We start from the raw sequence: 61,507 nt of genomic DNA, 5'->3' as shown, positions 1-61,507 counted from the left end.
GAACACACTGTAATGTTTGGACCCATTTAAAAGAACCGTGCAGTTTGACGTCACAAAGTGAAGATTTTCTTGCTATAAGTAGTATTTTAAGGCAGGGGCCCCACCGCAGACCAGGTCTAATTGGTGGTAAACATAAATATATCTCCTGTGGTTACAACTCACGCTCTTTTCACGGAGTACTCCTCACTGTTCCGAGGTTCTTCACAGACCTGGGCAAAACTTCCTTTTTCCATAGCTGTCCCATAATAATCAAAGTTCTCTGAAGCTTCAGGATCCTATTCCCACTTTTAAAACTCTTCTAAACAGGTCCCTGACTGAAGAGTTTAGGTGTTGTTCTGGAGTTGGAACTGCAAATTGTTTCATCTGTGTCTAGACGTTTTTATCTAAAATGTTTCTGGTGCCGCTTGGCCAAGAGATTTTATCTCAAGAGACTTCCTGGTAAAATAAATAACTAACTAAAAGGATGTTTGGGGGAGAAAGGGTTAAAACCGTCGCCCTGCGCCGTATTCAGTACAAGACAAAGAGTCAGAAACACGATGATGGGAGCATCTAAAGTGCGTCTGTTGTAGAATCTTCAGCCAAGCCAGCCGTCGCTGTCATTATAGACCGTTTCCAGGCAGAGCACTGAAACTGGGTCCTTGTTCTTCCAGAATATTAATCTTATTAAACATGTAGACACTGCTTCCAGAAAAAAGGTTACAAAACAAAACTAGGGCTGAACAAAAATAAGCATATCGATAAAATAGAAATCATATTGATTGATATCGATAATTGTCAAAAAAAATTCTAAATCTACATTTTAAGTGCAGCCCTGGCCATTTTATGCTGTTGCTTAATGACCCATTTTTAAATAAATGGATTCAAACAAGCCTTTATTCATCCAGCTTTTTACAAAAACTAAGTGTTAAAAAAGTTTTTAAAAAAAAGAACACGTACTCTCTGAACTCTTTAAGGCCTGATAGAGCTTTCCTGGGTTTGTGATTGGTTGGGAGGAAGTAATGACTGTAGTATTAACCTACATGATAGGCTAGAATGCACTGATCTTTTATTGAACTGTTTATTGACCCCTGTTTTTTATATTGCAACATACGTCTATCGATCGAAATATATCGTTGTTGAATTATCTTCCAGAAAGCTTTCTCAATTCAAATGTCTGGAGTAGTGTGGAGTTCCAAGCTTTATATTATTGCCCAAAAAGGCCTCGTTATGACTTAGAAAACATGCAAATTAAACCAAAAACTTATCCACCCCTTAGTCATTAAGGTCATCGTTGGAAATTGGAAGGAATCAAACCTATTGCTGTGTTGTAAGTTTTTGAAAGTTGAAACCTAAGTCCTCCACTTCTGTTTAAGGTTGTTTTTTTTTAATCTCTTAACTTAAACAGCTTCCTTCACACCCCTTTCAAAACATCTGTCTTTGTCCAAAATGTGAACATTTTGGTTCTCAAAAGAGTGTCTTTTGTCCTTAAGGTGTAGGCGGACAGCAGTTTCGGTTTAATTTGCATGTCATCTAATCCAGAACAAGACTTCTATGGGCAATAACATAAAGCTTGGATCTCCACTTACTCCAGACATTTTGAATTGAGAAAGCTTTCTGGATGGGAAGCGAAACGTCTTCAAACTTCGGAAAAAATAAATAAAAGTCCAGTTGTTTTTGTTTTGTAACTTTTTTTTTGGAATGATCATGACCTGGATGAATCTTCACCAGCATGTAGACGCTGGCAAAAGCTGGATATACGAACAGCGGTGAAGGCCGTTGTTTTATGCCGTGTTTGTAAGTAGCCGGCTGCCGCTTTGGATGTTTCCACAAGAAGTGATAAAAAACCCACCAAAGGAAGGGGAAAACTTGTAAGTTCTCATAAAACGAACCGGTTTTTATGGGTTATGTGGCAAACTGAAGCCACAGTATTATTACTGGAGTTTATAAAGTGCTACCATTAGCTTTTTTTTTTCTTCCTTTTGTAATAGCTTCAACATGTTGCAAAAGATCACAAAGCAAAACTCAGAGAGAGAGAAAAAAAAAAAGCAAATGTTTATTTTCTTGATGTTGTCGTCTTGAAGACCTGTGATTTATTCCAGCTATTTCATGAATAGTATTAGAACCTTGGTCAAAATGTCCAAAAACGTTATCCTAAGAGTGAGAAAAAGAGGAATTGGGGGCCGGAAGGGGTGGGGGTGGGGTGGGGGTGGGGGGGGGGGGGGGGGGGAGCAAAGGATACTGGCACATTTTCAGTGTTAAAACTCAAGATTTCTTCCCTACTGAGGTTCGGGATCTCCTCCACTCAGATGTCGAAACAAACCAATGCACACATGGAGGCACGAACAGTATAAATGTCCCAGCTTCACCCATCCCAGGTCAGTTTAAAGGCGGAAATTCAATAAAAAGAGTTATTTTTTTGTTTCTAGCTGATCATCGGCTCAAAAACTGTCGATAATTTAACATTTACAGAGAAGACGGCTCCTGTATTGCACATACCATCGCAGTCCCCAGTTCAGGCTCTAACGCTCCAACACACACACACACCTGTAATCATTCACAAACTAAATTAATCCAGATTGGTCCTCACACACACTCGCTCAGAGCAAAGCTCACCGTTTAGTGCCTGTCCCGTGACACGGTAAACAAAAAAAAAGAAAAAACATTCGGCGACATTAAAAAAAAAGAACAAAAAACAACAGAAACCCCAAATTCAAGAGAAATAAAAACATCTCGTCCACCGACACGGGCCCCTCTGGTGCCTGACCAGGGTTTCTTGACCCTGAAGAGTCCAGATCCGTCCAGTCCTGAGTCCGTGAGCAGAAGGGGGGGGGGGGGGGGGGGGGGGGGGGGGTGCATCGTGAGCCAAGCCGCCGCCTGTGCTGCTGAGTCTGTGTACCTTCACCTGCTGGGTTTTACAGTCTGCTGGGGACAGGAGTAATACTAGCGCATGTTGTTGTAGTTGGAGGAGGAGGTGGAGGAGGAGTGGGGGTTGTAGTGGTGGCGGCGGGCCGGAGAAGACGTCTCTCCCCGTGGATCAGTAGGTGGCGCTGGTGGGTTCCCTCCCTGTGCTGAAGAGTATGTCCGCCTTGGAGCTCATGACGTACGTCAGCAGGAGGGAGGTGAGCAGCACGGCGACGCCCAAACCCAGCGTCAGCATCTGGAGGAGCGACAGCAGGAGTTAAGCCCTAGAAAACTTATCTATAACTGTGCAAACCCTTTAAATGAAACATATTATATAGTTTGTTTCACTTCCAAATAAGGCTGGACGATATAGAAAAAAAGCTTATCGAAAAAAAAAAAATGCATATTGATCGATATCGACAAAACCATATTTTATGTGCAGCTCTGCCTGGACATTATATTGCTAAATTATTTAATTCTAATAAAGAACACAAACACAGAATTCCAATTAAATCTTTATTTAACCTACTTTTTTTTAACCACAACAGAATTTTTTTTAAGAAAAATAACTTAAGAGACCTGAGTTATGATATTAAATAAAGACTTTATTATTAAATAAAGACCAAAATAAATATACCAAATAAATAAATACATAAATAAAATAGCCTATTTAGGTGGGAATAGTACACTAGTTACTTCGCAGGTCCGAGGTTGTGGCGTGTAAGGAGGACGCAGACTGCAGCTCATTTTGCACTGATTCCCCGCAACAGTTGCACAATTTAGGGAGCGCTGTTAGAGAAAAACTTGCATCCCGGAACTTTATATATAGAGGAAGTAGTGACTGTAGCATCAACTAATATGATAGGCTGAAAGGAAGGAAGAAAAACTGTTTCTATGGACCCTATTTTTTCCTATCGACCCCACACGTCTATCAATCGATATATATCGTTATTGAATTATCGTCCAGCCCTACTTCCAAAGCAGTCAGAGCTGCTTGCAATCCTTTAAAGACGCCATGATAAGCGATTTTCCGGGCTGTCCAAAGGGGCCTGCAGCTGCTTTTTCACTCATTCTCCAGTCTTTTTAGCTGACTAACACACAAGTCTATCCTGTATCTTGGGTTTCAAACCATAGAAAAACTCGTTAGGCGGGTGAGCAGAGACCAGAGCTGAAGAATCCGTCAGACGATCATCATAAAACGTTCAGATGGTAATCTAGAATCAGCTCATAATACGAACACGCGAGTCCAGATAATAGATAACAGACGGCCACTAATAGGAGTTTAAGTTAGATCAGGGGTCGCTTTTTACACTACGTTTTCTGTGTCAACAAAACACGGGTTTATCCCCTTAAGTTTAGCAGCCTTGTTGTGTCAGAAAAATTCACAGCCACGAGTTAAGCAGCTTAACATTTATTTCTCTCACAGTTTCTCCACCAAAGCGTTTTTTTTTTTTTCCAGATAACTAGTCCAGTTTTGCTCCAAAACGTCTGAAAATGTTTGGTCCTTCCTTGGTTTTATTCTGAACTGCTGCTGAGGACAGCAGCCCAGGAAGAGACACTAATTACACAAAATCTCTGTATTTATTCAAGTGTCCCTGTGAACATTTGCCCAAACTTTACTGAATTATTTTATCAAAGCGGTTTCAACCAACATGAACACATCGCAGTCCAAAACCAGCTGATCTCTGATCAGTACGAGCAGCGTGCTGCCCTGCGTCGGGGGACGGATCTCCCTCTGGGACACGAATCCATCATTGTTGTACTAACTGTACTACACACCGTAATGTTTAGACTATAAGGCGCACTTAAATTTTCTCACAAATTGATGGTGCGCCCTATAATCAGACGAGCCTTAAATATGATTAAAGTTGTGCTTACTGGCTGATTTTATGTAGTACAATGTGCTCAAAAATCTGTTAAAATGTGAAAGTACGACTTTGTTTAGCAATGAAGCCGCTCCACTCAATGGATATTAGGAGCATTACGGTACACTGTGTCACTACCTGAAAGGACCCCTGAGCTGTCTACAAAACTGCCTGACTGTAATGTTGAAACTAGAAGTGCATTCATGTAAAGGCAGCCTAGAGTACGCGCTAGCCACAATAAACCTAGAAAGTTAATTAAATATAAAAGTTACATTTATTTTGGCTTTATGTTAGAAACAGGGCAGTTTAGTCCAACTACTCTGTCCTCCTGACAGAGACGGATAGAGAGCTGTGGATGTGAAGGAGTGATATTACACACTTGGCAAGAAATTAGTGTGCCTTATGGTCCAGAAAATACAGCATGTAACACATTCATAGTGTCCTTGGGCAAGACACTTCACCCAAATTGCCTGATGGCGGCGATGTATGGCAGCCTCGCCTCTGTCAGTCTGCCCCAGGGCAGCTGTGGCTGCTAACGTAGCTCACCACCGTCAGGGTGTGAATGACTGTAGTGTAAAGCGCTTTGGGGTTGTTGGACTAGTTGAAGCTATACAAGTACAAGTCATTTATCATTTAAAGCAAAGCAAATTAACAGAAAGGTTCAGGCTGTTGAACTCGAGCGAGTTGCTTCACTTCCATTTGCCCGATTCTCGACGTTCAAATCGCCGACTGTTCATCTGATCGCGCCTTTAGCAGGAGTAACATGTAAAGCACTCGCTCCATTCGCCTTGTTCGCGCCTTTAGAACCAGGTCAGAACTGCTTTTTATGGATCCGGGGAGAAGCAAAGAGCCTTTAAGCACCACTTCAGCCCTACTTCTTCACCATGATGGGTCACATAGAAAATAAACGGAAGCACAAACGAACGTGAGCTCCTTTTATCTTCTAATACTCTAATATTTCAGGGAATTGGGCGGTTTAAACATGGCGCTACCAACACTTTGATCGGCTGCTTGTCTCCAGAGGCACCAGAACAAAAGCGGGCTTTGTGCTGGTGCCGCTCAGATATAATACTGAGATAAAACCACAGTATCAGATTCTGTGCTTCAGAGATCTGGAAAACCAAACCAGTTCAAAGCATCCTTTAGCACCCAAACCCGCTTTGGTGTTAAAACCCTGACTCAAAACAAATTTGATAAGCAAAAATAGGTAGAAAAAGTAGAAAGAAAAGCCAGAACTGCTGATCAAGATCAACCTAATAGATTAAAAGAAAGTCTGGAAGCAGAACCTGAGAACAGAGGGAAGACTCGGGACTGCACAGAGTAGTCACCCTATAAGTACGCTGTGGTAAAAGTTCACTAAATGCATCACTGTTGTCTAAAGCTGTGATTTAGTTTCTGATTTACGTCTGGAGCTACGTTATCGCCGCTGGTTCAAGTACATCCTGCTGCAAGGAGGGAAGTCTGCGACGGAGAATCCTATGGCTGTCAGGTAAGTTTGACACAGTGCTGCATTAAAAAGGTGATTTTAAGCAGACACATTTAGACATCCAGGGTTTTCCAGAACCCCCTGAGTAGAAAACATTTAAGATTTATTATCTGTAAAGTCGGCCTCTTTATCAGCTGTGGGTTGGGCTGGGCGATAAATCAATTTAATCGATTAATTCGAATTTACAATTCTTTAAGATTTCATTTTTTGGAAAATCTGGATTTTATTTTGCCAATACACTCATTGGGTTTCCATGAAGAGAACAGCATGTGATGCTGATTATATGTTTAGGCAAATGTATTGTCAAAATATTGTTAAGTAGAAACTTTTTTTACCATAATATGAGGTACTTCATTTACTTATTTACTTTTTTTTTTTTAAACTTAGTTTGAAGTTCACAAGTGCAGTGAAGCTTGTTCTTAGCTCAATGTGTAATACCACTAGCAGCAAATGTTTTGTTATATTTTCATTGTTTATAATGGCACGGCTGCCATCTTGTTTTTACAAGCATGTTTCACAGCTTGTTTTTAGTTACACTTTGAATTCAGGTCAACTCCCTGACGAAATGCTTGACATAAAAAGCAAGGTTTTAAAATAATTTCTTTAATTTCTTTTTATGAAACAAAAAGGAGGAAAAAAATCGATTAATCGGATTTGGTATGATAAAATCTGAGATTTATTTTTTAATCCATATCGCCCAGCCCTAGCTGTGGGGTACATTTAATAAAAATAATCATGTTTATTTGTTGTTGCAGCTTTGTTCGCTCCAGTGAAATGCATTTAACCATCTGTCAGAAAGCAGAGGGCTGCCACTGTGCAGCAACCAGGGAGCATTCTGGGTCTGAGGGTGTAGCTCAAGGACCCACAGTGGCAGTCTTGTGGGATTTGAACCTGGGAACTTGTGTTCTTCTCCTGGTTGCAAGCGCCCTGCTGTAACACTAGGCCACCACTCTCCCCTTAGAGTTAGAAATTTAAAAAGCCTAGAACAGATTATGCAGATTCTTTAAACTGAAATGTATGGATTTACCCGAGTTCTTCCAGGAACTTAAAACTCAAAATGATCAACGAATAGGACAGCAACTTAAGCTTTGACACTGCAAATAAAGCTACTTATAAATCAAAGCAAACAGTCCTGTATTAAAACAATAGAAAAATCAGAACTTTATTTGAAAATACGGCATAAAGTCTGGAGATTAAAACATTATTAAAGACTCTGTTTCCTATTTTCAACCTTTTTCAGAACATCTAATTCCATTAATACTCTTCCAGACCAACACGGCACAGGAGCCACAATCCCTCCTAATAATAATAATAATAAAAAAGATCCCTACATAACGCTGGTATCAGGTCAACAGACGATACAGACCCCAACACCGCGGGCCATTAAGCAGAACACGGCTGTGTGTCGCCTTCGCCGACTGATTTACCTCCAGGTCGTGGCTGGCCACCAGGAATATGCGTCCTTTGATCTGCTTCCAGTTGGACTCTGTCCACGTGGAGTAGTCTTGGGAGTTGTAGTCCTCCAGCTCGAAGGCCGGGGAGAGGGCTTTGGTGCCGTGCACCGTGGAGCGAACGCAGAAACCCTTCCTCTCCGTGCTGTTGGGAGGCGCTGCACCCTGAACCCAAGAGTAGCTGTACAACTAAAGGAGAGAAGAAGAAGTTAAGCGGAGGTATAGAAACGTACTGGTGTCCTTGTTCAATAGGGGGAAAAGCTGCTAATGTTAAAATTAATGAAGTTCATTTGAAGAAGAATACATTTTTCACGTTTATTTTGTTATTTTATTACAACCTTTAAATTTAACTGGTCACAACTAAAATGGCATATATATGTTATATAAATAAATATAAGGAACTATAAAGACAATTTTATTAGTTTTTATACTTGGTTCCCATTAATTCTTAAAATTTCATGTGAATTTCAAAATTCACATTTCATCATTTCATTTAAATGAAAATTAAATCTGCAAACTGAGTGGAAGGAAGGAATGAAAGAAGTTTTGGTGGAAAGAAAGAAAGAAGAAAGAAGAAAAAGAAAAGAAACAAGAGCAAGATATCAAAGAAAAAGAGTTATACCCCAACAGCGTGATCTCCGCGAGTGCTCCCCAGCACAGCCGGGTGATACCCCGACCCAGGTTGCAACCCAAGCGTGATCCCCGCAAGAGAGTGATAAAGAACGAGTGATAAAGAAAGCTTGCTAAGCGAGAGAGTGTCCAACCGCCGAGTGCTAAAAAAAAAGGTGAAATCACACCGGGTAAACAATAAAGAAAGAGCAGAGATGATTAAAAGCCGCATGTGAAAAAAAAAGAAGGTGTTAAAAAAGCCGCCCCCTGATTTAAAAAGAAATGAAAGGCAGTTGATAAAAAAGAAAGTGATAAAAAAGGAAAGTGATAAAAAGAAAGAAAGAGTGATAAAAAGAAAGAAAGAGTGATAAGAAAGAAAGAAAGAAAGAAAGAGTGATAAAAAAGAAAGAAAGAATGATAAAAAGAAAGAAAGAGGGATAAAAAACAAAGAAAGAGGGATAAAAAACAAAGAGTGATAAAAAGAAAAAAGATAGGAAGAACCAAAAGAGAAAAAGACAGACAGAAAAGAAGAACTTGTCTTTGAAGCCACTGTAAGCCTCACATGTTTGCTCTCCTTGTCGTCTTGGTTCTCTCTCTGGTTCTTGCAGTCTTCCTGCGTGACGTTGGCGGTGCTGCCAGTCAGGTTGGCCAGCAGGTGCTGCACCAGGACTGTCGGTAAACTGGTCTGCCGCTCCACGCTGATGTAGAAGTTCGCAGTCTCGTTGACTGAGAGAAAGCAAAGAATATTCACACAGTGCCGTTTAACCTTCACGTTTCCTCACATTACAACCCAAAAACTTAAAAAGGAGCAATAACGGAAATGTAATTTTTTAGATAGAAAGTACTAAAAAATTGTTTTGTGAAGAACTAAAGGTTTCTTTTTAGATGGACTATGTTATAACGTCACACACCATCACCCTGTCTTGTTCTTCAGTCTCTACTTTACGAATGCCCTTGCCTGGCATCCAACGGCGGAGAGCACGCCCATCTGACCAAATGGTTCTCTTTCTAACAGCATTATAAAGTTATCAGGAACTCACTTCTTCACTAGACATGTTCCTCCAAAACGGTGATACTGTTCTGCTGTTTTTATCCTTTGAAAGCATGCAAATAGTGAGAAGGGAAATGGGTGCTGAGCTAGAGAGAGGCGTGGCTTGATACACGTCTTGTTTTGGTCTACAGACGATGATCAAGCTCCACCTGGTGGTGAAAAATCGCTTAATGCTCCTTTAAATGTTATTATGTTGGGATTTTTAGTACCAGGATTACCCTATTTTTCAGACCATAAATCCCTTTTTTTTTCTTTTTGATCCCCCGCTCTAATCGTCTCAGTTTTTGACCCGATTTACCTGCTGCCGGTGGTCAGAGGGCCTGGAGGCACCTATGTTTGGAAGCCTTGCCTCTGCCAGTCTGCCCCAGGGCAGCTGTGGCTACTAATATAGCTCACCACCGTCAAGGTGTGAATATCTCACTGTAGCGTAAAGCGCTTTGGGGTCGCCAGACTAGATAAAGCGCTATCTTTTATTACCATAGTTTGGCCAATCCGGCGACTTGTATATCAATTCTAAATGGTATATCATACTGACCAACATGAACCAGGAAGTAAACATTACCGTCTTAAGCCACAAGAGAGTGCTCTAGGCTTGTGAAAACTATATTCTGCTCTGTACCACATTAACTTATAGACTGAACACATGTTTGTTGTTTAGCTGCTTCCGTCTGCATTCACGCAGCAGAGCGTTACATGGTGCAGCTTGTAGGGACCTGGACCGTGACAGAACCCTGTTATTGGGCTGTCTGTGAAGCTAATAGCAGCTAGCGCTAGCTTACAGGTCTGTTGTCCGGGCAGGTTACAACTTCACTGATGTAAGTGAGCTTTATGTTGCTCTGAAACATCCGTGTCGTACTGTTAGCTTAGCACGTAGCACCGTTACGCTCACGGTCTAATTTAGGCGTAATTCTGACAACTTTCAGCATAACGGGCTGTTACGCTGAAATGTGATGGATAAAACCTGCTGGTTCAGAGTTGTTAATTTACCCCATTCATCCTCCCAGGTATGTTCCACGTTATTCAGCGGGTGTGGATGCAGCAGTGCAATTTAATAAGTTGGCCTACCAGGTTAAATGTCAGTTGAAAAATAAATAAATAAAAATAGGTATAGCCCGGTGCGACTTGTGTTTTTTTGCACTGGATTGTATCCAGAGGTATCGGATCACAAGGGCCTGAAAACTAATTCACGTAATACAATTTGTCACATAAAACCCTACAGAAAAAAACAACAACTTGTGAATCCTAAAGAAAAAACGTGACAAAATATGAAAAAGACCCAGGGGGAGGATTACTTTGTGAGGCAATGTATTCACGGAGGAAAATAAAAGTTCAAATTTAGTTGTATTAAAAAGAAACAACGACTTACTGAGCTGAGCCGCAGACTCTGAAGACACAAGCTCCTGGATCCAGGAGTTATTCGACGCTATGACGAAACTGTACAGCATTCGGCTCACCTGAGACAAAATGACGACACGGTTCTTATCACATGGGAAAAACATGCTACTGACCGTAAATTAACGATCCACTGATACAGAATTTATGATCCATAAGAAAAGCTTTTATGAAAACATCTAACATCACGGACAGGAAGTAAATAACCATAACCTGTAACAGGGTGAAAAAATAAACATCATTCATGACATAAAACAAATAAAACGTCTGAAAACCACGTGTTAAAAACTTCAGGGTTAAATATTTATGAACCAATTGCTTATAAAGTTATAGTCACAGACAATTAAACATGAAAAAAAACAGCTACTTATAAAGAATGTGAAAACAACACTTGAAAATTAATGGAGAAATCACAAAGTATCCAAGATTTTCTACATTACAAAATTTTACATATTAAAGCCTTGAGCAGTTTACATCTGACCTTGGCTGTAAAGAAGTAATCGCTGATTTATGGGCTTCTCTTCAGATCAAAAACAACATTAAGGCCTGTCTCAGATTTGCCCGACTTTATTAGACTGGAATGTTGTGTGCATTAAATTTTTATATCTGGCAAAAAACATATTTTACATGTTTTTTGCCATTTTTAAAGCATTTAAATGTGCATTAAATGTTTATTTTCATAAGTCCAAAACAACATACCTCAATGAATGAGGTTCATTGAGGTATATTAACTCATCTCTCCTTTGATTACTTGAAAAAAATGACCCATAAGTTAATGGATTCCTAAAATAATCGATAGCTGCAGCCCTAAACACATTAAGAAATCTGTAAGAAGACACTTTTCACAGAACTGTCAAAATGTAATAGTCTGTGAAAAATAAGGCTCCCTGTACAAAATCTAGATAAATACAGAAAAAGCTCTGAAATATAAAATGTGGAATACTTTATTTTCATCAGGACTGTAATTTATTCTCTCAGCTTTTGAAAACAAGTGATTGTGATATTTATTTAGCTGCTTCACTAGAATTAAACTTTCCTTTTTGAATAAAACGACCAAAATAAACTAACTTTCAATTATAAGGTATTTTTAGATGCATCCTATTCTTGTTTGCTGTGATGTTAATAGATGAACTGTGTGTAAAATAGACATAGACAAAAAAATAAATAAATAAACATCAAGATGGTGCGTAAATGAATGAATCGACCTTGTACAACACATTAATAAACGTCTTACCAGCAGCTCGTCTGCTTTAATAGCGCTGACTTGGCTTTCTTCTCCTCCAGCCTGAACAAACAGAGCTCGAGCCACCATGGTCGCCAATTCAGCCAGAGACTGAGGACAGAAAACACGTTTAGAGCTGCAGCTCAACAACAGCTGATAGCTGACAGGGAAGGATGGATAGATTGACAAGCAGATGGATTAATAAACAGATAAAGGAATGAAGGGTGGACATTTGGATAGATTGGTGGACTGACAGACGGATGCATAAATGGTCCGATGGAGGGCATTGCATCATTCCGTTGTGGTCTATATATTAAAGTGGAGCCCCCCCCCCCCCCCCCCCCACACACACACACACCTGCTGCCAGCCATCCACTGTTACACTGAAAAACAATCCTGGTGAGGACGATGCAGTGTAACAAATTGTTAGTACACCAAAAAGCAGAAACTACTTTTAGCTTATTTTATCCTTGAGCTTGGACTACAAAAAAGTCACGGTGGGAAATAAAAATGTCCAAATTTTCAAGCCAGAAGTCCATGACCTTGTTTAGCAGCAAATAACGTGACGTAATTATTTAAAAAATTGTAATAGAGAACAGAGAAAACTGAACGGCTTAAAAAATATGACCGAAAAACAATCTAAAGATATTTATGCAGCTCCTGGAGAGACTACAATAAAACTGTATGCCTAAATAGAGACTCGAGGTACACAACTAAATGTTTTAAAGGGTTAAAAAAAGTGGATTGTCCCCTTTAAACATCAGTCTAAACATTAACAAGCAGCCGTACCATCGTATAAGCTCTCACCTTTGCCGTGTCGGTGACGTAGTTCAGCTGCTCCTCTGGCGTCAGGTTCGGAGGGTACGACATCTTCAAGCTGTCTGCGTTGTCAAACATGCTCTGGTAGTACCTGCACACAGAAACAAGTCAGCATCCACCAGCACTACAGTCAATGGCGGTTACGTCACAAGGCCCCGAGCCAAAAAATAAATAAAAACAATAAATACATGTTGGCGAAACTGGAGCTGTAATCCTGGATAACGACGCCAGGGAACGGCCGAGCCCGCAGGAACCTCTGTAAGGACGACGGAGGTAGCGGCTGGGTGACGCCGGGTTCCTCCACGGAGACGTTTAAACCTTTAGCGGCCGTCTGCAGGTTGGAGACGAGCTTCTTCACCTACAGCAGATTGATAGAGAGCAATCAGCAATCTCCTTCTCCCCACAATTACTTTTCTTAATCCAGCATCAGTGGAATAAAAGGATTGGACACCAAATTACACAAGTTGCCTGGACGCTGAATCACGTGTGGTTTGCATTAAGGAAAACTAAATAAGACCAAGATAAAAACGCAACATGAAAGCTCCTTAACTTGCAGACTGACTCAACGGACGTGTGCTGTGAGTATAAACCTGTCAGCTACTAATTCTGCTATCAGAAGCTCTGAGGCAGAAACCTACTAGGTTCACCTGAAAACAATAATCTACCATTTATTACAGGCAGGGCAAAGCGTCATACCTCTTCCTCGACGCTGCCGTTTCTCCTGGAGACAGGATCTGTGTGAAGCCAGACCTTCGAGCTGGAAAACAGTCCAACCTGGAAAACAGAATTCAACGTAATTTACAATTCACGTTTTGCGTTAAGTACGCAAAAAGAAACACACAAAGAAAACAAGAACAGTGTAATGTAATTTGCACCACCGTGTACAAAACAACACAATGTGCAGAGAAGGTGGCGTCACAAACTGACAGGACGCTGCAGCAGCCAATGCAGTCTCTCTTTCATTATAAACTTCGATGTGAAAAACGATTTTGATCATTATTAAAAATAACCTCACGATTCATTACATTCATCCAGCATGCACCAGCTTTATACACGATTACACAACATTAGTTGTTATACTTTAAAGGCCTATATTGATCGTTTCTAAATAACAAGAAGGTAAATAGTATTTGGGGTTTGGGTTGGGACACGAGAAATACGAACAACTAGACGCCATCATGGTCCTCACCAGGATTATCTGTCTGCGCAATGGAAGATATGCTGATGTGTTGTTTCACTTTTTCAGAACGCATTCATACAACTAAGAGCTGCATGGTGCAACTCCAGGGCGAGCCCGGACCGTCAGAACCCGGTCACTGGGCTGTCTGTCAAGCTAATACCAGCTAGCATTAGCTTATGTGGTCCAGGAGGTTTATAACTTCACTGATGCAGATACAGGAGCTTTAATATGTAACATCTGTGTTGTACTCTTAGCTTTAAGCATCATTCAGCAGTTCTTCTTTTTTTTACATCTGTCTGTTTGCCTGGAAAAGTTCCTTAAATCAACGTTTTGTGTTAATCTTGTCTATAAAAGACAGTCGCATATTTTCTTCTGCTTGTTCTCCACATGTTAGCAGACTTTAAATGTTCCTGCAGCAGCTCTTTATTTGGGTCAGGTGCGCGGCTGCAGGGAGGACACGTGTCTGGGGCACTGCTGCCGGAAAAAGTGCAACAATTTGAGCAGATGGTAATAGGTCAGGGGGGGATACCCTCAATAAAGGGAGTCCATTTGTCAGCTAATGAAGCGTACTTTTGACAACTGACGGCGTAACGGGCCTTTACACTGTTACATCTCGTAGTTTCGGCTGCCTCATGATTTAAAATAAAAGAAAAACGACTTTTCCGACGCATACCTGTCCAATCTCCAGCACAGAGTGAACGTTGTCCAGATCTATAGGGAACTGATTCTTCTCCATGTCATACACCATCCTCGAGCTGCCGATGTAGTCAAACGTTTCCTGTAGGTAAAGAAAAAGCGATGGTTAAAGGCGAACAGGCTTGCAGGGAAGCAAATCGAACCTGGCGACGTTTGTTAAAAGTGGCGACCGAACCAACCCCGTGGAAGAACGTGTAGAAGATGGTTCGGCTCAGCTGAGCCTCCTGGGTGGCGTTTCGTAGAGCGTGAGCAGCCGCCAGCAGGGTGACGAGCCCAGACGCCGCACTCTCTGCTCCGGGACCGATTTCAGAGAAAAAGGATCTGCTGTCAAGCTGAAGACATGGAGGCAGGGGGAAAAGCAGAAAGATGAGTAAATTTATCCACCCTCCGACTAATCAAACAATATGCTGCCACAAACTTCTTCGTATAATATTTGAAAATTAAATTTTTATTGTTAAACGAGTAAGATAGATGTCACCATGAATGTTTCTGTTTTACTTCACTATAATAATTACCAATGGAAAAACATGCACACATAAAAAAAACAAAAAACGATTCTGTGCTGGGGAAAAAAATGTCACCCACTTTTATTTTCCAAATACTTTTAGCTGCTACCAGTTGCATTCTGGGGAAAAGGTAAGTTTTGTCCTTAATAGGAGTTTCAATCACCATTTTCAATTTTAAATGGTTCACATTGCAAGAACACTAAAATATAATAAAATCCACTTTTCTAGACAAAAATTTGGGGAGTTTATTGTACATTTTGTTCTACTTTTGGGGAGTGTGAAAAAAAAAGTTATGGGAATTAGGGTTGGACGATATAGAAAAAAAGCATATCGATAAAATAGAAATCATATTGATCGATATCGATAATTATCAACAAATTCAAAACATGTATTTTAAGTGCAGCCCTGGACGTTTTATGCTGTTGGTTCAAAGAAAAGTCCGGTCAAAATCAGAATTCAAACTGCTGAAGGTACTTTAAATAAAAAACTATTACATACTGTTCAATAAATGATACGTTTTTTTTTAATTAAGAGTAATTTTCATTTAATCATGTTTATGTGGAGGTGTCCATCTTGGTCAAGAATAGTACTGTCACCTCCCAGTTTGTGACGTCACATCGCGAGACCGGCTGTTGAGCAAGTCCCAAGGCTTTTTAAAAAAAAGAAAGTGTGCTCTCTGAACTCTCTGAAGGGGAGCTTGGTGACAGAGCTTCCTGGGTCTGTGTTGTGATTGGTTGGGAGGATGTAGTGACTATAATATTAACCTACATGATTGGCCAGAATACAAAATGAAAGAAAACTGTTCTTCTACTGAACTTTTGACCCTTTTTTCTATCATCCATATAGGTCTATCGATCCGATATATATTGTTATTGAATTATCGTCCAGCACTAATGAGAAAGTCTGACTGTTTTAGAGGAATAAAAATACAGAAATAAAGAGATCACGATGACACTAACCCGGGCCGTTGCCATGACCATACTCTCCCCCGCCTTGTGGCCCTTCTGTGTTGTGTTCAAAGGTTTAGCAGGGGCCCAAATATTATGGTCACCCAAAGGCTCGCAAATTGATTCTAAACAGGGGAAGCAAGCAGAACAATATGTTGGAACGTAATAACTACCAGTAACACAAAGCACACAGAAGAAATGAACCACACATCGAATAGAATGAAAAGCCGCTGTTTTTTATTCGGCGATGCTGTGTGTGATTACCGGGGCTGAAGGTGAAGCCGTTGGTGTTTCTCCTCATGCAGGTGGCCGTGTTGGTGACGGCAGACATGTGGGAGAAAAGCTGCATGGCGCAGAGCGGGTACTGGGGGTCGCTGCCATTCACGGGGCGGTTGTGGTCCACGTAGCACTGAGAACAGAGAAAAATGTGCATAGTCACCCTCTACCTCGGCTCGCGTTCAAGACAACAGGCAGGAAACACAAATTCTTTACAGTAGTCCAACAAGACGCTGCAAAAGTTCATTATCTTTTACAGAGTAGCTGCAGAGGGAGCAGCTAAACTGAGCGGATCACTATAGACCAACTATAGGCACGCATGTGATGAAATACTGACTGTGGCACTACAGAGTGTTTACTCTGCAGGCAACTAGTTACACTTGGTTTTATTTCAGAGATCGACTATTCTGTAAATATCATCTGCTTGTGTGTATTTAATCACAGTATAGATTAGTTCTGAGTAGGGCCATATGATTTAGCCAAAAATCAAAATTGCGATATATTTCAACCATAATTGCGATTCAATTTTGACCTTTTTCCTCCATTAACCACAGGCAACAAAAATGCCCTAAAGATAAAGACGTTTGCAAACAAGGACAATTTAAAACAAGAAATTTAAATGTTTTTATTAATCAGAATATTAGTTTTCAAGAGAATAGCTTTTAATTGAGTTGGACATCAATCCATGTTGAACATAATGTGCAACCAACAAACAAATTTATGTACTAACCAGATTGACCGCTACTTAATGCTATGGTGAGATTCCAGAAAGTTTCTGGTAAAAAGTATGATTATATAAACACTAAAACAAATAATAAAGTTAGATTGTCTCACTGCTGCTCTTCCATGTGGAAGAAAACCCACTTTATTAAACATATTACCGACACCTAAAGGACGCATTGAATCCATTAATTGTTACATAGCCAAAAACTGCAGACCTCTGGGATTTGGAAGTTGCATTTTTTTAAAATTGTGATTATATTGCAAACGCAATTAATTGTTTAGCCCTAGTTCTGAAGGTAATCGGTTGCACTGGCATTTATTTATCTATACACAGGCAAGAAGGAGTTGAATCCACCAAATACACACAGAGTTTTATTTCTAAATAAAGTTTGAAAGCCATGGGTTTGTTTTTTTACTTCCACTTTACGATCAAATCCCAATAAAACACAAGCAGTACAAATACTTTTACTTAGAACTGTATCAGAAAAATGAAACTGAAAACTGAGATGTGACAGAACTGAAAGCCAGCGTTTATGGCGGAGGTGAGCCGCTTTGTTTTTGCAGTGAAACTGAGGATGACCAGCAAAGTGTCGGCCATTTTGGGATCAGAAAACGATTATTTTTTAATCTGTGTCACTGTTTAATCATCCTGTGCCACATCTTAACTTTTATAAAAACACTTTAATTTGCTGCTAAACAGCTGTTTCTGTCCCAATTCAGACAAGTTTGGGGAAGCTCTAGTTGTTCCTGTGTGGTTAACAATCATTTCTATTTTCATACGTCCCTCAGAGATGGAAAATAGTCGATTTTCCATCTCTGAGGGAATCAAAATCTACCTGTTTTATGAGCTGCGTGTCATTGTCGTCCTTCAGGGAGAAGATGGGGAAGTCAAACTCCTCGTAGGACAACCCGTTGCCCAGGGGGTTCCACACTGTGGTGTTGCAGTGGGCCAGAGTCGGACCGTAGCTCTCCGAGTACACACCTGAGTGCAAAAAAAAGAAGAAGTTTGCTAATTTTTCTTCATTTTTGTTAGCTGTTATCTGAAACTACAGGTTGCTGGGGCTGTTGAAAGCCGTTAATGGGGAAAATAACAAATAAGATAAGTCTCAGATGTGGCATAAATAAAGAAACGGTCCGTTATCTGGGGGCAGCATCTACATGCGGATAAACCTTGGAGCCTTTGCTGTTTCACAGTGTCGACATGTCTTCCAATGGCGTGTATCTGCTGCTCTATAAGAAGCTGATGTAAACCCAATTCTCTGGCCTGTTTAGATTAAAAGTGTTGATGTATAGTTTCCGTTTCAGGAGTCATTTCCTACTAAAGAAGTATTCAATATATTCAAGGTGTGACCACTTCTTTGGGGTAAACCACCAACAGGTGGTGGTAATATTACCATTTCTCATCTTCAGATTCCTGTTTGGTTGCATTTTTATTTGGTTATTGCTTTTAATATAAATGCTTAAGACTTGCTAATGGACTATCCGTCGTCATGACACCATCCAGCTGATCAGGAAATACCTAAAATAGCTTCACTTTCCTCACCTACAACATCAGCTTTCATCTGTTAGTAAACAGATGTTTTATACTCACAAAACATGTCTTAAAGGTACATAGCCACATTATATGCTTATAAAAAAAGATAAAAAAATAACGTTTGATCATGATCAAATAAGGTTGTATACACCAAGCGTCTATCCTTACAATGTTTTAATTGCTCTTTTTGAGCCTAAATTGAACCCCAGCAACGGGCGAGATGAGCAGATATAAACAGACGTGGCGCCATCTACAGGCAGTACTGCAGAACTACCAGAAAGCAGGATGCCGACTAATAAATCAATGCTAAATAATACCGGACTGAGCCTGACGCCGCGCAGTAAAGCGGCCACTCGGCGAGATTAACACCAGCTGTTACTAATTAAATACACTGATCTACAGCAACTCTAAGAGCCTCATATCAGAGCATCAAGGAGAAAGAAAATTCCCGTTCATAAATGGAAACAGGGACACAGCACCAAGGTGAGAACCAATCTCTCAATCAATTTATTCATAATGGTTGTATTTAAGACTGTAGAGGCTAAGAAGTGCATTACTATTATCACAGTATTGATAAGGATATTTATTCATGTCAGTCAACTCTGCGGTCACATCTGAGCCTCGGCAGGTTTAGCTTCAGTGAACACCAACGTTCAGACTGTATTCCCAAAGACATTCAAGTCTTTTCCCTCTTGGAATCATTTATGTTTTACATTTTTTTGTTTACACTGGAGCTTAGACTGTTTTTTCATTGTTTCCACAGTTCGCTGGGAGATGCTAATATCCGTTAACTGCTTCCTTGTTTATCCCCTGGGCATGCACAGTGTTGTACTTCCATTGTTATTATAAATAAACACAAAGGGCTTTATTTACCAACAAATTGAGCAAAAACAAAGAGCAAAACACCAAAATAATACATAATACCCCAGTAGAACATGATAATCTTTCAGAAAAACTTTATATGCAACCAGAGTGAGCTACTTACGTATAAATAAATAAAAAGTCAAATAACGTGGCTATGCACCTTTAAACATAACCTTTATTAACCGAATAATTGGAACGCTAGCTCCACAAAAATGACTTCAAGAACTAAACTCAAAGTATTCGGTTTTACTAAACCATCTGTATCGACACTCAATGATTTAAAAGCCTTTGCCTGACAACATTTTATTTCCTTATGTGTAGCGACACGTTTTAGCCTGACTCGCTCCACCCACCTGAGTTCTCGTTGGGACACTTGGTGTGTGGGGAGAAGCCCTGCGGTGGATTTGCGCTGGGCACCACAACAGCAACGCCGGCCACCCTGCTGGAGCCGTTCTTCAGCTTCATCATGACGGATCTGAGGGACGGAAATTCAACACGTGGGAGAGGAAACCAGTTACGCACAAAAACTGAAACTATGATTTAAAATAGATGCATTAAACACAAACCGATACATGTCATGTATGTACTTCTGTTCATTTTTAATGCTTGAAAACCTACTATGAAAAAGACAATGTTATGCGTTTGTTTATTTATTTATTTAATCAGGACAGTGCACGTTAATGAACATGAATGATCTTATACTCCTGTACAGATTGTAAATGAGCCAGATTATAGCATAGTTGCTAATTTACATCTGTCGTCCTGAGGCAGGGAAAATAAAAAAAACAAATAGACACACGTTCAAACAATGACATTACAAAAATAAAAGTAGTGAGTGCATGACTGAGAACTTTTAAGAAACTGTTTGAGGCGCTTTTTAAATGTGCAATAAGTGGGATGTGTCACCAATAATAAAAAAAAAAGTAGTTTTAAAACAGAAATGACATCCAGCAGTCAATCATACCCTCACTGAGAGGGGTAAGTGACAAAGGTCAACGTTAAAGAAGCAAGCTGTTCACCGATTGCTCTATTCAAGCACATTAATAAAAGGTTGGGTAAAATGTGGCAGGTAAAGGTGGACAAGCAGCAGCTTTAATAGATCCAAGAGCCCCTAAGGACAGACGCATCCAGGACATGGGCTACAACCGTGGCATTCCTGGAGTTAAGCCACTCCTGAACCAGAGAGAACGGCAGAACTGTGTTACTTTTGAGGAAGAGAAAAAGAGCCGGACTTTTGTGCAAAGTTCTCTTTCCAGGTGAGAGTATACTTCATATTTCCTTTCGAATTTTAAGTCTAAAGTTTGGAGAAACGCAGGAGAGGCCGGCAATACAAGCTGCTTGAGGTCCAGTGTTTTACCGTGTTTACAGTCAGCGCAGCCATAAGCCTGGAAATTGTCATGCTGCCTTCTACCGACAAGCTTTACGGAGATGCTGATTTCAAATCTAAGTGGGTTTGACTCCTTCCCACACGACCAAAAAACACTAATACCTGCTTTAATGACCTGACCTAAAGCCTATAATGTTACCAGGACTGCGCGGACGAGCTAACGGCCAAAATCAAAGCAACCTGGGCTTTCTGCACCACTCAGCAGAGCCGCACGCTGCAGTAATTCATGCAAAAGGAGCCTAAACTGAGCGCAACTCATGTGCAAAACACGGCAAGACTTTTTAATAAGCAGACATTACTGGTCGAAAATCCTTTTTGTTGATCCTGTGTATTATTAACATTTTTGAGAAAGTGAATTTTCATTAGCTATGTGCCATCATCATCAAAATTAACAACATAAATATTAATTATATGACTATGAACTGGATTTTATGAGTTTCCATTTTGGAATAAAAATACAAAAGTAAAATTCTGGTGATGCAACGTATAAGATGCACCTGCCATCTTAAATAAAAAAATCCTGCCAGCTACATTCACTCTTCACTTCAAAAAGATATTTTTAATTAGATTGAATAGTGAATAATTTATATACTCAAACAAATAATGTGAGTTTTCCTGAACTTACAACCTCTATCGGTGCGTCCACTGCTGGATAAAAGCAGCAAACTGTACCTGGTGAAGAGCGCAGACTCCATGATCACCATGTAAGGAGGGTGGAGACCAGTGCGAAGCACCCAGTCCAGGTTTTCTTCTGACTCAAGCAGATGGAGTACTCCAACATCACCTGACAAAGACGCTGAAATCCAAGGGACATAAATACAGATGAGTAACTGTAATAAAACAACGCAGTAAACGTCCTGGAAGCTCACCCTGAGATGTCATTGGTTGTGTCGTCCCTCAGGATTTTTACACACAGAAGCATTTATATCATCTTCAACATTACTGGTTGCTTCACGTTTAACAAAAAATCTATTTATTTAAATTCAAGACATTAAAATAATCTATATCCCTTGAAATAAATTGCAACCACTTTGTGATGTGGAAACATAAACTTTGGTCCTCTTCCAGCTCTGTAACCATTTTAGTTAATTTCTTAATTATTTCTCTGAAAGCAAATACATGCAGATTCAAGCTATTATATTAAATTAATTTCTTGACATCTACCTTTAGCTTTAAAAGGTGTCTTATTTTGTCTTTCCTATTTAAAAGCACAAATAAGTGCAATGAAAGCCTGTGTAACCCCTGGGATTTCTGATTGAAACGTCCTCGAGGCCCTGAGCAACTAAAACAAGAATGTTTCTGATTAATTTATAGGAACTGTTAGGGGAAGAAAATAATTAACTTTTCTTAACACTGGAATAACTCAACACTCCAATTAAAAGGTAGAATTAACAAAAAAACATTGTTGTGATGGTATGCCACTGCATTAAAAGACAAATGTATTTTAAGAACTTTAACAACTCTTTATCATGGGTATCAACAAACAACCTGCGGGAAGAACCGGCCTCTGTGGCGGCCGGTTTTTATTAAACAGCGCTCTGTAGCGCCAACCTGGAGGCAAAAGAAATGTTCTGTCCATGATTGATGCTGAAAAACTAGTCCATGCATTTGTTAATTCAAAGCTTGACTATTGTAATTCTTTACTTTCAGTAAGTACACAAAATGCAGTTCAAAGTCTTCAGCTGATCCAAAATGCTGCAGCAAGAGTTTTGATAAAAATCAACAAGAATCATATTTCTCCAATTTTAGCTTCCTGTTAAATTAAGAATATAATTTAAAATTCTCCTTCTAACGTATAAAGCCCTTAATAATCAAGCTCCATCATATATCAGAGCTCTGATTACCCCGTATGTTCCTAACAGAGCACTTTGCTCTCAGACTGCAGGTCTGCAGGTGGTTCCTAGAGTCTCTAAAAGTAGAATGGGAGGCAGATCCTTTAGCATCAGGCTCCTGTGGCTCTACGCTCTTTCAGGAGGAGTGAATGTTGCTTGTCAAGACTCGATGCAATCTACTGGGTTTGCTTAGACAGAAAACTTTTCGATTAACCTGTATAATCTGATTGACTTTGGAAAGTGTCTTGAGATGATGTGTATCATCAATTGGCGCTATATAAATAAAATTGAATTGAAAAAGTCTAAACAGTTTGTGCGCAGGATGTGTGCGGGGTCTGCAGAGATGTTAGTCGGCCGGTGACCTTCTATGCAGACCCTAGAGTTTTTGATCTAGACGTTAAACACGTCATGTATTTTACAAAGACTATGACTAATATGAGACAGTGATGCAATCGAAGCTGCAAACTTTAGCACAGCGAATAGATTTAAATGACTTAAATGATTTGAATAAATTCGTTTTTTTTACATGTCACTCGGTTCTGGTGATTTTCAGGCCTTCCGACAACTATGACTCTGAGTTATACTCACACTGGCAGCCAATTTGATGAGTTGAATTAAGAAGTCGCACACATGGCATTGTGTAGTTCAGTGGGATGTAGATCTTGTTTTCCATTGAATTGCAACTGACACCTGTAAGAATAAAGAGGGGGAAAAATGCATAAAAAGTATAAAATGTATGAAGAAGGATGTAAAAACTGTAATTTAACACAACCCACTGTTCATGTGAAAATCCCATTCTGTTATAAAGTTTACAGCGTTCTGAGCAAACCATACAAAACTTCACTATGGACTTATCTGAGATTTTTCCACAGCAGCCACGCTTTAAATATGGAGCCATGAATAAGCAATCAGATGGATGGATATTTTAGACAATGTGTAAGGAAGTAACATCTGTAAATACAAATACTTGTTCATGCTTTGTCATTTTTTTCCCCAAACTCAATGATATTTGGGAAACACTTTTAATTTGTTTGCTGCATCACAACAATAAAAAACAGGCTTCCAGAATCTAGAGATGTTTTACTAATTAAGGCAGAGCCTAAGAGCTTAATATGTAGGACTCCTGATATTTACATATTTTGTTGTTAAAAGTACCTTCTGGAAAAGGGGAACAAACTGCTGTATCACAAAGCCTTGCATTCTCTTAAGCTCTAAAACAGATTCATGTTTTTTTTTTATGTTTTTATTAATGTGACTGTGGTATTTCAATGAAATGAGTATTAAAAAAAACTGTAGCTTTAGTCTGGTATGGTGGGAATGAATCACGAGTAATCACGCTGATGGCCAGCTGCTGCTGCGATGAAGTTGGCTTCTGATTCAGAGCTCTTCCCTGCCTTTCAAACTAGGACTGACTTTTTTTATTATTAAAAGGAAGTGGTTGCAAAGCAGGACAAAAATTTGCCTTTTTAAAAAAATTAAAAAAAACTTTTGCCAATAAAAACATCAGAAACAGTAAACTGTTTCAAAGAACATCTAATTAATGCAAATCCACTAATCTAAGAATGATGTTTCTAGTTTCTCTTCGTCTAATTGTGAAGTTTAGTTTAAAGAAATTTCTGTTTTGTAGAGAATAACAGCGTTGACTGATAAAAGTGGGCTCGATCAAAGGTGAGCTGTATTCCCCAGAAAGCATTGATATCGCCATTTTTTGCGCTAACAAACAGATAAAAGGTTTCCCAGATCACAAACTGTACTCATATAGCTTATTATTATAGAATATAACTCATGTTTGATTCTATGTATTTAATATTTTAGTCTTAGCACCCGTGTTGAGAACTCCCGTCAAAATTGGCCCTGATTCCTTTAAGAAAAAGAAAAGTACAACAGCCCTTCACCGGTGCGTCGAAACGAAAGCCAACTTCACCGTCGTTTCTTACTTTTCTTGAGCAAAAGTCAACTCTGACATTTGACAAGACGATATGCGGTTATTTTCTTCAGCTTCACGTCGCTCTTAATATATCGAAATAACTCCCAGCCCCGAGCGCCATTGTTAGACGTTCATAAAAAGGAGCTCAAAATTCAGATCAACAGGCAAACAGGGAAGCGGTTGCTACGGCTAAACTAGCTTAGCATCCAGCTAGCTGCGGCACAAAGAAATCCAACAAGCTAACCCAAATAAAGACAGACAGACTTCGGCTAGGACTAGACAGTTAGCGTCGCAAGTTAAGCAGCAATAATGCAACTTACAGGTGAAAAACAAACATAATGTCGAATATACAATCCATTTGTTCGGCAGCAAATCCATCTTCCTGGTTTGAAAGGCAGCGAAACACAACAGGAAGTGAAGATCTGAGAAACATCCAGCTTCCGGTTCCGCTTTTCCTAAAGAAACACGAGCTCCTTCTGAAGTAGTCAAACGTGTATTTTTCTTTTTCTCCCCCAATAGTCGCTCATTTTGCCTCTGAAAGCTAAAACTAAAATTAATATAAATTTAAAATATTTCAACATGGACCCGTGTTTTCCGGTTTTCCCTGTTCACTTGGCATCCTTAGCCCTGTGGTGCATATATCCAGCCTCAAACATGAAAAACCCACTCTCTTCTGGGTTCATTGACCAAGGTGTGACCGAAACCACTTCCACACCACATCTAACGAAACGCAACAGGAACACGCACACACAACGCAGTTCTGTTCAGAAACAGGCATTTTTTTTATTATAGTTTCAGATGCAAGAGACAGTGCCACACACTTTGAAATTTTCACTTTGAGCCAAGACAAAGCAAACAGTCATTTTTCTATACGCTTGAAGAAAAGACAAAAGTGTTGACAAAGAAGCCCTGACCAGAAAAAGCAAGTTTATATTTATTTGAAAGTCATGGAATAAAGACACAAGAGTGTTATGACTCAAGTGGTTAGCATCATTGTGAGCAGATATTAGTTCAGCCTCCAAATTTTTTACACCGCTAATATGGATGTTGGATGTCGATGCTGAGCTTCTTCTCGTCTCAACGGAACTGGAGTGGGCTCACACGCAGGCCGATCACATCCTTGCCGATCTCCGTCACCTGAAAGGAAGATTTAACATAAACATAAGAAAAACAAGCAAGGATGGCTAACCCCTTGAACAGGTTTGTTATTTCCCACATTTTGTGATAAAAAAAAAATCTCACAATTAAGGAGCCATTTGGAAACTTGTCAGAACTTCAGTTGTTTAATAATTATTTCTATATTTTATTTAATAACATCACAACTAAACCACTGATACACCTAAGAAAAAAACAGGATACAAAAACAATAAAAATTTTCAATCTAAACTTTAAGCTCCTTTCCTAAGTATACTTATTATATGGCTCTACCTAAACGTACATCATATAAAACCTCTATACAAGTATAGTTTAATAATGGGTTTGTAACTGAGTAATAGGGACATTACTCAGTTTTTGCAATTGCTAAATTAAATTTTAAATAAATTTTAACTTTGAAAAAAAACAAACGAGCAGAATTCCTTTGTTTCAAGGCAGAATATTCTCTATAGTTGTTAAATACAACATATTTACAATATCAATCTTGACCTTTCTGCTGATGAAAAGGACAATTTAGTTACCTGACATGTCATAATTTTCACAGGGTTTACAGTAATCCGAGGGACATTAACCCAAACTCTGAGCTTTTAAAGTGCTTTATGAGTCTTAATATCATTCACTTCACAGTGGAGTGTTTTAAGTCTCGTCTTAAGACCCACTTTTATTCTTTGGCTTTTAACACCGTGTAGTTGTGTAGTCCTCTGTGTCTTTTTTAGTTTATTTTTTTTGCTATGTACAACACATTGGAAACGTTTTCTGTTGTTAAATGTGCTATAAAAATAAAGTGGACTGGACTGATTGGCTCATTAGAACGTTGCTTTAAAGCATAATTTCCAATGAAGTGAAATTACAGGTGGACTAAAATATTTTGAAAATGCATCCAACATATCTATTGGAAATATTTATAAAGACCTTTTTTTTGGAATAAACAAGACTAGATTTACATTTATTAAAAACACATTATATTGCAAATAGTGTCATTTGATGTGATATGATTTGTTTAAACTTGTGTATTTTTAAAAAGGCAGTGAATAGTTGTAAAAAGTGAAATGGAACAAAATATCATGTAACATCCAACATGACACATTGCCATGTTATTCAATGACAATTGTCCTTTAAAAATGCTTAATATGAGTTATTTTTATTCAATTGCACTTTTCCTCTTTGGCAAACAGTTTGTGTGTGAACTAATGTGCTTTCCTAGGGCTACTTTAGTAACAAATGTTAAATTTCCCTTATTTATAAATCAACTTCTTATCCCCTTTAGGAGACGCAGTAAAATATGGACGCCACTGCCCTGGATGACGGGTGTCCACGCCTACCTGTGTGACCCTGCAGATCTGGCCTTTGTAAGGGGGGCAGTAGCAGGCTCCAGAGAGTGGGCACTTCTCAACGGGACGTCCTCGGTAGAGGGGAACAAAGGAGGCAGCGCACAGATCAAATGGATTGTGGGGGTCGTAGTTCAGCTGGTGAGTGTCGGTCAGGGTCTTCTCACAAGCTGCCAGGATTTTACGAGTCTAAATCACAGGGGGAGGGGGAGACCACAGTAAGTAAGTGCTGGTCATTTATTTATGACAACACGACGCTTCTAAATTTGGAGAAAAGAAACCGTGACGACCTGCTGTGCGACGTCCGGCTTCGGGCCGAGCTCCAGCAGGCGGCGTGCAAATCCTGCGGCTGTTTTGAAGTTGCGAAGTTTGAAGAAGAGGTTCAGGGCTGTGCGCAGCACCAGTACCATGTGGACTGGCTGCAGGTTGCAGTGGGTGAAATAAGCGGCCATCTGCAGGGGAAAAAAAAACATGCAGCAACGGTTAAACAAAACAGAACAATCGGGCTTGAATGTTTAGAAAGAAAGTCAGAGTAAAGCAGTGAGGTACGATCATCATTGTTTTTACCTCACAAATCCTCTTCTGTTGATCCAATGTTTCTTTAGGCAACTTCTTCCTCTCAATCTCCATAGTCAGACCCACAATGTACTCTCTGCATATTGTGAGGAGCTGCTGAGCCTAGAACACACAGGAATTATACTTTTTTAAAAATGCATATCAGCTAAAAACCCTACAATGGTGGCTTGTAAACATCCAATGCCATCCATACACGTTGATATATTAAAGAATTATTTATGTTCTTTGACAATGTATTTTGGGAAAAACTGGCTAGTTTTAAACTAAGAACCACATGTATTATTTTGTTATAACTTGTTTTAACTTGTGGTGGGAACCTATGACAATGTGTTGTGGGAAAGACTGATTCTGTACTCCTTATTTTGCTTATATTTGCACTATTATCTGGGTTTGCAATATTATTTTGCTTCACACACTGCTGAGATGCTGGGAACAGTTTTTGTTTTGGAAATGGGACGAACAGCTCAGATGGGAGGGAGAAGTGGCCACTCTCGCTCCCATCTGATACTTTGTTTATTGGTATAAAAAGGAGTGGACCGCCCTCAGTCGTTGAAGTCAGCCGTGGGTTGTATGGACGCCCGGCCGCGTGGATTGTGCTCTAAACGGACTGACCGACTTCCCAGTCCTAACCATGGTAAGAGATGGAACAACACGCCTGTTTGAAAGCTTGTCGGCTTTAAGTGCTTGCTACTTTGCGTGTGCGAAGCGCTTGTTGTTTTGTGTTGCTGTGTCCTGTGGGGAATAATAAATGTGTGCCTTATATTCTAACAGAAACAGTGTTTGAGTCCTTATTTGTGTTTGCCGATCTCTTCCGATCCTGAAATAAACATTTCATAAAACACACGTATGTACTGATTAGACTTGCTCACCTCTGCTATTTCCTGCTTGTTATCAACCACCAGCAGAGGAACAGAAAGCAAGATGGCTCTGAAGCGCTCCACAGCTTCCTCGAACCGTCCAGACGTGGTCAGCTGGTAGCACTGCTGAAGGCGGGAAATCAGGTCGGAGAGGCGGAGCCCCACAGCGGGAAGCCCCTGCTTCGCCCCACAATCCTACAAAAAATAAATAAAAAAATGACCCATGGGTCGGGATGAACTTGAAGCTACAGTGAAACGCTGAACTGTACGACATCCAACAGCTATACCTTCCAGTTCCTCTGAGGATGCCCACGCAGACAAGGCAGAGAAGGCAGCCCCAGGTAATAGGTCCGACCCCTGGACAGTGTCTGCATGAACAGGGACTTGTACGGGGCAAAGTTCACAACTCCAACCTGGTCGTGGAGCAGCTGTGGAAAGAAAAGTAACAGTTTAGCGTGCATTGGTGTGACAGGACGGTACCCGTTAGGATTGGTGGACTATCAACTCTAGCTTTAAGCGTACTCTCATAGCAGTTTCAAAGGATCCAGCCAGGATGTGGTCCACTGGCAGCTGGGAGTTGTTGCACCACATTTGGGTTGGACTCATCCCCTTGGTTGGCGGCACGAAAAAGCCGTCTTCTGTTGATCCACCGGCTCCGACAGCTACATCCTGTTGTTTGGGAGGAAAAGTCAAGAAAATTCAATGTTATTGTCACTAAATTAGATCAAAACAAAAGGAGCTTCCAGGGAAAACTTCACATCTCCTCTCACCAGCTCTGGAGGAAGTTCCACTTCTTCATCAATATCCCAGCCTCCTCCTTCCTCTTTCCCTAATCCCTCGTCGCCTAATCCGTCCTGGGCATCAATGAAGCCGTCTGGGAGAAATTAAGAAAAATAAAAAAACAACAACAATGTTTTGTGAACATAGAAAAAAAAATTAGTTAAGGCAATCAACACACAGAAACTTTGGAAAAAGGTGAAGTGTTTCTGAATTACCTTCATCCATAGCCAGCTCAGCATCATCACCCCAACCCTCGCCTCCAGCGGCCTCCATATCCATATCTGCAGCCATTTGAACGGCTTTACCTGCAACAAACAATAGAGAAATTGAAGAGTTCACTGCTTTAACTTTATGTTCTCTCTCTTTTCTCTTCATAGTAGGTACACCTGGTCTGGCGTTCTGTTAACTGTGACATCATCCAGAGAAGACGGCTCACCCGCTATTACCATCTAATGTAGAACAGATTACTAGATCAATGTGTGCTTCTGTGCTTTTTTGTTTCTCTTGTTGTGTCTCTGTTCTGTCTTCTGTAACCCCAGTCGGTCGAGGCAGATGACCGTTCATACTGAGCCCGGTTCTGCCGGAGGTTTTTTTTCCCGTTAATGGGTGGTTTTTCTTCCCACTGTCGCTTCATGCTTGCTCAGTATGAGGGATTGCAGCAAAGCCATGTACAATGCAGATGACTCTTCCTGTGGCTCTACGGTTCCCCAGGAGTGAATGCTGCTTGTCGGGACTTTGATGCAATCAACTGGTTTCCTTATATAGGACATTTTTGACCAATCTGTATAATCTGACCCAATCTGTATAATATGATTGAACTTGACTTTGTAAAGTGCCTTGAGATGACATGTTTCATGATTTGGCGCTATATAAATAAAATTGAATTGAATTGAATTGAATTGAACATTTCTGACCTTTAGTCTTAAAACAAGAACAAAAAAAAACCATTACTATAGGATATAGTGCGAGTTTACAGGTTTTAGAGACTTTAGCTACAGAAACATAATTATAAAACTATTCCTATTCTCAATACATTGCTGTGTTTCCGTCCAAGTTTTATGTGATTTTTGAGCAAACTTTTAAAATATCGCATAAAAGAAAATAAGAATCAGACGTGTTTCCAGCTACTGGACTGCAGCAAAATAACCAGGCAAAGCAAAGCGTAACGTAGTCATACGTTGACGATACGCTTTGATAAACAGGAAGTAGAGGTTGCAAACTAGCACAGATCAGTAATGGAGCGAGGTCTTAAAGACTGTGTTGCCATTTCTTTTTTTCACCAATGAGATTAAGGAATGAACGAGTCTGCTTGTCGGTTCACATGTACCGTATTTTTCGGACTATAAGTCACACTATTTGCCATAGTTTGGCCAAACCTGTGAACTATAGTGAGGTGCGACTTGTATATCAAATTTAAATGGTAAATCATACTGACCACGATGAACCAAGTAGTAAACATTACCGTCTAATAGCCATAGGAGGGCGCTCTAGGCCTGTGAAAACTATATGCTGCTCTTGCACCACTTAAAAATCAAAACATTAACTTATAAACAACAAAGACTGAACACATGTATATGTGTTGTTTTGCTGTTTCATGCAGAGGTGCAGTTAAAAGGGCCCAGACCACAACAGAACCCTGTTATTGGGCTCTCTATGAAGCTAATAACTGCTAACGCTAGCTTACAGCGCTGTTGTGAGGGAGGTTTACAACTTCGCTGATACACGCCAGCTTTATGTTGCTCTGAAACATCTGTGTTGTGCTGTTAGCTGTGCACATAGCATCGTTACGCCCACAGTCTAATCTCAGTGTAATTAGACCGAAATGCTCTGATGAGAAATTCTCCGGGTTGGAATTGGTGGCTTGTTGTGCTAATTTACCCCATGCATTCTCTCAGGTATGTTCCATATTATTCAGCCGATTGTGGATGCATGAATAAGTTGCCTTACCAGATTAAATATCTGTTTTTAGTCTTGGATTGTGTGAAATAAATTTCTACATAAATGTGACTTATAGTCCGAAAAACATGGTACCTATTGTTGCTTCCAGCCATGTTTTCCAGCATTATGGGAACTAGGGCTGGACGATATATAAAAAGAAAAAAACATCGATAACAGAAATCATATTGATTGAAATCGATAATTATAAACAAATTCAAAACCTATATTTTAAGTGCAGCCCAGGCCATTTTATGTTTTTGCTTATTTGCCTATTTTTAGATACAAAACACTAACACTGAATTTAAACTCAGCCCTTAATTCAACCAACTTTTTACCCAAACTGCAAGTTTAAAAAAAAAAAAAAAAAAAAAAAAAAAAAAAGACAAAAGAATGCTTGCTAGCTGAACTCTTTGAAGGGGCGGAGCTTGGTGACAGAGCATTCCTGGGTCTGTGTTGTGATTGGTTGGGAGGATGTCATGATGTATAATTAACCTACATGATAGGCTAGAATGTAAAAGGAAGGAAAACAGTTATTCTACTGAACCTTTTGTTGACCCCTTTTTTTCTATCATCGATATACATCCACCGATCGATATATATTGTTATTGAATTATCATCCAGCCCCAATGGGAACATTGAGGAAGACGGCGGAAGCAGAAAAAGCTGATCAGTCATGTGAGGGAAATGTTCGCTACATCAGAACTTATTCGACTTATTCCATCTCCTCATTGGCTCTTTTTTGAAAAACCTCAAAATTACCTCAAGAGACCGTAAAAACTGTTTTTCTGCAAGATTTAATGAGATGATTCAAATTTTGCCGTTTCCATCAAACTTTTCTAATGCGATGCTTCAAAATGCACATTAAAAAGACGATGTAAAACACGTCTCATGACGTCGGATGACTTACCCTTTGATGCAATGGCTCCCTCGAAGAAGCCCTTTGATACGGTCAGCAGAGGCCAGTTGGTGTCCAGAGGGTTGATGGGTGGAGGAGGCTGCAGCAGCTGTGCATTGGGGTCGACTTCTGGCACCTGAACGGCAAAAGACCAACCATCCGATTTCTTGCTAATCCATGAATTTGCTCATTTGTAATAAGGAATATAATGAAATGATGTGAGACCAATTGTATAACGCCCGACGTATAGTAAACTGGTCCATTCCTATCCACATTTTAAGGTTTGCCAACTCACCGTCTCCTTCTCTGGATCAAAGGTCTCCTTTAGTGCTTCGGCCTCTTCATCCAGCCCATGTGTGGCTGCAGTGAGGTAAGCCAAAGACTCTGCAAACAGCAATTTAAAGAGAGACAAAAAAAACATTAAAGATTAAACTAATTTGTTGTCGCTTAGAAATCAAAATAAAGAAACCCGGCTTAGTTTAGCATCATGGTTCTCAAACTGAACCGTCTTTCATGGTATTCAGACTAAATTTGGTAATAATTAGCAAGGCAAATATGAATCAATTAACTACCAATGGCCTTTAAATATAAGTAGCTTAAGCTTTATACGTAAACTATAAATAAAAATGTGCCTACCTCCACCTCAACTGTGTGCAAAGTTCAAAACCCAGTGTGATTTGATAAAATATTTTCTTAATTACCAAGAGAATAAACACCTTTATTTGTCCCACAATGAGGAAATTTAAGGAAATTGTACCTATTAAAAATTAAAGCTACTAAGGATTTACAACTCCACATTTTGAAAGCAACACAGCAACATGTTTAACAAGTTTCAGAGAGCCGTGTGTGACAGATAAGAGTTGCAAATAAAGTTTTATATGCAAAATAAAACCAAAATGTTTCGACCAACCAAAATGTACCCATGGATATGAGGGATTATTTATTAAAAGTATATAATGCAAACTATATTTCAATGATTTCTATGTATAAAGTTGTATTTATTGAGGTGCTGCTTGTTACACAAAGTTAGAAAAAACCTATGAAAAATGTAATTACATTCTTATATTAAACTGTATCCACTTGCAAATTAATGTGTTAAAGATATAATTGTAGTAATTAGATAAAACTTTATAGAAAAACTGATTTTAAGTACAAACCTGCCTCATACTTAGTTTTTTTTTTTTTTATACAAAAATCAAAAAGGTGGCCATGTGGTTAACCTGATTTTAAGACATTGGCTACTGAAACTGGGACAAAGCATAGCGCAGCTGCAATTAAACCCTGCACGTCAATTAAAGTAATTAAATTTATCATAATCAGCCATAAGTATGAGGTGGAGCCAGTGCGTCTCTGCTTCTGGAGGCAGGTGGTCCCAAGGGTAAGTGGAAAACTACGGCTAATTTATTAGAAGTAACGCAAGGAATCTGATAAGGTTTTACTTTGTTTAGAAAAATTTACATTTTAACGGAGTAACATTGGGTTAACCTAATGGTTATTATATTTAATTTACACATTTTATTTGCATTTGTTACTAAATCGCATGGGATGAGAGGAACATTGCAAAAAGGGAACTAAAAGCAAGTAAAATTTTATTGAAATTTGTGTATTTGTCCTTGATTTTAAGTTGGCGAGTATCAATGATATGACAATGGAATAAGATTTTTGCACTTAAAATAGGAAATATTCATCATCATCTTACTTCAAGTGCAGTTTATCTAATTATCTTATTTCAAGGACAAATACATTCATTTCAAGAACATTTTACTTATTTTTGTTCCCTTTTTGCAGTGAACAGGACGTGAATCTGTGAGGAAATATTTGGGTCCCAGGGCAAAAAGCTGACTTTATGTTTATAATTTGGCTTCAAAGTCACAGGTTTTGTTTGCAGCAGAGGAAATGACTAGGAAATGAACCCACTCTGTCCACAGCTCTTCAGGATGCGGACCCTCTCGCTGACGTCCCCCAGGTACAAAGCAGCCTGGTAATGGCCACTCATGTCCTTTCTGATCTCAGCTACACAGAAACGAGCAAAAAGCGTTAGAAATTCGTCACATTTCGGCTAATAAACAGATAAACTGAGCAGTAAACCTGTCATTACTCACCGATCTTCATCATCTTGCGCAGCTTGGCCAAGTTACCGGTGATGAGGTAGAGGAAGGTGAGCTTGTCGAAGTTCTTGGTCCTCTGGTAGCACATTTCCACCACCTGGTGGTGACCCTGCAGCAGCGCCGCCTCCCCCAGACGCTCCCAGCAGCTGCGCTCATCCAGGGCCTTTGCTGCCTCCAGCGCCACCTGAAGTCACGGAGAGAGAGGATTTTATTATTTTTTTCTTTTTAACAGCTTCATTTACAGAGAGCAGTTCTGCTTGGTCTTCTCCAGAAGCTCCTAGTAAAGACAAACCGTCTGTTCACCTCGATGTTTCCACATTCCAGAGCCAGGCTGAAGCGCGTCTTCTCATCTTTCACAAAGTGCAGCGCCACCTCAGGGTAGCCCTTTTTCTGCAGGTAGGCAATGATCGACTGCCCCACCAACTTGGCGTTACGCACCATGTGGAGCACCTTTAAGAGACAGCAGTAAAGGGATAAAAATCAGTGAGAGAATCTAGACCAGGGGTGTCAAACATACGGCCCGCGGGCCGATTCCGGCCCATCAGGGCAATTTATCTGGCCCTCAAGAGCCAAAAAAGGAATATCATGTCATAAAGTAGAGGCATAAATCATCTAAAGATATGTTTTCCCACAACACATGAAAACAACCCAGAAATGTCAAAATGGATAAAAAGTGATGCAGAATAATGAATTTAAAGTGTAACTCACCCCAATATCAAGTTTATTTTTGCAGATAAACTGTATAAACTGGGACTAAGGGTGCAACTTTTATGTTACTGTGATTTTTTTTATATTTCTATGTGAACTGAAATTAAATTCTGAAATCAAAAAGTATCATCTATACACGTGCACCCGGCCCTTTTAATGACGTCATGATGCCAAAGTGGCCCAATATAGAAATGAGTTTGACACCCATGATCTAGACGCTAAAATGAGTCAACGGCGATAAAAACCAGACATTTAGTGCGATTAAAACAGCGGTTTAAAACAAACCTCGTCATATTTACGATTGACCAGAGCCAGCTTGAAGCGGTACTCGGTTGGGTCGATGGTGAGGACCCGAGGCCTGCACTCCCTGTCCAGGCAGTAAACACTGTTGCCTCTGACTCGGGTCACGTAGATGGGCAGGTCCAGGGTCCGGATGATGCCGTGATCTCTACAGGAGCATTAATTAGGGGGAAATATTACATTTCCAGGTTAAAATGTCACACTCTTTCAGATATTGTCTCATATTTATTTACAAATATGAGTTTATTATGATTTCATGGCAGACATTTCTACAACAGCCAGGCTTTAAATAAGGAACCTGAAAGATAGCACAGACAGATGGATACGGACAGGAAAAGGACACAAAGTCCAGAAATACAAAGATTTGCTACACTTATCAAACTCTAGAACAAAAAAAACAAAAAAGGTAATTCTTCCAAACTGTGCCTGATGTAAAAACTTTTTTTTAACAATAAAATAACAGATTTGAATTCTGTTTAAGGTTCAATGTCATGAATTCCAAGATCGTGGTAGAAATTGTTTGCCATTTTAAAAGAAAGACCTAAATTGCCAAGCCAATGGAGTAAAAATATAAAAAATTAATGCAACCAGCATTTTATTTATCAAAAATGTTCCCATTATGAGCAAAAAGAAAATCTGCAAAGTTTAATCCTTAATTACTGGATAAATTGTCCCTTCAGGCTGTGGTAACAGTAGAAGTAACTCAGCCTCCAGAAAATCTGTCTTTTCGAGAATAAAAACAGAAGCCTCACCCTGAAGTGAGGGCGTATTTGATGTGGTTGGAGGTGGTGTAAATGAAGACGCCACTCTCATCCCAGGCTCCACTCTTCACTCTGATGTTCTCATGAATGTTGCAGAGACTCTCCAGCTTACGGTTGCAGATCATGATCGCTAATAGATAAAAGAGAAATGAATGAATGAATAAAAACCTGGTTTGAAGGGGGAAACAAAGCCTCGTAGGACCGAGGGATTTGTGCACACTGAAGATATTGACCCACCGTGTTTGGCCAGCAGAGCCACGTGGCTGGTGTCCGAGCTCCACACCACGTACTTGACCTTGGCGATCTTGACGGTGGCCAGCGAGCGTTTCTGCTGCACGTCGAACAGCGTGACGCCGTCGGCGTCGCGGAGCAGCAGCGAGCCGGTGCCCGCGTAGAAGATTTCCTCGCAGCTCGGCACCTGGACCTTCTTTACTATTTCATTCTTCAGGTTTTTAATCAGAAGCTGCAGTGAAGGAACAAAATGATATAATCAGTTTTAGAAATTAGGAATCAGGAACAAAATATTTACAAAGCTAAGACGTGATTTAGAATATAAAACTTGTTGCACTGCAAAAACTGAACTAAAAATAAGTCAAATCTTCTTGAAATTAGTGTATTTGTCCTTGATTTGAGCAGGTAAATAAGATGATTTGCCAATGAAATTAGATTTTTACACTTAAAATAGGAATAACTCGTCTCCATCGTCTTATTTAGAGTGCAGTATATCTAATTATCTTATTTTATGGATCAAAATACTCATTTCATTGGCAGATCATCTTATGTGTTGAAATCAAGGACACATGCCCTAATTTCAACAAAGTTTTACTTACTTTTAGTTCCGTTTTTGCAGTATGGTTTTTCTTTTTTAGAAAATTTTTTCATAGACTATAGAAGTAGTTTCTCAGTGGAAAGATGTAACAGATGTTTGATTTTTAGAAGGATGTAAGAAATTAACATTAACCAGGAAAAATTAGTCATAAATGAGGTAAATAGGTCCCACTGGAAATCTAATTAATGACAGCTCAAGATCAGGTCTCACAAAAACTATTTTTATACAACTTGTGCATCTATGGAAGATTAGAAAGAACACGACTTAACTTCTATTTGTTGAGAAATCTATAAAATTTGGCAAATGTTTTTCTGTGGCCTTTCAGACCCACTATTCAAAAAAATAATAATAATAATTAAAATGCACTTACAGAGTGCATCCGATCCAGGACGGCAAACCGGTTTCTTGCCACCCACACTGCAGTCAGGCCAGATGACCTTTTCCCCTCTGGTGCTGTAAAAAAAAAAAAAAACAGCAGTTTTACAAAATCTTTACAGGAATGACAAAGTTGGGTGAAGCAAACAAGAATCCAATGATTAAAGCTAGAGCTGGGCTACACAGTTTTCGCCACACGGCGGCGCTATAATCGAAGGTTTTCTTTACCATCGGGGTTCTGAGAGTCGCTTTCTTTGGGAATGGAGTAGAGGTCGTATGTGCTGTTCTCCAGGTTAGTGGCTCTCTAAACAAAAAAATTAAAACACAAATTATTAGCAAAAAATGATGGAAACCCTGGTAGTAACTGGGAAGGTGTTTTTAGTGAAGTACGTACTGTACAGAGCAGGACGGCGTTCTCAGCAGGATTGTAAGACATGCTGAACACTGGGAACTTCGAACCACTGGGAAAAGCAAAAAAAAATAAAAAATTTGATTTTTTTTTTATATCTGCCTGAATCCTCTCAGAAAGCTGCAACTGGAAGTCCAAAAACTAAAGCGACCTACCTGCGGAGCTGCATGACGGCGGTGTCCTTGCTGCTGTTGAAGTCCAGCTGGCGGAGGAAGCGGTCCTTGACGTAGTACAGCATGTTGCCGTGCACAGCGTAGGCGGGACGCTCCCGCTCCAGCTTGAAGACGATCATACCGCTGTCATGACCTAGAAGAGACGGGTCAGACGTTTGATCGGCGCAAAACAATCCGTTAAAGAATGAAGCTAAACAATTCCTAACAAAAAAAAAACAACACCTTTTTAGATTTTAAATTAGCTCCAGAGGCGAGGTGCCGTCACTACCTACCAGCTGCGAACAGGTTGAGGTTCGGGTGGGCCCCCAACACCCAGAAGCGGTCATGATCGCGGCGAAAGGTTTGGACTCCGGTCCTCTTGGACATGTCCCACACCCGGATACTCTTGTCCTCGGAGTTGGACAGGATAAGCTCCTGCCGCGGATGGAAGACGGCACAGGAGACATTGTTGTAGTGGCCGCGGCACGTATCGAGCTCCCAGGCCTTGGACTCTGGCCGCACGAAGAAAAGGAGGGAAGGATATTTTTGTTTTAGAATGCAGAAAACGGGTTTTAGCCTGTATAAATTATTCATGAAACAACCTACAAATTGTCACACTTTGATTGGATGAAAGTTTGTTTGCGACAGTCCAGCTACCATAAATAAACATTATTTTTTACTCATCCTGAAACCATTTCTTGGGTTTAATTGACTCATCGTCTAAGCAAAAAACAGAACTAAAGGACCAAGTGTTGACAAACTAGACAAATATCAAACTATTTGGTTACACTTTATTTGAAGGGGTGCCCATAAGACTGACATTACACTGTCATAAACATGACATAACACCTGTTATGAACATAAATGACTCTTTATGAATGTTTAGGACTGTTGTCATTTATTGTCATTTGGCAAATTATGACACTATTAAAGCAAAGTTGACATTGTTTTAAATGTCTTTGTTATGACAACTTGACATTAACAGAGACAAGGTTAAATTTAGGGCTTGACTTGGGATTTGGTTAAGTTAAGGGCTTGACATAACAAAGACATTTAAAACAATGTCAACTTTGCTTTAATAGTGTCATAATTTACCAAATGACAATTAATGACAACAGTCCTAAACATTCATAAAGAGTAATTTATGTTCATAACAGGTGTTATGTCATGTTTATGACAGTGTAATGTCATTCTTATGTACACCCCTTCAAAAAAAGTGTTACCAATTATTTTGTATTCTCTATAAATGACCACTAAGTGGCAGCAAAACAGCATCTACGTCTGATTGCAGAGGTCTGAATTTGTGCTTAACTTGATTAAATATCTACCAGAGATGAAACCATATGCATTTCAGACTAGGAAGTAACTGTGCAGCAGTGGATTTTCTGCAGGCATAAACTCGCGTAACCCAGGCTGAGTGGCTCACCGTTCATTCTCCAGATCTTGACCTGCCTGTCGTCAGCTCCAGACACGATGAGAGGCATGCTGGGGTGGAACGCAGCCCAGTTGACCCCACGGTCGTGTCCCTAAACAGAGACACAAATCAGATTATCCTAAAACTTGGTACACACAACTTTGGAAGTGAAAAGCCTGATGGTATTCCGCGCTGCTGCCCTTGTTAGGTCCGACACTTTTTCTAAATCAGATGTACAGATTCCTAGGCGTTACGGTTTCGATGCTAATCTTCACCTCTGGGTCACTGCTGTGGTCACAAGGGGCTTTTTCTCTGCTTTTCAGGGCATCTGGTAGGGCTGGCTCATATTGCTAAAGAATAAAATCTCTGATTTGATTATACCAAAATCCAATTTATAGAGTATTTCCCTCTTTTTCTAGCCTGGGTGCCATTCCGAACTTAGTCCCGCCCACAACGTTTTTGGTCGAGAAGTTCGGTCTGGCATTGCTCAATAGTAGCGCGACTATGCTCGCCCAATATCTGGCGGGCCAATCAAATTGTCGGGGCGGGCTTTATACGATGATGGACAGATGATCAACAGTAACGTAATCAACTATGTCACCAAAGCGCGCTTGGGTTGAATTCGTTTACAACAACGATGGAGTTGAGGTGTGTAGATTCTGCTATTAGGTCTGTTCTAGAAGATATCGACAGGTTCGTGTGTTGAAGGACTCCTTGGATCCTTACATTCTTTTTGCAACACCGGCAAAAATCAGTAACGCTCATCTTCTTATGCTAGGCTAACCATTGAGTTCCGTTGACAACAACTATGCGTCGCTTAACATACGTCACACACTCCGTTGCTCTTATTGGTTGTAGGTCTATCTAATTGAGTGCAGAGGATTTTTTTTTCCTGGTTCGTTCAAAACACGCCCCATAATCACAGCTCTATGGAGCAGTATCAGACTCAAATTCTGACTAGAATTGAGTATGACCATGTCAGGCTACTCTTTTTCATTTAACAAAAAGAAATTAAAGTATTTTAAAAACTCGCTTTTATTTCAAGCATTTTATCTTGGAGTTGACCTGAATTAAAAGTGCAGCTAAATACAAGCTGAGAGGCATGCTTGTAAAACAAGATGGCCGCCCTGCCGTCATAAACAATGAAAATATAACTAAATTTTTGCTGCTAGTGGTTTTACACAATGAGCTAAGAACTGGTATTACTTCACTGGTGTAATTTCAAACTAACATAAAAAAATAAGTAAATTAAAGTGTCTCATCTAACTGTAAAAGTTTCCTCTACAATATTTTGACATTTTCCTAAACATATATTCAGCATTGCAGGCTGTTCTCTTCATGGAAGCTCTATGAGTGCATCGGCAAAATAAAACCTTGATTTAAAAAAAATTTAATCTTAATAATGAAGATTAAATCGATTATGCGCCCAGTCCTAGCATCTGGACCCACACGGATCAGTTTGTGAGCTATGATGCCCTTATTTTGTTTGAAAAAGTCATTCTAACATGGGACGCAATACTTTGAACTCCAGATCTGGTTTAAAAATCTGATCTAGTGTAAAGATGTAAAAAAAACCCTGCAAAATGTCCATTTTGTATCAGTAATAAATTGTGTGTCATATGTGGGTTCTACGCAAGCAACACAAACACAAAAGAAAGTAACACCGAAGCTGAGATGTGGCAAATCAAAAATGAAGAAACTCATTTAAATACAATGTTAGTCAAAAGTCTCTTATTTATCAAAAAATAAATAAAAATATGTTTTAGTTAGTAAAGAAAAGGAAAATAGTTTCCAAACAAGCATTTCTCTAAACATTTTCCCCATAATTATGACTACTTGCAAAACACTAAAATCCTAAACTTTCCGCCACTACAAGGAGTCTCTTCTCACTGCAGACGTCTTAATTTTAAAACTTCAATCACAACACGTTCCTCCAGATCCAAACAGCAAAACCTTTTGACCAAACCGTCTGGATGTTTTGATTGAATTTGGCTTTGCAAAGAGCCTTGAGATGACACGTGTTGTGAACTAACGCTATATGAATTGATTTAAACTACCAAACGATTAAAAAACACAAAAACTTATTTCTTGTTTTGTAATGAAAGAATCACAACCAGAACCTTCCAACGACTGGAACGTCTTACTCATTAAAGAAGAGAAAAACAAAGATTGCTGCTCACCTCCAGGACGTGCTTCACGACGGCGTCGGAGGCACCGAACAGGTCGACCCCCGTGATGCCGCGCACGTCCGTCTCCACGGCGCCCGGAGACAGGTTCTTCTTCCTCAAACCTGGAACCATCATTCAGAGCAATGCGTGCAAGGAGGGAAACGCCATTTTCACGTTAGACACAGCACAACCCCGGCACAGGGGAGGAAAAAAACAAACAAAATGGAAATTATAGATTGGACCAAAAAAAATAAATAGATGCAATGACAGACGACAAGATCATAAGAAGCTAACTGTTGGACCACTGAACACACACACAGGGATGAAACGCACCAACACAACCTCTGATTTCTCATAAGCCACCAACTTGAAACAACCACCAGCAGCTCTATTGATTGGGTTACAGAGTCACTCACTACACAGAAAAGGTCGTTTTTGATTAGACTGGACCGCGCGGCAAACGTCGCCGATCCGTCAGGACTCAAAAGAGCTCGGCTAACGAAGTTTGTATTAATGATTTCAGCCCGTTAAGATAACGTGGTGAACAGATGGCTCAGCAGCATTGAAAGAGGAAGGAGATGGCACTAGGAACCCGTGTGCAGGTGCGGATGTTTCCTGGAAGAGCATGGGACGAGGATGGCAGAGTGTGGACTAGGCTGATTGGGGTTGGGTGGGTGGGTGGGTTTATGGGTGGGTGGGCGTGCTCCGATAGGGCAATGAATGCCAGAAACGTGAGGATGGTAGCTGGTCTGGTAGAAAGACACATGCATGTTTCAGTCAGGATTCTTCAGTCACATGCAGTGTTATAAGACATGGAGAAGTCAGAGTTATGGATTAGTAGTAATGCTAATATCGTGAAATTACACCTTTAGATGAGTGGGGGTAAACCATGCAAGTCTCTTGCATATAACGGGAATATTTATATATTATTTTTTTTTTTTTTTAAATGGAGAAAAATTCGACAAACTTGCAGAGTTGAAAATTAACCGGAAGAATTTCAAACAGCTGCCTCGACTGTGAGTGAGATGAGTTTACGGGCAAAGTGAACGTTCCTTGAAGCAAAAATCTGGAAGCACATCCAGCTGCAGGAATATCATGCATATTATAATTCAACGACACACACATGGATGCCACAAACAAACATTAAAGTACACCAGAGCCTAGATCCACATCTTTACAATTCAAGCGATGAAAGATGATGAGAGCCAAGAGGTTGTTCGGTTAGTGTAAACACAGGAAAAAAGCAAATCAACAAAAAGGTCTAAGAAGCATGCAAAGGCACAGAAACACCTCTCCAACTATTTGACAACTGCCAAAATTATTTTAGCTTCACTAAATCTCCATCTCAGAAGTGGAGTTTGTTTGGTAGCAAATATATTCTTTAAAATTAAATATTTGTATTATCATAATTAGACCATATGTTTTTACTCTGTGCAGAGAGGAGAAGTGTTTCTGCAGGAAGCCCACAGATTTGTTCTCTACGTGTTGGAGAGAAAGAAAACAGTCAGGACTTGACATGAATCCTGCTCCTGCCTTCTTTCTCGTCCTTTGAACCACTCAGTCTCCAACCCCTCCTCCTCCTCCTCCCCCAGACCGCAGCCCACTCTGGTCCATTCCTCCCAGGCCCTCACCGGAGATATCCCACACTCGCACTGTCTGGTCCAGACTGGCAGACACCACCAGGTCCTCAGATGGGTGGAACTGGGCGCACATCACGTAGTGATTATGTCCCGTCAGGACGCTGCAGGCGAGACAGAGAGAGAGCAAACAAAACCAACCGTTAATGTTTCTTTCACCTGTCAAATTAATCTTTTTTGAGTAATTAAGCAGAAGGGTGGTGCTGAAAAACTAGTCTATCCATTTGTTACTTCAAGGCTGGACTATTGTAATTCTTTACTATCAGGAAGTCCACAAAATAAAGTTCAAAGTCTTCAGCTGATCCAAAATGCTGCAGCAAGAGTTCTGATGAAAATCAACAAGAGGGATCATATTGACCCAATCTGTATAATCAGACTGAATTTGACTTTGGAAAGTGCCTTGAGATGACATGTTTCATGAATTGGTGCTAAATAAATAAAATTAAATTGAACTTTCAACAGTTTTCTGCAGCAATGTGGCGACTGATAAAGCTATGAGAACAATAGGCCTGTGCCTGGAAAACTAAACGTTTCTTACAAATAATCTAAAGTCTTATTTGTATAATTTCCTTACCACACACAGGTCCTCGACTGCCAGTTCCAGATGCGGATGGTCTGATCATCTGAGGCGCTCAGAATCCAGGGATATTCCTATAAGAGTATGAAACCTCAGCATCACAATCCCAGGTGTTCTGTTGGGTTTTCTCAAACTGTCCAACTCTGAGCCCTAAGGTAGCCGACAAACATCTTCACTTCTCAACAGCCACGTCTCACTCTTGTGTTTGTCTCGTCAGCTCATCATTTTTGGATCACATTAACGACTAAATTGTTTTCATGTCGTGTCGAGGTCTGAACTCTGAGTATTTTAGAAACATTCTTATATTCTACTTGAATAAGAATGTCTTATTAGTACAATGAGCATCTAATGCCGTATCTTTAAACAAAGAGAAGAACCCTGCGTCAATTTGGCCCATTACCAATTATTCTAGCCCCATTTTGCTCACATACCACAAATCCTCCTCTCCTCCATCTGTTTAAATAATAGATTATATTCCCATGTGCTTAATCACCGTTTGTCAGCTTTTCTGGGAAGTAATGTCATTGATTGAATATGGAGATAGATAAAGGGAAAAATCTAATCTCATGTTTTTGTTCTCAGATATTTGCAGTTGCGTCCTTTTTGTTGTTATTCTGATTCTGACTTTACTGATGAAATACAATCTAAGGAATACGTGACCACCAAACCAAAATTAATCTTGGGGGCCTCATTCAAGTGGATGATATTTACAAAGCAACATAAACTTACATAATTGTTTATCCAAAGGGAGACAACATCCCCCAGACAAATACCGACACATAACTCAGTCCATGAGGCAGAGACCCTGTCTACTTTTAAGACCAGGCTTAAAACTTTCCTTCTTGACAGCTTCTAGTTAGATGTTACCCTGAGCTATCTCTATAGTTATGCTGCTGGAGGAAATCAGGGTCTATTTTTCTCACTCTGCTGAGTTCTCCTACTGTTCTCCAATTTGCATTGTTTGTTGTTATTTCAACTTTTAGTTCCCTGTCATTTTTCTCTTCATAGAAGGTACACCTGGTATGGCGTTAGCTGTGACACCATAAAGGGAAGACAGATCACCCGCTATTACCATCTAATGTAGAACAGATTACTGGATCAATGTGTGCTTCTCTGCTTTTTTTGTCTCTGCTCTGTCTTCTCTAAGCCCCAGTGGGTCGAGGCAGATGAGCGTTCACACTGAGCCTGGTTCTGGTTCTGCTGGAGGTTCTCCTCCCTGTTAAAGGGGAGTTTTCCTCTCCACTGTCGCTTCATGCTTGCTAAGTATGAGGGATTGCTGCAAAGCCATCAACAATGCAGATGACTGTCCACTGTGGCTCTACGCTCTTTCAGGAGGAGTTAATGCTGCTTGGAGAGACTTGATGCAACCTGCTGGGTTTCCTTAGAAGAAACTTTCTGACCAACCTTAATGATTTGATTGAATTTGACTTTGGAAAGTGCCTTGAGATGACATGTGTTGTGAATTGACGCCATACAAATAAAACTGAATTGAAAAATTTAACATAACTAATGCCGATGAAGTAGGGATAACCTTTGTACTAAAAAAAAAAAACAGCCAAATGGACAGGACCAAAACTGCGAAACAATGACGGAAAAGGTTGACATTAAGGTCAAGCATGTGTTAAAGGTTGTGGAACAACTCACATGATGAAAGAACGTGGTTCTGATGTAGTCCAGGTGGCCCAGAAGGGTAAAGAGACAACGCCTCAACTTGTAGTTCCACACCTGATTGAACCGATATATTCAGTGTTAAAATCAAATAAAACAGCACAATAAAAAGACACAAACATTATGTAAGTCGTGTATATTGCACATATGCCATGCTGATCGTGTTCTAGGTTAATATATCATATATATGTGTATTGATGTCTGTGCACCTTAATCTTGTAGTCGTCTCCTCCAGACACGAAAAGAGGCTGCTGCTTGTGGAAATCAATTCCTCTGACAGGACCTGCAGCGAACACGACATCAACTTAGTCTAATTTTTATCTGGAAACCAATACAAAAGCTCAACATTAGGGCGTTTAACGCCGGCCAGCTGCGCCACTGTTTTACCGTCGTGCTCGTCAAATTTGTCGATCAGTGTGCACATCCGATAGTCCCACAGCTGGATGACACCGTTGTGCAGACTGGCTAGAACCCATGGCCTTTTGGGGTGGAAACTCAGACCTGAAACAGAACACATAAGATAGAGTATAACCCTGATTTCCATCAAAAATCTGGACGGTTAAGCTAACGCTAGCTACGCACAGACGTACAATTTGTACCATCCGAACAAATCAACAGATAACAGTGACAAGCCAATGAAAACACTGTGCAGTGTTTAAAAAATAAAACAGCATATACAACATTTCTTAACCATCGCACATTAAGAAATAAGTAGCCGATGAAAGTAAAGCCCGCTAGCTCGGCTAGCATCGGTGCTACCTGTTATTAGCAAACTCTTACCTTTAACACGGGCTGACTTGGTTTCAAATTTTGTTAACATGGTCGCTGCTGGAATCTCCAAGCCCTATTGTTTTTAATTTTGTTAAACCAAACTCAACCCTAACAGCAAAAACAGCTCAAATCTTGCAGAAAGGTTATTTCAGACGGCCTGGTCGCCTTCGCCCATTTAGCCGACTCGTCGTTTCCTGACACGTAGTCGCTTCTGACTTCCGACGCAAATCTGACGCAGAAATCGCCACGGCAGAGGTACATAGAAATGCTTCACACAGAACTGCACCAACAAGCGACCAACGGACAAAGGGCAGTCAGAACGACTCTAGAAAGGGTTTTCTTTACGGGTTCACAACGACGACAATTTCTTTTTATCTACAACTCTCTTTTACAACTAAAATATCACACCAAGAGAGTTAAAAGACCAAAAAACAAAATAAAAAAACAACAGAATTTTACGTAGACTGTCTTTCTAAATATTTTTGTATTTCTATATCAGTGGTCTATTTTTTACAATTTATTTCTGAATACTAGCTACTACTACAACCAACAATTATAATAATATTACAACCAATAATAATAATAATAATAATAATAATAATAATAATAATAATAATAATACTTGTTCAATCGATTTCTATTTGGAAAACACGTTGATACAAAAGGGAAAGACAACAAAAATAAGAAAGTTAAAAAAAAAAAACAGATTTTGACAAAGACTGTATTTCTAAGTATTATTGTATTTCTATATCAGTGGTCAATTCTTTACAAATTATTTCTAAATACTAGCTACTATTACCGTACAACCAATAGTAATCAAATCAAATCAAATCAATCAAATCAATCAATTTCTATTTGGATTTAAAAATCACACTGATACACCAATGAAAGACAACAACAAAAATAAGTATTTGTTTTTTTTAACATTCCTCTGCTGAGGTCATGTATTTCTATATCAGTGGTCAATTCTTTACAAATTATTTCTAAATACTAGCTACTATTACCGTACAACCAATAGTAATCAAAATATTACTAATAATACTTTTTCAATCAATTTCTGTTTGGAATTAAAAATCACACTGATACACAAATGAAAGACAACAACAAAAATAAGTATTTGTTTTTCAACATTCCTCTGCTGAGGTCAGTGTCCTGTCCAGATCACACATGGGCATCAGCAAGGAAGGGGTTAAAATGCTTGAATGATAAATTAAAATGGGAGAACAAGTATCAAAAATCTGACATGTGTTAAAGAGATGGCGTTATGTAGGAACCCACTGCTAGAAGAAAATGTAGCACAAACAAACTGTCAAAGTGTTTCAAAATAAAAGCAGTGTGCAATAAATTTAAAGACACAAAAAGACAAATATTTAAGTACAGCCTTCTGCAGTCTATTGAGATTGCTGAAGGCTGTTTAGTAAAGACCTCTGAAGATTATACAGATAATATAAACTGGTTTCCTGCAAGTTAACAAACCCGTAGTCCCCACTAAATACCGTACCTTGCAAAGCATTCAGACTTCTTGATATTTTTCAGATTTTCTCACATTACAGCTACAGACCTCACTTGTATTTTTATTTAAAAAAAAATTGTGATAGCTCAAAATAAGGTAGTTTCCAAAGTTGTAAAGTGGAAAATTATGTATGGTTTTCAATGTTTTCTTTGTTGTTGTTTTTTCAGCAATAAAAAGAGTGGCAGACATTCGTTTTATGCCAGTGTGACAATGCTTTACAGAACCCCTTTCATTTGCAATTACAGGGCATATGCCTTAGTAGTATGTATCTACCTGTCAACATTTCAAAACAGATCTTTCCCCTTCTTTGCAAAAAAAAAAGCTCAAGCTCAATCAGATTGTATGGAGAGCATGGTGAATGTAAGTTTTCAACTCCTGGCACAGATTCTGAGTTGGATTTAGGTCTTTTATGCCATGATTATTCCATTGTAGCTCTGTGCTGCATGAAGAAATAGTTGTCAATGCTGTTGCTTTGCAGCAAAAAGATCCTGGGTTCACATCCTGGCCCTGGGTATTTCACCCACAGTCCAAAAACATGACTTTTAGATTAATTACTTATACTCTAAATCTTGTGTGCATGTGTGTGTGATTGTCTGTCCTCTCTGTGTTGCCCTATGATAGACTGACGACCTGTCCAGAGTGCAACACTGTTGCCCAATAACGGCTGGAGAAAGGCACCGGCTCCTGCAAGGATAAACAGTTACAGACAACAAATGGACATTTTCTCCCAGGATTGCTCTGTATTTAACTTTATCTAATTTCCTCATCCCTGCTGAGAGGCATCTCTGCACGCCGTTGTTTTTCAGTGGGAATAATGTGTATTCAGAGATGAGCAGCATTAGTTTTGCATCAGAGCACTTTCCTATACATTAGTTGTCTACTACGGGTTTTGTGGCAAGCTGCAAAATCAGACTTCTAATGGTTTTCTTTATTTCTTTCCACACTTCCACAAATATCAGACGAGTGGGGCGCCTGACCAGTGTCTACACATTTTACCCACCTGAGCTGTGGATCTCCTGCCAGCCTTCCTGTTTAGGTGGACAATCAAATCTTGATAGGTCTGCAGCTACACCATATTAATACCTTTTCAGAAAAGGGGGACATTGTTATTGTTTTATAACCTAACATGCATAAACCTCTTTATCCCTGACCGGTCTGCTGTGTTCCTGGGCCTTCATAATTCTGTTTCTTCACTAATGCTCTCTAACAAATTTCTGAGGCCTTTACTAAAGAGCTGGACTTATATTGGAAAAAAGTTACAGATGGACTCTGTTTTCTAATTGTGTCACTGAAGGCGATTAGTGGCACTGCATTTTATATAAGTGTAAAAGAGAAACAGATCCCTATCGTATTTTACCTATTTCTAATTGTAAAAAGAAGTCATCAAAACCCATGTAGCAATTTCACAATCATGGGCAATATGTTTATGTCAATCACATACAATTTTTGTAAAACACTGAAATTGTAGCTATGATGTGAAAAAGTGTGAAAAACTTTGAATACTTTTACAAGGTACTGCGTTAGGTCCAGAGGTTTGTAGTGGCAGAAAACTGTCCTCATGAAGGAGTAGCATTACTTCAATATACTCTAGTAGAAGGCAAGGCCAGTTTATCTCTTTTCAGTGATGAGATGATTCAAAGTGCTGTGCATGAAAAGAAAAACATTACAGAGGGAAATATTACAGAAGAAAAGAAAAACAACCTTGGCTAAACTTCTCTAGTTTCACTGGAACAAGCTTCATTACTAATATTCAAAGCTTAATTATTTCTGTTCATACATTGACAAACATACAGAAAACATAAAATCACAGTAATTGTTTCTAATAATAATAATAGTAAGAAATAAACTGGGTAAATCCTTGGGGTCTTCAGAACTCAAGTAACTTTATCCAACTTTTCTAAAGCTACAACTAGAAGTAAAAAGTGGCGATCCAAAAAATTTCAAGTAAAAAAAGCATTTGGTAAAAAGGCTACTTAGGTACGGAGTTACAATTTTAACAGAACATTTAATTTGTGAAAATGATGGAGACAATTAATACTTAGCAGTTTGCAAAGAATAAACCACAAACAGGTTAAAATCTGAGGCAACCAAACTTTTGCTGTTTTTTTATTTCTGAAGATGGTGACACCTATCCAGGTTTTGTCCAATCTGCCGGCTCCAGCTTTAGCAACCTGCAGTTGGAACGCTGCTAATCCTCCTAGACGTACGACAAAGTCAGATTCACCTGAATCATGATGAGGCTGTTTATGTAATCTTTTTGGAATGAGTAACTCACTCCAAACTCCAAGTTTGTTTTATTACCTTTTTCCAGATTGTGTCTGTAATTGTGACCCATGGACAAATGAACCTGACTTAATCGTAGTTAGAAAAAAAAAAAGGCTCCTCTTGTTCATTTCGGAATATGTGTAGCACATATGACTTTTTCCGCTTACCATCTTAAATGGTCGGTTCTAAATTTGTGCTTCGCTAAAACAATTTAAATTCACACCTCGTATATCTATAAGCGTATTCTATAAAATCTGAGCATTAAAAGGAAGTCGAGTGACTGCAGTAAAAGTGAATTTTGTTTAATCAGCTTCAGAAGTCATTGAGGGAAAAAAATGCACAAGACAGCATATTTCTATACACATATCAATGTTTTAATAATTACATTTACAAAACACAATAGTGTCATACCAGGTTGTATGCCATTTATTCTCAGGGTTAGCCCTGAGAGCTAATTAGCGTAAACCCCACCATGTGACCAAACGTCCAGGGCAGCTTCTCGTCCAGCTGCTTCTGATGCACGTCTGATCTCTGCTCAGTGCATAGCTTAAATCCTTTGACAGGACCCTTTTATTGTGCAGTCACAGACGGGCCGACGGCCATGTTATTTCTGGACCCCTCTCTATTATTACAGAGGAAAGCCTTTGTCCACCGATGAAATGTGTAGGCTGGAATAAACAAGCCCAGTAGCCGGAGCCAAAAGTTTGCAAACATCAGGGTGTCGATGTGTTACCAAACAGTCCATCTGAGTGTGAACACGCGTTTCTGTCCTCGTGTGGCACAATACGATGTTTACGAATACGGCCTCTCACATTTCTGGAAAGGACACAAAGGGCATAATCCGTTCACGTGATTAACGCTCTAAAATCTCACTCTGGGCGTTTTTGTTTTTACCCTGCTCCATCACTGCATATTAAAAAAAAAAAAAAAAAAACACACTAAGAATCACACAGGAAGCACTTTGCACAGTAATTCAACACTATAATGATCAGCGTAACCACAGCAGAGGCATCCGGGAATCAGGTCCATCACTTCAAATTAACACCTGGGGATGGGGCATAACAGTAGGGGAATGGATCGTAAGCCTCCTCGCGGCTTTATATTTATCCCGATATTGTGCAAATGCTAGGTTTCTAACAACAATTTGGTTTGTCCAAACTATTAATGATCCATCTTCACAACTTTTATCACGTCATTAAAACGGAATTAGTCAGCTGAGCAGCAGCAGAGTCTTTATTTTCTAAGATTTAAAAAAAAAAAGCTCCCCGTGAAAAGGCACCGTTTAAACCTTGACCAGGATGATGAACCAGGAGGCCCAACGGTGGGTAAAATTATCATGGAGATCATCGTTGTCAGGAGATCCTGTTAAAATTAGTAGTGGGGGGGAGGCTTTCTGAAACCAATAACCAACTATTGCAAATATCTTTTAAAGGCGTTAGAAGGTGTGATTTTTTTTATTTCCTTTTGGTTTTGGCAGCACCGCCTGTTGTTTCCAAACACCTCCTCCATGAATAGCGTCTGCGGTCTCGTCACACTCCTTCCTGAACCGTGTCTCACTCTCTAAAGTCTCCTCCCCCCCCTGCTGCTAAAACACACAGGGCGACCCGTTTGGCGTCAGATCTTCTGATGGACCACAACGCCACCTCGTCACATGACGGAGCACTGCTCCGCCGCTCCGGCCCCGCCCACACCTGGGAGGTTGAGGGAGTCCATGTCAAAGTTGAAGCCGGGAGGCTGGAAGGGAATCAGAGAGAGGAAGTTTAACAATTAAAAATCTCTTCTTCACGTGCCTTTTGTTACAAAACATAAAACAAGGCGGATATTTTTGTCTGAATCCACCATGCCAATCTGTAGTGTCTAATAGAGCTGGACGATAATTCAATAACAATATATATCAATCAATAGACATATATGGATGATAGAAAAAAAGGTAATTAAAAGTTCAATAAAATAACAGTTTGCCTTCCTTTTACATTCTAGCCTATCATGTAGATTAATATGACATCATTACATCCTCTCAACCAATCACAACGCAGAACCAGGAACGCTCCGTCACCAAGCTCTAATAATAATAATAATAATAATTTATTTTTTTTAAATCAACAAACTGCATGACCATCTTTTGATAAAGCTAATGAGCAAAACCCTTTAAACTTCGGATCGACAATGATTTACACATCCCTTTCTGGCTGAATTTCTGACTAATGTTTTTTTAATAAAATTATCATGTTTTGCAGAGCAGGTGAAAAAAAAAAATCACATTCATTTTTGGTTATTCATTATTTATTTATTCATTATGTGGCCCTTGAGTACCTTTCACTTGACGATTTAGACCAATGTGCCAAAAAGTTTGGACACCCCTGCCTTACACTGCAAAAACGGAACTAAAAATAAGTCAAATTTTCTTGAAATTAGTGCATTTGTCCTTGATTTGAGCAGGTAAATAAGATTATCTGCCAATGGAATGAGTATTCTGTAGCCTCGTGAGACCATCCTGATCTCGCGAGCTTTCAAGGTTTCACTCGCAGATCAGTCTGGCTACTCTCCGTTAAAGAAAATTTGGAGCCATTCACCAAACGAACGTCCAATCAGCGTTGGCTTTGAGGCGGGTTGAGGTGTGACGCAACGGGAAGCGCGACAGTTCAGTCTAAAGAACATGGCGGCTTCCGCCGATGAAACTAGCGTTAGCGTGGCTATCGAGCAAGTTTTATCGGAATTACAGAGTATTTCTCTGCTGAGCTAACGAGCCTTTACCTGCAGCAGCAAGAGTAGCTTGGCTTGTGGTTGTGTTTTCGTCGTCGCTCTGTTACGAGCGACGACGAATCTGATTGGTTCATTTGGCCCGTCTATCACCAACATAGGCCAATCAGCTAACCAGTATTTTCGCCCCTTCCCAAAATTACTTCAACGGAAGGTTTCCAGATGGATATGCAGAGCAAATCTATCTGGCGGAGTCAGGTAAAGTATTCTGACCCCTAAAATAAGATAATTAGATATACTGCACCTGAAATAAGATGCTAGAGATGACTTGTTCCTAATTTAAGTACAAAAATCTCATTGCATTGGCAAATCATCTTATTTACGTGCTCAAATCAAGGACAAATGCACTCAGTTCAAGAAAATTTGACTCTATTATAGTTTTGTTTTTGCAGTGTAGACGATCCTCAGAGAACATTAGGGGAAAAATGGTTTGACTTGACCTAAAGGATGGGAGCCAAAATCTGCAGCTGCTGACAAATGGGTCCCTTCTCCTATGACTGCAGATTGGATAATACAGGTATACAACCACACCAGTAAATCAGAGTACATGTATTATGTAGAAAATGAGAAATCAACTACAAGTCTCCAGTTCTCTGAAGACATTTACATTTTACTTTGTACGTAAAGTGGATACTTTGATCTTACGCATTCATTCTAATCTTTTGTTTTAAAAAAAAAAAACCTAACCAGCAAGGAAGACAATTCACTCTTGGCCTTCCCTTGATGAGCTTCATGGAGTTACTTTCCTGAAATGGTTTTCCTCTTGTCTTCCAGAGGTAGTAATAAAAATGAAGACAGACCATTGAATTAGAAGGTGTGTCCAAACATTTTGACTGGTAGTGAAATTTTTATGTCATGTCATAATTTCTACTAAAATCAAAATTACTTAATGTCAAAGATCTGTTGAACGTTAGTGTAATCACGGCATTGTGAAGGCCGAGGAACACAGAAGGCAACCGTGAGAGGCTAATTTCTGCCAAAAGCTATAAATGAGACGCAGCAAACATGTGGAAGCAGACTGGATCAAAACTTGACTTTCTACATGTAAAAATGCTTTGTGTGGTGGGAAACAATAATTTACACCACCCTGAGCCCACCATGGTGGTGGCAGCATCCTGCTGTAGTTCATCCAGCAGGTAGAGAGGTGCTGGGAAGACCGATGGAGCTAAATACGGGAAATTCTGCAATAAAACCTGTTAGAGGCTTCAAAAAGACTCTAAACTAGGACTGAGGTTCATCTTCCAGCAGGACGGCCACCAAACACCCAGAGAGACTGGAATGCTTTCATCTAATCCAAACCATGGGGTTGGAGGCACCGCTGGCTTGGATAAAAACATATTCATGGGTTAAAATGGTCGAGTGAAAGCTCAGATCTATGTAAGAACAGACAAAACATTTACCATCTATACGTGAATATATACAACCACACTCTGCGTTTTCCTGATTTTTATTTGCTAAATAGCAACATTTGGTTGCTCTGGATTTTACTTAGCATGTATCAGACTAAATTATTTGATTTCCATTGGGGAAAAAATGCATCTTCGTCCTTCATTGTCATTAGTATGGGCTTCCTTGTGTTGATCTATTACACTAAACGCCAACAGGAAGAGCCAGATGTTTGTGTAATAGTGACAAAATGTGAAAAAGCTCAAATGGTGCAAATACTTTTGCAAGAAACCGAAGAGGAAGAAAAATTGTTGTATCAATCACTTTTCTCAATAAAAACAAAAATAATGTATCCACCCACTCCATAATATTACTCAGCTTGGTGATTTTGGAAAAAGACTCACAGGTAATTTTGTTCATTCAAAGCGTAAAGCCAAATTCCTAAGGGATAATTCAAGAACAGTTCAGGGAACCTCCATTTTACTCAACAACAACTACATCTTTTTTTTTTTTTTCAATTATGATCTGACCTTATCACTACTTCTAAGACCAGGTAAGTTAATTGGACATAAAAACAAACGGATGGAGTGAATCAGCTTACCGCATCTCCTGCCAACTCCTTAGGTGGCTGGCCTAGATCCTGCAGCTGTAAAATAAAACAAACGTGATCAGCATCTATTTTACATCAATTATCTTCCCGGTCTATGTCCCTGATGAATCTCATCCTCCTTCCTTCAACCCAAACTTCACTGGTAAATGCCAGAGAACAGCATTTGGCGCCCTGTTCTTTCCACTGATGACAGCAGCTTCACTCTGAGCTCGTGTGACAGACATGGACGGGTCTGGAGAAGCTGTGGTGAACGCTATGCTACCTGCAACTTTGTTCAGCATGATCCGTTTCGGTGGTGCGTCAGCGGCGATCCATGGAAGGGCAGACAGACCTGTACATGATAAATGATGGCACCCTGACTGCAATTAGGTATCAGGGTGTTTTGGTCAATCCGATGGAACCAGGTCGCACCTCAGACTGTCCAGGTGCTCAGTGACGCCTCTGAAATTACCTTTATTTTATATATATACATACACAGTTATACACAGTTATACATACAGGAATTTAAAACATAAAATTAGCATCAAGTTGTCATGTGGCAAACCAAAAATATCGGCCAGTTAAATATAAATTAGTGTAAAAAAAAATAGCCCTGCAGCTTTCCAGAAACTCTGTTTTTTAGCTTACAAATAACAAAATACTTTTTTCTGGGAACGGTTTACTTAAATGTAATTTTCTAATATTTCTCAATAGAAAAACGATCCAATCAATAACTTTCCAGACTTCTCAAGACGCCGTAGAAACGCTTGTAAGGGAGTCCTGAAGAACGAGGTTGAATTTTTACGACCCTCAGAACGTTCAACTAAACAAAACTGAGCAAAGTTCTCACCGCTCCATCAAGCCTCATGCAGGTTATTCAGGGGGAAAAAAGTAGTCTGTGCTCAAACCAGAAAAGCTTCACCTAAGCTTTGAAAAGTGTTGAATGAATGGAGCGTTTTAACCTGTAGCTGGTTCGGTTTCCTAGTTTTTGCTCAGGCTGCTCATTTATATTGGCGCCGCCCTAAATTATACTTTTTTTTTTTAAAAACATGTGTGAGGAGAGATGTAGCCACGTCACCTTTTGCATCAGATCCATGATGCACTCGAACGTTCGCTCTTTATCCGCCGCCTCCTCCTCCTCCTTCTCAAAGAGCTGACAGATGTCTCCCATGATCTTAGCCTGCTGCTGGTAACGCTGGTGGTCCTCAGCACTTAAGCTCGACTTGTTGGTTTCCAGCCACTCTGGATACTGCGGAGGAAACACCACCGTCACTACGGCTGAAGGAAGGTTTCACGAAGACTTGCACATCTGTTCTAAGCGAGGCAGACCTTGGTGGTAATCTCTTTGAGAGACGGATAGAGGACTTCCTTAGAGAGGAGGTTCTGCATGATGGACTGCATGATGGGGAGGATGTTGCCATCTTCGCCTCCTCCTTCCCCTCCTTCATCCAGGCCCAGACCTTCCAGCGCTTTCACCAGGTCATCCCCGGCTAGCCCCGACGACTGAACAGAAACCATACGTGTTACCTGTAAACCGACGCGTATCTCCACAGCTCAGTTATGCCTCTCTGACTCGACCCACCTGCAGGTTGTCTGCGTTCTTGGCGAGGCCTCGAAGCGTTTCTTTGAGACAGGAGGTGAACTCTTGCTGGGAGGCAGTGTCAGTACCTGCAGAGGGAAGCACAGGTAGCAAAAAACAGCTTTATTCATCTAGTCACTGAAAGTTTGAATGTTCTTTGCAAAATAGCTTAAGCTCAGTCAGAATGGATGAAGAGCCAAAGATTCTCAGTTAGATTTAGGTCTGGACTTTGACTAGGCCATTCAATTGGTTTAAATTATTCCATTGTGTGTATGTTGTTGGCTGTAAGTCTAGCTTTGCTGAACCTCTGCCTCAGGATCAGGTCTTTGGAAGTTTTTAACAGGTTTTCTTTCAAGACTCATTTATTCTCCCCATCAACTCTGACCAGCTTCACTCTCCTCGCTGAAGAAAAGCATTAAGCTGCCACCACCGGGCTCCACAGTGGGGATGATGTTTCCAGGATGATGTGCATCCTACTTCTACATATTTACCGTACCCTGCCCACATACCATTTTGTGTCGGTCTATCACATGCCATCCCTATAGAATTAAATTAAATGTGAAGTTGTAACAAGACGTGAAAACGCTTTAGGAGAGAAGAGCGCCAAAAATAAACGGGAAACAAGAGACGCCTCTCACCAACTTTTCCCGCTGCCTCCGATAGTTTGTGGAAGTGCTGCAGGAGTTCTGGTTCCTCCTGGGCCAGCTCCGTCATGGCCTTCTCCCACTCTTCCTTGGCCTGGGCCGCCATGTCCCCCTCAAAGAGAGTCTCAAAAAGTTTGTTGTCCTCCAATAGAGGAGGCTAGAAGACAAAAAAAAGAGAAAAAATTCGCATTTAAATTAACATATCGGTTATTTATTACCTGCGTTTACGCTGCCGGCTCTTCATATAATAAGACAGCTCAGACATTTCTTATCAAATCTCCGGATAGGACTGCAAAACGCTTAAATCTGTAATAAAGTAAAAGCAAAATAAACTACAGTAAAGGTACAGACAAACACTTTGCTTCGGTTCACTTATTGCACATTTGCCATCAGACCGTTGAACTGCTGAAGCCACAAATGGACTCTGTGCCATATTCGTAGACTACACAGTTTTTAATAATACTCACCTGTACACTGTGAAATCACACACTGTCTATTTCCCCAGCATTGTTTGCATTTCGGTTCTTTGCATGGATCACCGCTGCACCTTATCCTGTAATTCACTGTAATTTACTGCGATCTGCTGTGATTTTTTGGGCTGTATGCAAACCAAATTTCGTTCTGTACGCACTCTGTGCATAGAAAATGACAAATAAAGTTGTCTAAAAAAAACACCTCTCAACTTTTATTCTTAAAGCTAAAAGATTTTCCCGCTAAAATATTCTGCTGGAGGTTTTTCCTCCCTGTTAAAGGGGAGTTTTCCTCTCCACTGTCGCTTCATGCATGCTCAGTATGAGGGATTGCTGCAAAGCCATCAACAATGCAGAAAACTGTCCACTGAGGCTCTACGCTCTTTCAGGAGGAGTGAATGCTGCTTGGAGAGACTTGATGCAACCTGCTGGGTTTCCTTAGAGAGGAAAACATTTTTTGACCAAGCTGTATAATCTGAATAAATTTGCCCTGAGATGACCTGTTTCATGAATTGGCGCTATACAATTAAAATTGAATTAAATATCCTAAAAGAAGAAAAAATAATAAATAACTCTTCTCGCTGTAGCAACTTAAACGTAACCAACGGCTAAAATCAGGAGATATCAAAATGTTTCAGAAAAGAGAAACATAACCCAGACCTTCTCAGCAGCGCTGCTGGCAGACGATGAAGCAGCCGCCGGCTCAGGCGCCGAAGCTGCAGATGCTTTGTCAAAATCATCCAATGCACCTGAAGAGATAGTATAACATTAGGTCAGAGGGAGTTCAATTTAATATATGTATATTTATTTTTAGGAAGTAAAACTCTTGTAATTTTAACAAAACTCTAATTATAAAATAATATAAATAAATATGTACCCCTTGCATGTGTTTATCCTGACCTCTGTAATGTATATATTACACTGCATTTTTTACATTTCTATTCTAAAGGTCACCCTTTTAAATTTCATAAAATGTTTTTACTGTAGAGTACAGTAGCTCAGTGCGAGCAGTTTCAATTGTCGTTGTACCTCCTGGTACAATGACAATAAAGACTATTCTTTTCCTACATTATATACATATTAACAAAAGGACATATTTCAACATGTCACTAAATGCAAAATGTAAATGTGGAACATTGACCTGCTGTTCAGGCTAACCAATCAGACGGTTAGGGTCTATTTTATGGTGCGCTGCATAGAGAAGAATTAGGCAGTTAAATACTGATAAGTATTATATATTAATTTGAAACAATAAAAAAAACATGAATAATATTTTCCACAATTAGTTATTGATGCATGTTAAGTGACTGATCCCTTACATAATACCAGATTAATTTGTGTAATTAATGCATTTATCTCTAATTGCAATTAGACACATATCAACTATATTAGATTTTTTTATATAGAGAGAAAACCTAAATAAAAAGAATGAACGAATGGGTAGCAAGAAAACATTTGGCCTTATAGGGTTGACCCTGGAATGAGAACAAATCTGCAGTAGCTAATCAGAAAACAACAGATTAAAAGACTAAACAAACGCACATGGTTTGGCAGAAGTCCTGATAAGCATTTTAACCATCTATGCTTGGTTCCTAGAATATCTCAGAGTTACAAACCTGAAATAATAGCGCAATTAAAAATATAATAAGTTGTGCAAAATATAGAAGGTCAGTAAACACTAAAGGACCGCGTTAGAGTAAATAAAGGCCGACTTTATTACGTCAAACCACCAAAAAGCGATGAAGGCTGATCGTTTATATCGCAGTTTAGCTACGACTACCGCTAAAATTAAACTTTTTCCACTTTCTATGCAGTGTGAAGGCAGGCCACTGCAGGCTGCTCCTGTCAAAGGTCCAGCGTTAGCTCATCAGAGACCTCCCCGGGCACCTGGAGCCCTGACGCGGACAGAGCAACGGACCAGGGGCCCCAGCTGCACATCTCCGCCGTGGCTGACGTCCGGGGGAGGACGTCCTCTCGGGACGGACCTGCTGTCAACACTCACTGTCCAACAATTCGTCCAGTTCTGGATCGTGTCCGCCGGACGACTCTCCCGTTCCTGACGCCATGATGTTCAGAAGCCTGCACGCTACCGGTCCGGCGAACGTCTCCGAATGTTTCCGAACGACTCCGAGAGCTGCCGCGTCACAACCTCTGACGCGCGCGCCCAGGCGCTCGCTCGCTACGCGCAACACCGCCACCTAGAGGTGATACATGTAAAATATTAGTTCAAATAATATGAATTTAGGATTTAGGGTGACGAATAACGTGTATTTATTTATCACTTATTTATTTATTTATCAAGTTATATATATATATATATATATATATATATATATATATATATATATATATATATATATATATATATATATATATATAAAATTTTGTTCTGTACGCATTCTGTGCATACAAAATGACAATAAAGTTTGTCTAAGTCTAAGTCTCTCTCTCTCTCTCTCTCTCTCTCTCTCTCTCTCTCTCTCTCTATATATATATATATATATATATATATATATATATATATATATATATATATATATATATATTTGTTTATATATACTGCTCAAAAAACATTATAGGGAACACTCAAACAACACAATGTAACTCCAAGTGTTCCCTTTATTTTTTTGAGCAGTATATAAACAAAGCCCACTACTTTGCTGCCCCTGTTCTTACCTTCTCCCCAGAATAATGTATTTTCTGTTTTAGATTGTGGTTTGCGGTTCTTTTTTTTTTTTTTTTTTTTTTTTTTTACAGTTTCCTGTCTGGCAATGTGGCAATAAGAATTGTTGTCTTAATGCCAAAAAGAGCCCAACAGATTTTAGTTTCACAAGTGGAGCAGTACGGATTCCGCCATAGTGCTCCGCTTGATTTATACGTGTAAATACTTTTATTATAATTCATGCAGGGATTATTTCATGTCATATGGACACCACAACGAGAAAGTAGAGGAGGAAAAGAAAAACAAGAAAAGAAAAAAAGGGAGAAAAGGTGAAGGAAAGAGGAGATAAAAGGGAGAGAATCATAGGTTTGCTGTTCTGCTTGCTGTCACAATGTCTGTCTGTGAGCTCTGGAATCCAAGGTCATATTCCTTGTTTGTATCCCCAAACTTGGCAAATAAAGTTGATTCTGATTCTGATTTGTTTCAGTGTTGTCTCCTTCACTGTGGTGCACTTTTTAAAAGATCTATCACTTAATCTAAACTCTTCCTCCTACTTCCTTATGGATAACAGCAGCATGATGGTTGTATGATTATATGGTGTAGAGTGGATGGAGCACACTTGCCAATTTCTTCTGCATCAGCTGGTCCACCTAGGAATAGCTGCCACATACATTTATACCAAATGGCAATCAAGAGAAACCAATTAACCTAATAGTCATGTTTCGGGACTGTCTGAATCAGGTGGAGTACCTGCAGAGAACCTACGCATGCACAGGGAGAGGAAGAACACGCAAACTCCATGCAGAAAGTCTACTGGGTGGAGCTCAAACCCAGGACCTTCTTGCTGCAAGGCAACAGTGCTACCAGCTGTGCCACTATAATAAACAAATTAATGATCTAAAAATAAATAAAACAGTCATGTATTTAAAATAAAACAATCACAACATCAATGGAAATAAACCCTCTAACAGTTTAAAAATAGACAGTTAGATGGTTTAAAAGGCCATCTAACTGTTTAGATGGCCTTTTTAGAAAGGAGAACACTGCAAAAAGGGATGTCAAAGTAAGTAAAAGATCCTTGAAATAAATGTATTTCTCCTTGATTTGAACAAGTAAATAGGATTATCTGCCAATGGAATGAATTTTTAACCCTAAAATAAGATGATTATATGTAATACACTTGAAATAAGATGATGGAAATGAGTTGTTCCCATTTTATTCCTTTGGCAGATCACTTAAACGTGCCTGCTCAAATCAAGGACAAATACACTTATTTTACTATTAGTTCCCTATTTGGAGTGAAGAGTTGGGTTGTAACCAGGGAAGAGACCTGTCTGATTTCCAAAAGAAGTTCATTCCATAATTTAGGAGCAGCTACAGCAAACACACAGTCTCCTCTGAGCTTACGCTGAGTCCTATTCATTTGTGAAACTCCAGAAAACAAACTATTTTCTGTCATGTCTTCCAAACAAGCAGTTAACATGCAGATAATACACAAAAGAGACTGGGCGAATCCCAAGATCCCTTTCCAGAGTTTTATTAGGGAGCTTCAGAGATTTATTTGTTTTATCCCCCATACTGTAATC

The 61,507-nt window shown here is 39.7% G+C and overlaps 3 protein-coding genes across 3 annotated transcripts; all 3 read right to left on the bottom strand.

Annotated features, from left to right (window-relative positions):
- Window positions 1-2,807: 2,807 nt before the first annotated feature.
- Window positions 2,808-25,025, bottom strand: ncstn (nicastrin). The gene is made up of 17 exons (XM_036138586.1): window positions 24,968-25,025; window positions 23,309-23,410; window positions 21,561-21,684; window positions 19,855-19,976; window positions 17,940-18,085; window positions 16,369-16,513; window positions 16,117-16,229; window positions 14,831-14,983; window positions 14,629-14,733; window positions 13,472-13,549; window positions 12,964-13,133; window positions 12,764-12,866; window positions 11,969-12,067; window positions 10,709-10,796; window positions 8,854-9,017; window positions 7,659-7,871; window positions 2,808-3,136 (listed from the first exon to the last, which is right to left on the bottom strand). Exons 1-17 carry the CDS (start codon window positions 25,023-25,025, stop codon window positions 3,014-3,016), a joined length of 2,106 nt encoding a protein of 701 aa, XP_035994479.1. The 3' UTR covers window positions 2,808-3,013.
- Window positions 25,026-25,405: 380 nt separating this feature from the next.
- copa (COPI coat complex subunit alpha) lies at window positions 25,406-46,275 on the bottom strand. Its single transcript, XM_036138585.1, has 30 exons — window positions 46,063-46,275; window positions 45,670-45,783; window positions 45,492-45,565; window positions 45,259-45,339; window positions 43,612-43,688; window positions 43,032-43,141; window positions 41,413-41,522; window positions 39,245-39,344; window positions 38,112-38,330; window positions 37,822-37,972; window positions 37,652-37,718; window positions 37,486-37,561; window positions 37,253-37,335; window positions 36,291-36,516; window positions 36,045-36,183; window positions 35,278-35,440; window positions 34,588-34,734; window positions 34,279-34,468; window positions 34,094-34,189; window positions 32,472-32,560; window positions 32,189-32,312; window positions 29,559-29,648; window positions 29,334-29,437; window positions 29,086-29,232; window positions 28,851-28,991; window positions 28,576-28,758; window positions 27,698-27,808; window positions 27,421-27,582; window positions 27,125-27,319; window positions 25,406-25,784 (listed from the first exon to the last, which is right to left on the bottom strand). Exons 1-30 carry the CDS (start codon window positions 46,100-46,102, stop codon window positions 25,725-25,727), a joined length of 3,669 nt encoding a protein of 1,222 aa, XP_035994478.1. The 5' UTR covers window positions 46,103-46,275; the 3' UTR covers window positions 25,406-25,724.
- A 3,906-nt stretch (window positions 46,276-50,181) lies between these two features.
- On the bottom strand, window positions 50,182-59,397 carry pex19 (peroxisomal biogenesis factor 19). The gene is made up of 8 exons (XM_012851324.3): window positions 59,262-59,397; window positions 57,920-58,008; window positions 56,784-56,946; window positions 56,149-56,234; window positions 55,896-56,069; window positions 55,645-55,815; window positions 54,579-54,623; window positions 50,182-51,565 (listed from the first exon to the last, which is right to left on the bottom strand). Exons 1-8 carry the CDS (start codon window positions 59,323-59,325, stop codon window positions 51,479-51,481), a joined length of 879 nt encoding a protein of 292 aa, XP_012706778.2. The 5' UTR covers window positions 59,326-59,397; the 3' UTR covers window positions 50,182-51,478.
- Between the last annotated feature and the right edge of the window lie 2,110 nt (window positions 59,398-61,507).

This window comes from Fundulus heteroclitus, chromosome 6, assembly GCF_011125445.2.
Source record: "Fundulus heteroclitus isolate FHET01 chromosome 6, MU-UCD_Fhet_4.1, whole genome shotgun sequence".
NCBI lineage: Eukaryota > Metazoa > Chordata > Actinopteri > Cyprinodontiformes > Fundulidae > Fundulus > Fundulus heteroclitus.
The sequence above is the reverse complement of the archived record's forward strand: the minus strand, read 5'-3'. Positions and strand labels throughout refer to the sequence as shown.

Coding starts and splice junctions, on each gene's coding strand:
- copa (XM_036138585.1), bottom strand. CDS start 46,102: ATGTTAACAAAATTTGAAACCAAGTCAGCCCGTGTTAAAG. Junction 41,523..43,031: donor GCGAGTGTGGGATATCTCCG/GTGAGGGCCTGG, acceptor TGATGGTTCCAG/GTTTGAGGAAGAAGAACCTG. Junction 28,992..29,085: donor CCTTTGAAACTGCTATGAGA/GTACGCTTAAAG, acceptor TTCTTTCCACAG/CTGCTCCACGACCAGGTTGG.
- ncstn (XM_036138586.1), bottom strand. CDS start 25,025: ATGGATTTGCTGCCGAACAAATGGATTGTATATTCGACATTATGTTTG. Junction 16,514..17,939: donor ACACGCAGCTCATAAAACAG/GTAGATTTTGAT, acceptor CTCTGTTCTCAG/TGCTACGTGGACCACAACCG. Junction 13,134..13,471: donor ACGGCAGCGTCGAGGAAGAG/GTATGACGCTTT, acceptor AATCTGCTGTAG/GTGAAGAAGCTCGTCTCCAA.
- pex19 (XM_012851324.3), bottom strand. CDS start 59,325: ATGGCGTCAGGAACGGGAGAGTCGTCCGGCGGACACGATCCAGAACTG. Junction 56,235..56,783: donor GGAGGCAGCGGGAAAAGTTG/GTGAGAGGCGTC, acceptor TTCCCTCTGCAG/GTACTGACACTGCCTCCCAG. Junction 56,070..56,148: donor AGAACGCAGACAACCTGCAG/GTGGGTCGAGTC, acceptor GTTTCTGTTCAG/TCGTCGGGGCTAGCCGGGGA.